We start from the raw sequence: 62,650 nt of genomic DNA, 5'->3' as shown, positions 1-62,650 counted from the left end.
CCAAAACCAGTACCACTACCCTGTCATTACTATTTTTTTTTTTTTAAAGATTTATTTATTCATTATGTACACAGAAGAGGGCGCCAGATCTCATTACAGATGGTTGTGAGCCACCATGTGGTTGCTGGGAATTGAACTCAGGACCTCTGGAAGAACAGTTGGTGTTCTTAACCTCTGAGCCATCTCTCCAGCCCTTTTTTTTTTTTTTTTGGTTTTTCGAGACAGGGTTTTTCTGTGTAGCTTTGCGCCTTTCCTGGAACTCGCTTTGGAGACCAGGCTGGCCTCGAACTCACAGAGATCTGCCTGCCTCTGCCTCCCGAGTGCTGGGATTACAGGCGTGCGCCACCACCGCCCGGCCCCCTGTCATTACTAAACCATGTTCTTTTTCAGGATTATTTTGGATATTCTGGTCACTCTTTTATGCTCAAACTGAATAAATTTGTCAATTCCTGGTGGGGGGCAAAATAAAGTACTTATTATATCTGGAGTACATGTAGAGTAACTTAGAAGGAGTGCACTGCAGCATTATCAGGCAGAGAAAGTTCTTTTCCTAGTTTGCTTGATTTAAAAAAAAAAAAATAGTTGAGTATGGTGGTACTTATCTTTCTTTAATCCCAGTACAACAGCAGGTGGGTCTATGCTTCCAGCCTGGTCCACAAAGTTTCAGGCCAGCCCAGGGAGGCTTTTTCATCACATCTGATTTATTCAGCGTATGGGTACTAAGCTGCCTCGCTCACACATGCGGCACTCAAATGTAAGAAGCCTATAGTGTCAATGATTTACTTTAGCTAGTTAGATACAGCCTAGCTCTATTAAGCCTCTGGAGAAACACTTGTTCAATTTAAGAACCTCTGTTCTGGGGCTGGAAGGTGGGTCACATTAAAGACTAGCTCCACTTCTAGGGAACCCAGGTTCAATTCTCATCAACCACATTGTAGTTCACAACTAACCATCTGTAACTTGAGTTCCTGAAGATTTAACACCTTCTTGTCTCTTTGGGTACCATGTAAAAAGGTGCATAAATATATGTGCAGCCCAAAACCCACAAATTTAAGAAAATCTGGGACTAGATAAATGGCTTCTGGTTTACAACACAAATCGTTCTTCCAGGAGACCAGAGTAAGATTACTTGCACCTGCATCAAATACCTCACAACTGCCTGGAGCTCCAGCTTCAGGGAGCTGACACTTGTTGGAGAATGAAAATATTCCTTTACACTGTGTTGAGATGTGTCACTGTGATTGGTTTAATAAAGAGCTGAATGGCCAATAGTTAGGCTGGACGAGGTTAGGCAGGACATCTGGGGATAGAGGATGAAAGGTGGGATTGCCAGCCAGGCAGAAAAGGTAGCATGAGCAGTACAGATGTAATAGCCACACAACAGAATGTAGATTAAAATAAATGTTAAGTTATAAGAGCTACCAGGACAAGCCTAAGCTAAAGCCAAGCTTTCATAATTAATATTACGTTTCCGTGCCATTATTTGGGAGTTGGTGGTAGAGAGAAAAAGGTACAGATACCTCTGTGACCTCCTTGGATAAATACACAGACACACAAATAAATGATAAAAATTAAAAGACGTCAGCCAGTCGGTGGTGGCGCATGCTTTTAATCCCAGCCAGGCAGATCTCTGCGAGTTCGAAGTCTACAGAGTGAGAGCCAGGACAGGCACCAAAACTACACAGAGAAACCCTGTCTTGAAAAAAAAAAAAAAAGTCTTAAAAGAACTAATCTTAGGTGTGGTGGCACATATCTAATCTTACATTGAGACAGAAGAGTTAAGAGTTTAAAAAAAAAAAAAAGGCCAGTGTATCCTGTGATAATCTTATCTCAAAAAGTTCCAAGCCCCAGGGCTAGACGGCTGCCTCAGCAGTTAACACCTATTCTTGCAGAGTGCCTAGGTTCTCCCACTCCCAAGGGGGGCTCACAACCATCCCTAATTCCAGCCCCAGCTGACTCTGGTAGTGTGTTGGTTGCCCTTGCTATACTATGGTCTCTTTCAGAGGTAAGACTATCTATCAGGCAATAACTCATATTCATAAATTAATAGAATAGCAGTACTATGAACAAAAGTAAAAGCAGCATCAAAATTAAGTGGGAAAAGTCTATACACAAATTACAAGAACTAGGTCTCTGAAGAGATGTCTCAGGTTAAGTACACTGGCTGGTAATTCCAGCGTACCCAGGTTCAATTCTCAGAACCTCCATGGTGGCTCACAAGCATGTTATTAACTCCAGTTCTAGGGTATCTGACGCCCTCTTCTCGCCTCTTTGGGCACTGACTTCATGCACTTGGAAGAAAAACACCCAAACACATAAAAGAGAAATTTACTTCTGTAGGACATGGAAACAGGCCTTTAATACCCTACTAGGGAGGTACAGAGTTTAAAGCTAGCCTGGTCTACACAATAAGTTCCAGGAAGCAAGGGTTACATAGAGACCCTGTCTCAAACACAAAAAAAACCCACCCATATTTTTTATGATTTTGGGTGGGGGGGGAGGGAGGGGGCACAGAAGAAAGGTTCACTGTCATCTTCTAGAAACTTAAAATTTGAGGTTAAGTGTAACGGAAAAAAAATGAAAATTTAGATATGTCTGATGCATTAAAAACACCACTTGAACACTATTTAAATATAAATTCTAACATTAAATAAAATATCTATAAATGGTGATTAGATTATATCACATAAGAGACAGTAAGTTTTTTTGGTCTTGAGACAGGGTTTTTCTGTGTAGCCTTGGCTGTCCTAGTAAAAAGATCTGCTGGTCTCTGCTTCCAGAATGCTGGCTCAACAATAAATGTTTTTAAAGACGGGCCAGTACAGTTTCTTGAAACAAGAACTTCACCAAATGAGAATTTTCATTCTGTGTATGGGACTAACTAAAACCTTTATTAGATATGGTTTTCTGGTAACAATGTGAAAACTGGATCAATTCAAAGATAAGTGAAGTCTGAAAATTTAAAAAGCAGAGTAGATATTAGGGTACAAAAACATAAAGGAAGACCATAATGTTAATAATAATCAGTATCTCCCCTCTGTACACAATGTTGCATTTATATATATGTATATATATATAACTACTTCATTTTTACTTTATTGATTTTGTAGAACAGTGACAATCCCTTAAGCAACCTAGGGTATACACTTGGTGCCCAAATATGAGATGGTAGTATTAGCACACTTGATTAACAGTTTGTACCCACACATTTAGACATCGTTTTCTTTTGGCCAATATTTTAGTATTAAATTCAGAAATACATCCACTCCTTCAGAGTTAAAATAGAAAACCAAACAGTGCTAACATCAGTGGCTTGAGTATTGGTATACAAGAAAAACACAACACCAAAGGGTTTTCTTAATTATGCATTTTAAATATCAATATGTGCATTTCATTTGTACAGTTTATAAATTTTGTTTTAGACAACAGTATGTAGTTTGAATCCACTGAGATGTTGCTTTCAATTTGAAATATTGTGTATACATGTATATAAAAAATAATCCAATGTATGACTCATCTGACAGATGTTTAAGATCAATAAGGGAGTATCTTTGAACATGCATTTAGGAAGAGAGGGGAGAAGCCCACCTCGCCACCCTGTTGTCGCTGGCTTGTTTCTGCAGTGGTATCAATAGTGGTTTTTAGAGGGAACCATGTGCCTTCAGTCTACAGTTAGAATAGAGATACCATAATCAAGATGGGTAGAAGAGAGGAGGAAAGAGGGACGGGCAGATAATAATCTGAAGTACATTTTGCACTCTTTCTGGTACAGGATAAAAACAGGTCACTGGGGATAGGGATTAATTAGGAATAAATTGCAATCAGATCAAGACATAATTGCCGAATTAAGTTCTTTTAATATATTGCATATATAGATGTTTAGCCATACTCTAGATCAACTCTTTAAGAGTAGAATTTTTATATCCAATTTACATGCTTCAGATATCACCTTTGTTTGTTACATAAGGTCTTGTATCCAAATGTCCACTTGTACACTGAGAGCTTTAAGGAACAAAAAAGGACACAGAGGGAGTTGCCATTTTTAGCAGCAATGAAACATCACTAACCCCTTTTTACATACCGAATTCAAGTCACTACCAGAGGTGAGTGCACCACAAAGTCACCAGATACAAAATTGCTAGTTCATTTTTAAATTAATAATTAACCTGAAATTACCCCTGCCCCCCCCCACCCCATTACATCCCTTTTTATAAACAGCAAACAGTTTTGCTTTTATACATAGGCTAGCAGGCTTGTTTCAATATGAAAGTGCTAATTCATTTACAGATTTTAAAATCAGTTATGTAGTGCTACAATAAATGTCCAATCTACATAGGAACAATCTGATGAATGAAAATGATAGAATAAGGTTATCTGATTACCTTATCTTATTTACATATAAAGGATACCCAATGGTAAGGAAGAGACAGAAATCGGACAAATACTTAGAGGTGTAAGAATTACATCTACCTTTGAACTTTATATACTGTAAATGAGACATTTTAAATAGTCCTGTAGCCCATGCCTATTTTTTTCCTCAGAAAAAGAAAAGCTGCCTTCATGACATCCCCTCATTTCAGATTTCCACAGTGTCTCTTGAAGCTTCAGAGTCAGGATCTTACTTTCTTCAAAAAATAAAGAAAATAGCCCCCCAAGTTAACCCCTCCCCAGATCCCTCTAGTTTCTCGTCCAGTGCCAGGTTACATGATCAGCTCCCACCTCCTGGGGTTTCTGTCCATCTATTGATCAGTTAGTAGATAACATGAACCGGTTCTGGAACCACTACTAGGAGGAACACAAGCTCTTCACTACACTCACACAGCAGGAAAGAAAGTAGAAGCTCAATTCATCCCTGGTGCCGGGCCCCCAAAATTGAAAGAACTTGGCACAACTGGAGCGCTAAATTTGTATCCTCCATGTTTCTCAATCATTTTGGATTCTAGAAAACAAGGAGGTGAAACATTAATGGTCATCTGATCATCTTACTGCTTTAATAGACATATGTACTAGAGATCTTAGCCAATTTTGACTTACTGGTAAAGAAAAAAGTCCCTACACTTTACATTATGCAAATAAATAATTAAGTATTCATCTTAAAAGGGAACAAATATATCTAATTGGTGAAATGCAATTAAATCCCAAATATAAAATACACCAGAATGCTATGCTCAATTTATACTATGACTACTCAGATGGTTGATTGGATATTAACACTTACAGAAAATGGTTAGGCTATGTATCATACATAGTTGAATTTTAAAATGTATACAGAAATGTTTAAAAATAAAATATCTATGATCTTTAATAACTCAATTTTATATCTTCAACAGAATTTGTTACATTAATCTGAATTTAAGCAATTTTATTAAGGTACTACACACTGAGTGTAATCTAAAGTTATACTTAAAGACAATTCAGTGTGTATACCTCCAGCCCACATACCTTTACAGAATGTTAAATGCCTTCAATTGTAAATTAAGTCCCTCGATTATAAAGCTGTATGAAGTCATTAATTGCATCAGAGAAGAGTTATGGTTTACTAACATACCATGGGCTGCTCTTCTTTGATCAGCCAGAGTTGCTATGTCCTGTAATTGTTTTCTTTGTTCTTCATTAAGACCATGAGTCAAGGCCTGATACCATACAGGATTACGATTTTGAATAGCTGTATATGGAGGAAAAGAGGGTGAGGGGAAGAACATTAGATATGATAATAACCAATTTGAGTTCCAAGACAGAGAAACCTTGTCAACCCTCCCAAAAAAAGATTTAAGTCTCATCACTTTTTAATCAATAACCAACTTTTTAATAAATAAAAAACTTGACAGACTTCAGAAATAAAGCTAGCCTAATTCCAACAAAAGATTAAACTAGTTCCAGAATGGCCAGGGCTATAGAGAAACTTAGTCTCAAAAAACAGAAAGAACAAAACAAAAAGGTTTTAACTGTATAATTCATGAAATTTTCTGATAATGTACATCTTTCAAATTACAAATTAAATGTAAGTAATAGAAAACAGGCAGAAGCCAGACATGGTAGTACAAATGAGAGGCACGGTGGTACATATTATAGGCAGCCTGGTCTGCATAGTAAATTCCCATCTCCAAAACTCAAAGGAAGCAAATATTTTCTACTGCTTTGCCAAGTGAATCTCTTATCTAAGGCGTAGACACCAAAAGAACAGATCTATTCAATTAAATGGTTCATTTAAGAAGTTGGCTTACTTTGAAATATAGCTTTAAAGATCTGATACTCATCAACAGGGTTGTCTTCATCATCGATGATTGTGGAATAGCCTTCCAAAGCTGTTTCCTCAGCATCATCTTCTTCCCAATCTTCATCATCTCCATCTTCACCTGCTTGCTTAGCCAGAATCTCCAAATATTCCTGCCCATCATCATCAATATCGTCTTCATCACTCCCCAGTTCTTCTGCCAAGTCAGGTATTTATGACAATGAAACATTCTGTTACTCAGCAAAGTGACAATTACTTCAACACTCTTAGGTGTCTATGAAACCCAACTAAGACTCAACTGACCATAACATAATAAAACTTTTGTTTAAGATAGGGCCCCTCCACAAACTCAGCCTGGAGAGGGACTCATGGTATCATGCTCCATTTAACTGCTGAGACTGCATGTGTGTCGCAACACCTGGATCCATCTATGATCCAAATACAAGTGACAAAAGGAAGGAAAACTGCCTGATCTCCTCAAGGTGATAGACAAGAATCACTGTCCCCATGTGATATATAATCTGTTTTTCTGTTATAATCCATGTTAAAAAGGCCTGCTAAGGCCAATCCTGGTCAAGTAATCCCAACATTGGGGAATAAAAAAAAGCTGAGTTCCAGGCCAAAACAGGGTACAGAGTAAAACCTTGTCTCTAAGACAAATTACACTAAAAACAAGACAAAGAGGGGCGAGGGGGGCAGGGGCGGCAACAGAGACTAGTGAACCAATAGTAAACTTCCAGAGCTCTTTTATTTCACAGAAATAAAATACTACTTACCCAATCAAACAATCTAGAAAGCTTCAGGCAAACAAACCCCCACCCTTTCTCCTTCTTTTCAAGGAGGCTGAACTTTGTTTTGTCTTTTAATAACTGGTTTTGAGGGGCTGGAGAGATGGTTTAGTGGTTAAGAGCACTGGCCTCTTACATAGGACACAAATTCCATTCACAGCACCCAAATGGTAGCCCAGAACTGTCTGTAACTCCAATTACAGGGATTCGACATCCTCATACAGACATACATGCAAACAAAACACCAGTGTGCATAAAATAAATCATAGAAACTGGTTGTGAGCCAGACACGGTGGTACACGCCTTTAACCCCAGTACTTGGGAGGACAGAGGCAAGTGGATTTCCATGAATTCAAGACAGTCTGATCTACATAGTGAGTTCCAGGACAGGGCTCTATAGAAAGAATATGTCTCAAAAATCCAGGGGCAAAGAACTTGAGGTGATTTTTATGGTGATGGCATGATTTCTACAGATATAGCCACTTTTGGTTAGTATGCTGATCAGTGCACTGAGATTACAGGTGTCAAATTCAATTTCCATTAATAGCCTACAGTATCTTATAAGTGTTGAAGCCAATATCTACCTTAATTCTAATCTTTTTATCTAAAAAATTTCTTTCTTTTATTTTGGTTGGGCAGTGGTGGCACATGCCAAATCCCAGGACTCGGGAGGCAGAGGCAGGTGATCTCTGTGAGTTTGAGGCAGCCTGGGCTACAGAGCTAGTTCCTGGACAGAGTTCAAATCTACAGAAAAATCCTGTGTCAGGAAAAAAAAAAAAAAAGGAAAATTTCTTCTATAAGTATAAGTGTTTTGCTTTCATATGTGTAAGTATACCATGTATGTGGACCACCTGAGGATGCCAGGAGAGAGCACTGGATCTGATCTTTCTACCTCTACATTCAGAGTGGTGGGTTTATAAGGTGCTGGAATGGAATTCAGGCTTTGTGCATGTTATGCAAGCACTCTAGCAACTGAGCTACATTCTTAACTCATTTTCCTAAACTCAACACCTTTAATACTATTTGGCACTTATGGCCTTTCAAGTTTAACTCCTTGAAAAAATATGGTCTATTTAGCTAAGGCTGGCCATAAATGTGAGAACATGAGAACTGTTGTAGTCTACCAGGCACTGGGATATCAGGAGGTATTGGCCTATACCTGGCTTTTCTATAAATGAATCTGGGAGCATTTGGCTATGATCTTATGATAAAGAATTCTATGATGATTCTAAGCACAAATTCCTTACCAGTTTCATCCTCATCTTCAGCCTCATCGTCGTCGTCACTGTCATTCTCATGTTCTGCATGGCAGGCATAGGCTCTTTTTAATCCATTAAATAAAAGGATAAATGCTGGCAAAATCTGTCCTGAAACCTGATTTAAAACCTGTGGTATCTGTTCCATATCAATAAGGGCACACAAGCCCAGAACACACATCTTCCTGTCATGAAGCCTAAAATCGTAAATAAAAATGAGACTTACACTTCAGTCATAATATAAAGCAGAGTCCCTCATAAAGTTACAATTTATTATCACTTACCCCAGGAAACAGTCAACGTCATTAAGCCATTGTGTGATAAAATGATTTGTAACTGGTTCAACATTATTAGGGAAGCGAAGATTTTCTAAGGTATTAAGTAGTAGGTGTGGATTATAATACAAGGCTGCAATTGCAACTTGCAGGCACATTGTTCGGAGTTCACTTGTCTTAACCTCTCTCGTCAGTCTTTCTAAAGCCGCCTCCACGAATAATGGAATACACTGTAAAGAGAGATTACAAGATTGTAACAGCATCTTAAGTAGCTTACTATATTAACTTATTCATCACTTTAACTGAACCTCTGACCCTAAAGAGGACATCTAAAGATGACTAGTATTTAACTGTTACAGCGTTTTCATGTGAAATCTAATTTTAAAGACCAACACTGTAGCCGGGCAGTGGTGGCACACGCCTTTAATCCCAGCACTCGGGAGGCAGAGCCAGGCGGATCTTTGTGAGTTCGAGGCCAGCCTGGTCTACAGAGCAAGATCCAGGCAAGGCACAAAGCTACACTGTGAAACCCTGTCTCGAAAAACAAAAAAAACAAAAAGACCAACACTCTAAAGTCTAAAACAGAAACACTCTAAAGTCTAAAACAGAAAATCAGCAACACTCACCTGATCGATCCCACGCCCTTTGCACTGTAGAATGATGACCTCTAACAATTTTGCTGCATGACATTCTGCATCTTCTCCTGCAACTCCAGTAAGAACCTGATCGACACAATACAAATTGCAAAGGCTTTGTGAACTGTTTAAATCAGGGAAATAATTTCCCTCTACGTATTTAGATGAATAACTGCTATGTTCACCAGAAAACAGAGAGATGCTATTTGTGTGTCACAGCCTACCCTTCTGTCACCCTAGTTTGTAAGACAAAAGCACATGTCAAGAATTTTTATTCTGGACTCTAGTATATTAACAAACATTAAGTTCTCTCACAGAAGTTAAAAACTAGAAAATGCAGGCAGTGGTGCTACACGCCTTTAATCCCAGCACTCAGGAGGCAGAGCCAGGCAGATCTCTGTGAGTTCCAGGAAAGGCGCAAAGCTACACAGAAAAACCTTGTCTCAAAACAAAAGAAAACACAAAAACAACAAACAAACAAAAAAAAACCCACCACCTCAAGTGTGGTAGCACATGCCTGTAATCAAAGTCCTAGAGAGGCTGAGACAGGAGGATGAAAGCTTTTAGAATGGTCTGACACCAACACCAACACACACACTCAAAGCAAATGGCATGTAATTCTGACTAGTCTGGAATTTGCTCTATACGCCAGGGTAGCCTCTAACTCACTGTGCTGGAATTAAAGGGGTATGCCACCATACTCAGCTAAAGACCTGCAATCTCCAAGCATTCCTTTTTGTAAACATCTCTAAAGTCCGATCTTTAAAAAAAATCCTCAAGTTTAAAATATTTTGTCTATTTATCCAGAATCTTCCACATGCTAGGCAAGTGTTCTATTAATTTCCTAAAACCCAACATTTCATTCCAATTTTTGGTAAGAGCCTCAGACTTGCTATGTACCACATGATAACCTTGAACTGTCAATCCCATGCTTCAACCCACAACTGTGAGTAATCATGCCCTTCTAAGAAATAATTTTGTAACTTTTAAAATCTTTGTCTGATCAATATGTTCTGTGTTCAGCACAATCTAGGAGCATGTATTATTTATACCATTTTGTTGCAACAACCTTCTGATATCTGCTATTAGAAAAGGGCCTACCTTTTTACACATACTGTATATCATCTCAAGATACTTGGTATCAGATAGAAGCGTGTCTGTATCAACTGTTACATAGTTATGCAGAAGAGGCATCATGTCTATAGTTAAAATTAAAAAAAAAAAAAAATCAATTTGTACATCCTTTACCTTTGTTTTTCCCTCTCTGCCATACCCACAGTACAAATTCATGACAGTGATTGTGGAGAAAGAAGCAGGGTTGAAATTATCTGTAGCAAAGCATGATGGTAGTCACAAGGCTAAGATAAGATGATGCAAAGAATACATAAAACTGGTACAGGTTATATACAATGATTTAAAAGGCAGAGTCTCCTATAGCTCAGGCTCACCTCAAACTAGGTAGATAGCCAAGGATGACTTTGAACCCCTACCTACCTGCCTCTGAGTGCCACCACTATGAGCTTACTCATATTTATAATAAAAATACTTCATTTATTTCTGAAAAAAAGTTTCCTCACCAAAGGGCAAATCTAACACTATTCTGTCTCTATCACTTTAAAAAGAATTCCTTTGTATTAAACAAAAAATACATACACATACACTCATTTATATAGAATATTATTATGCATGTGTGTGCATGTGTGGTGTTAAAAGTAAACATTAACAATAATGATACAACAGACATTAATACCTATATGTCATCCTTGGGCATTGTTACTGATTAACCAATATAGCAGTTGAAGCAGGAAAATGTACAGTGTTCAATTATAAGCTATGTGGTAATCACAATGGGGGTTAAGTAACAATACATATTTTCATGGTGATTTGACTTTACCTGTAAAGTAATCAAAGCCATCTTGCTGAAATACTTCAAATACAAGGGGCAGTAACTGCCACATCTGTGGAGACACTTGTTGACATGTCAGACTATGTGCCAAAGAGAAGATCTCCTCATAGAATTCTAGAAGAGAATATCAAGTTGTCAAGAAATGCTTATTCACCTTAAATGATATAAAAATAGTAAAATCAGGTATAATACCTAAGACATGCTGTTGTAAAACGGTCCCAATTACTTGTAAGCAGATTCCTTCAAGCTGCTGGGTTATCTAAAAGTTAAAAAAATAAAAATTATAAAATGTCACATTTTTATTAAGAAAGTACTTTAAATCTGTTCTGAAACAACATATAAAATTATAAAATCTTATACTGACATTTAATGGAAAATCATTACAATGAGAAAAATAAGGAACCACTTGCTTATTAACAAAAATAACATAATGGGGAAAATACTATCACAAATATATATAAAAAGTATATATATCACAAAACTATAAAAAGAAAGCAATGTATTTTGAGCATGTGTATTACATACATAAACTCAGTCCAGACAAAACAAACTGCCTGGTTGAGCCAGGCAGTGGTGGCGCATGCCTTTAATCCCAGCACTTGGGAGGCAGAGGCAGGTGAATCTCCGTGAGTTCGAGGCCTTTGTTTATCCCCCTCTGCCATATCCACAGTACAATCACTGATGCCAAATTCATGACAGTGATTGTGGGGAAAGAAGCAGGGTTGAAATTATCTCTAGCCAACCATTGTGGTAGTCATGAGGCTAAAGTTAAGAGGACAGAATGAACATATAAAACAGAACAGGCTATGTACAATGATTTCAAAGCCTTTGTGGGGGTGCACCCAAAAAGAAAGACCTTATCTCAAAAATATCAAACAAAAAGAAGAGAACATAATCTCTGAGGGATTCAATTTCATCTATGTGAAACTGTCTGTGCTGGGGGTATAGCTGAATGGTAGAACTACCTCTTAGCATATAAGAAGCTCTGCCTTGATCCCAGCATGGGGGGGGGATTAAAAATTAAAATTGAGTTCTTATGGGAAAGAAACTCTGGTGAAAATGTTAAAATACTACGAATTTAGGTGAGTCCAGTTTTTTTCTCTTGTTTTTTATGATCTAAATAATTAAAGCTTTTAATATTCATGATTATATTCCCCTTACATTTTGAAAAGATAATAGGCAAAAAGGATGAAGATAATGATAATTTCAGAAGTATGTGTATTCAGTATCATGGTAAATGTTTTACACCTATTTGTTTAATCATACATACATTCATGCATTCATTTGTGTGCAAATGCTGTGTCCAGGGACTGAACTCAGGTCATCAGGCTTGGAGAAAAGGACCTCTCCCTGGTGAATAATCTCATCAGTCCAAAACTAACCTCCAAGTGAAATTAGTACCATGTTTTCAAAATCACCATGTGCTGGATCTAAGAAAAGTTATGAGCTACAAAAAAAATGGTAAAGCAAACAGAAGCTACTTCCAAATCACTGTGTGTGTACTCTAAAACTTAACATTTGTAAGGTACCAATCTCAACCTTACAACCAGAAGTAATTAAGTCATCAAATAAAAGCAGATAAAATGACTTGATAACATTCCATAATAACCGCATAGCATGAGTCTTTATATTTTTATGTACTATTTACTTCTTACCTCTTTGTGATCTTCAACCACACTCAGAAGGGTGTCTATTGTATTTAGAATTCCCATAGCAGTGACTGCTTTGTCATCACTTCCTTCCTCATCTGGCCCAGTCTGGATTACTTGGTTAAATGTCATCGCCTAGAATCAAGAGTATGAAATGTATTCAATGTTTTGGTTTTAAGAATGGGGGAAGAGTAAGGACACAGACACACAGAGTACCAGGCAGGCCTCAAATTTCCTGCCACAGTACTTGGGGGAATTAATTGCAGACTGACAACTATTAGGGTAATGATGCAAGGTAGAGAGTGTGCTTATCATTAATATTATTAGTGCCAAAAGGACTGAATGAACCCAAGAGTTTAGGGATAGAACCTTTCTTTGACTATGCCTAAATTCAGGTATATTAAATCGCCAGGTTCCTGATTTGCCTTTCTAAAAACATAATTTAATGTTAGAGTGTTTTGTTTTTAAGTATGTCTGTGGAAAACCTGCATGTTTGGTGCCTGCTCACACAGACCAGAAGAGGCATCATGGATGCTGTGGATCCGGAGTTGCACACAGTTCTGAGCCAACATGGAGGTGCTGGAAGTGCTTTAACCACTGAACCACCTCTCCATTTTGTAACTATACCAACTGTTCTGAGTATTCAGGAAACCCCACAGATAATGAGCCTAACACACCTAAGGGCCTACACTATGACAATACAAGGATGAATCCCAGACAGACTACATTTAGCTCTGGCAAGTTACTCAACCTTTTTCTACTTCACAATTATTCTCTATAAACAGAGGAATCATTTCAACTAGAAGCACGTGAAAAATAAATGAATTACGTATCTGTCAAGAGGTTTATACAACAGGTTACACAGTAAGTTCCATGGAATATTTGCTGCTAGGGAAAGCAAGATACCTGTGACAAACTACAGAGAGGATACAAAAAGTCAAATTAACATCTTTGTAATAGTAACAGGTTCAAAGAACATACCAGATGCTGTGTCATTTCTACAGCAATGGGAGTAACTTCTTCACTATATTCGCAGATCATTTTCTGAATTACATTTGTAAGATCATCATTTTCTGTTTCTCTTATAATATGAAGAAGAGCCTGCATTACAGGTCTGATAAATGGAGTGATGTATTCTTTAGCTGTAATAGAGCAGGGGAGGAACTTAACAAACAGGTAAACAATAAGTTGGATACAAAAAGAGAAAACACCAAGTGCTTTCATGGAGTATATTAAGTTAGTTCCTAGAATTCTGCCTTACAGTTAAATAAGGGTATTTGTACATACAAAGCACTTACCTTTTTCTTGATTGCTGATCAACACTTGTAGGGCAATGGCAGCTTCCACTTTCACAGGCATTTCTCGATCATCAATCAGACATCTTCTTGTCAACTCTAAAGCTGTTTGGAGGTTCTGATCACTTTTGAACTTCACTTCACAAAAATAGTGAAGTACCCAGCAAGCCTTTAAATACAGAGGGAAGAGTTGTATGTATGTGCCTATAAGCAGCTTGTAATAGATTTCCCAAAGATAAGCTCTTCCCAGAGTTTTGTCTGAGAATTTGGAGGCTGGCCAGTGGGAGATGTGTTCAAACACATAACACTAGACCAGTACTATGATCCCATATTACTCTTTGGCTGCACATTCTTTGTGTGGATAGCAAGATCTGAATGCAAAACACAAACAGATACTGCTACCAGACATAGATGACAACTATGCACACAGTACTACAGCAGCCAGATGAAGACGTACAGAAAAAGAAGTCTTAACAAAGACACACATTTTCAAGCCAAACATTTTCAGTCATTCCTTAAAGGACATTTAAATAAATAAATGGAATAATACAATTTTAAAACTTACTCTTGCTCTCATGTAGCCTAGCTCACTGCTGAAGAGAGGAAATACATGATTCTGCAACATGTATTCCATTTGATCTTTGTAGATCTTTTTCTGTGAATATAAAAAAAAATTTCTAAAAAGTTGTCTAAACACAAATTGTCAAGTTGCAAATAAACATGATAATGTTAAAAGGGACTAATAAAGAGACATTTATTCTAATCCGTTTAATCTCATGAAGCTGTCATATGCTACTGACGTTAAAATGTTACAGACATTTTGTGTATCGTTTTTGGTTTTCCAAACATGAGCAATTTAGGTTCTGAGATATATGCAAAATGAAAATATACACCCTACACAAACTTGTAAAAGAATGTTCTTAGCAGCAGGGTTCAGAATAGAAGAAGAAACATAGATCATATATATCAGCTGAAACATGAACAAATGCAGTATTAACAATTCAGTTCAGTATTTGGTACTGAGGAATAAGCATAGCCACGTGCTAGATGAGAAACCTTTAAAACATTACACTAAATCCAAAGACAGTCAAAAAGGACATGCAACCCTCAGTTTGTGTGAAAGGTCCAAAATAAATTCATAGATAAAGGTAAGTGCAGGACTGGGAGGTTTGGCATGAAATAGGGGGAGACTTCTATTTTAGAGACAGTCTTTTTTTCTTTTCGTTTTATTGTTTACTTTTTTTTAACAGGGTCTTAGAACTTTGTAGACTTTGCTTTGTAGACTAGGCTGGTCTTCAACTCACAAACTTCTGCCTGCCTCTGTTTCCCAAGTGCTGTGATTAAAAGCAAGACAGGATTTCAATTTTGTGGTGATGAAAATGTCTTGAAATGAGATGGATGCAGTACTGTGAATACATTAATAACCACTCAGTTACACTCTCTTAGAATTTTCTATTATATTTCTTATTTATTGTCTGTGTGTGTTTGCCACAGTGCTATGTGGACATCAGAGGACAACTTGCAGTAATTCTCTCCTACTATGTGAGACCCGAGAATTAAACTCAAGTCAGGTTTGGTGGCTTACCAGCTGTAGTTATATACTTTAAATAGAGGAACTACATGGTATACATATCACACCTCAGGGAAAAACAAAAAACAAAACAAAACAAAACAACAACCAAGCTATTAATTTAGGGGCTGGCAAGATGGCTCAGCAGTTAAAAGCATTCACTGCTCTTCCAGATAATCAGAGTTCACTTCTCATAACCCACATCAGCCGTTCACAACAACCTGTAACTCTAGCTTCAAGTTATCTAACAATGTCTTCTGACCTCTGCAGGTAGGTACTGCACACATGTGTTACACACATTACATGCAATATATATAATTAAAAATATTTATTAACTACACATGCTCTCTCACACGAAGGAATACCTTTAGAAGTATTTCAGCTAAAGAGCCAATCATATGTAAGGCTCCATCTTTTTTACGAGGATCAGCATTTGGTTCAGTAAGAATCTGGTAGCAAAATCCCATAGTCTTTTGCAGTACCTGAAGAGACAAGAAATACAGTTCTTGAAGAACACACGATTAACACTGAAAAAAGAGCATATTTGAAGAAATTTAAAATAATAAAGCAAATGTTATCTATGTGATAACTCACCTCTTTCCTTTTACTACAGGCTGTAAACAAAAGTGTCTGGGCAGCGGTAGTAGGAGAAATGAAGTCTTCAAACACATCTAGAGAATAAATGTAAAATGAAAATTTAGAGAAAATGATAGTTTTTGCTTTGTTTTGCAATAATGTAATTACTATCCCAGGTTGGCCTTGAACTCCTTATCCTCCTGCCTCTAACTTCCAAATAAAAGGATTATAGACATGGAATATGGTGCCTGGTTTACTAATTTCCTTTGGAAAATATTTCATATTCCTAATTTACAAATTATGTTCTGTAAAAAACAAAGTCTTTGAGTCCGTTGTGGTGATGCAAACTTGTAATTCCAGCACTGAAGAGGCTGACACAGGAGAATCTTGAGTTAAAGTTAGCCACACAAGGGTGGCATATGCCTTTTAATCCCAGCACTAAGGAGGCAAAGGCAGATGAGCTGGAAGCCAGCCTGGACTACCTACAGTTCCAGGATGATAAGGCATTATACAGAGAAACCCTTGTCTCAAAAACCACACCCAATCAAACAAAACCTATAATGGTGCTATAATGAATGAATAGGCCTAAAAGGACACACAAGACATAAATTATATACTTTATGAAGCTTAGGCTGGCTGCACACAACCTCTATAATCTTAAATATTTTTTTTCTAAATGTAAAAATTTTTATTTAAAAAAAATTTGATTATATTCACTTATTTATGTGTGAGTAGATGGGGAGGTAGGTATGTTGTGGTCTCAAGAGGACAATCTCCTATGTGAGTTCTGAGGTCATAAGGCTTGGCAGCAAGCACCTTACCCATCTTTGTTGACCTTGTTTTATTTTTGAGATACTGTCTTACATAGTTGAAGCTGCCTCAGAATTTTCATGCAGCTCAGGATAACCTTCCATTTTCCTTCCTAGTTTTAGGATGACAGGCCTGCACCACCATACCCAGAAAGTAAGGTAAACTTTCTTACCAAACTTCATGCGTATATATTCGTAAGGGTCTTCTTGCCAGAGTTCCTCATCAGCATCTGTATAGCACATCAATGGAAAAATAACATCTTGGATAATGCCCTGCAATTTAAAAGTTAAGAAAGTAACAGTCTTCAGCTTTCAATTTTAACCTGTCCAATCTCCTTTAAGTAGCAAAACAAAATGAATATAAAATGATAGCAAACACCATTAATTTATTTAATACATTTTACACCAACATCCAAGCTGTATATCCACTTATAACGATTACATACTAAGACACATGTATACATAGGTAGAACAGCTGTGCAGAGCCTGACCAGCACTACAGGGCCTAGGCTCAATCTCTAGCACCCTAAAACATGAAGAAACAAGGGAAGTAAAGACAAGCAAATTCTAGAACTCTGGAAGTTAATAAATTATCAAAATAACAACATGATGAAAATTGGCCCTTGCTCAGTTCAAATCACAAAACAAAAATATTACTTACAATCTAATGGTTAGAGCTTAAATATTAGCTGGAAGTTTGGGTTTTAGACTAAAATGTAGCTGGATATTCATAAAATACCTCTCATTACTTTATCAAAGTGTTCTCTTCTTTTTCTGCTGCACTATCCAAACAATCACCAGAACTAGACTAAGTTTCAAAACCCAAAAATTATTCAACCTTTATTGCAATTAATGTATTTTATTACAACTGCTAACAAAAACAAAACAAAACAAAAGAAAAAAAAAAAAAACACCAATCAATCAATAAAACAAAAAAGCCATCCCGAGAGAAAATTATTACTTGTATATGAGGCTTCAGGTTCTTCCAAGTAAGAGCATGGGAAACCCCTTGATTAATATAATTTAATGTCTGCTGTAAAACTCGAGGAGCCATATATTGTTTCTCCTTGTACTGATATAACACTTTCAATAAAACCTTTAAAAAAAGAAAAAGCACAATCAAAAACAAAATTCAGATAAATTTTAACCATTACAAGCTAATAAAAACACATCCATTACAAGCTAATAAAAACACATGCCTATACATCGCCACAAAATAAAAAAACATACTCCTTTAAAAAAGACATTTTAGAACTTGTGGAGAACTACATTTATTTCCAAGGCATTTAAAATAATAAATGGTATAATGACATGGCTCTGGGGAAAGACTTGCCACCAAACCTGAATTATAACCTGGAACTCACTGGATTCTGGCAAGTTGTCCTCTGGCTTCCACACGCATCCAATGAAATGCACACTCATATACACATGTACATGCAAAACAAGTATTTTAAATGCAATAAAATGATAAACCAAAGAAAGACTGTGTCAAACTCAACTCAAGGCAGTTTCTGCTTGGTGTTGTTGGCCATCAATTTCATTCTATCTCTGATATTTGTTCTTTGACTTACAAGTCTCACTGTGAGAACACTGTGCTCTGTCCCTGACTCTTTTAATTGGGATCTCCAGCTAACTGTCATGAACAAGACTTCCTAAGACAGTTTCGGCTGGATATCTTCAATTTGTTAATGTTTCCCCCTCCTTTCCCTTATCCACAATTAGGGAAATTCATTCATTCAAGACTAAAAACAGGCTGGGTGGTGGTAGTGCACACCTTTAATTCTAGCACTACAGGACAGACAGAACTATTACAGAGAAATTCTGTCTTGAAAAATTGAAATCTAAACAAATAAAACTACAAAAAACACCCAAACCCTGAAAATATGGCTATCATACATCATTTCATAGAAGAGTACAAAATAATCAAACTCCTCAGGCCAAAAATGTTTAACAACTGCCAGAAGGTTCAAAAACAGTCTTCTAGAAGAAAAGAAAACAAAGATCAACTTTCAGCCAAACAAATCATGACAAACCTGTAAATCCCAACACTAATGAGATGAGGGAAAGGTTAGAATTTTCAAAAGCATTTTTAAAGTAGGGCTGGAGAGATGGCTCATCGGTTAAGAAAGAGCATGACTGCACTTCCAGAGGACCGACGTTCAATTACCAGCACCCATAGGACAGCTCACAACTGTCTGTAACTCCAGCTCTAGGGCACCCTCACACATACATACATGCAGGCAAAACACCAAAGCACATAAAATATAATAAATTGAAAAGTAGGGTTGGAGTCAGGCTCAGTGCCACACACATCTGGTCTCGTACTCCAGAGACAGAACCAAGTGAATTTAAGCCAGCTTAGGCTACACAGAAAGACTGCATTAAAAAAAAAACAGAGGCTGGTGGTGGTGGTGGTGGTGGTGGTGCACCCTTTTATCCCAGCACTCAGGAGGCAAAGGCAGGCAGATCTCTTGGAGGCCAGACTAGTCTACAGAATAGTTCAGGGCAATTAGGGCTATACAGAGAAATCTTGTCTTCAAAAACAACAAACAAAAAAAATCTCACCAACCACCAACCAAATAAATGTGGGACTGGAGAGACAACAGTGGTTAAAAGCACCATCTGCTCACCCGAGCACTCACATATTGCCACACAACCAACTGTAACTCTAGTTCTAGGGGATCTGACACTCTCTTCAAGCTCCTAAGACAGTGGTTCTCAACTTTCCTAATGCTGGGACCCTGAAATTTTACCCAGGTTGTGGTGACCCCCAGGCATAAAATTATTTTCATTCCTACTTATAACTATAATTTTGCTACTATTATGGATTATAATGCAAACATCTGATATTCAAACCCTGTGAAAGGGTTATTATAAACCCAAAGGGTCGCAACCCACAGGTTGAGAACTTATGCTCTGAGGGCACCAGGCATGTACAAGTGGTGCACAGATGCATGCCAAACACCCATGAACATAAAATGAATCTTTAAAGCAACTCAAACGAAAGTGCCACATCTCTATTTAAAGAAATGTTAAAACTTACTTGCTGGACACCAACAGCAAATGCCTTCAGAAAAACTTCAGCAAATTCATTATACTCCTTAGAAACATTCCCAGGGCTTCCATATCTGCATGAACATGAATGTGCACATTATTTCTTTATAATGCGTTACATCTATATTCATAATAGCAAGAGCTTGAAGAAAATAAATTTAAATTACAATGTATGGACAAGGGCATACCTTTCAAAAAGTCTTGCTAAAATATGTAAGGCCCACTTCTTACATTTCCACCAGGGTAATTCTGGTCTATCATCTTCTTCAACTTGAAGTGTTTCCTATAAAGAGACATTTATTTAATAATACTGACAGACTATAATATAGAAAGAACTGTATCAGGTAAGAATAGACTCAATCATAAAAGTAAAGAACCTAAGCATTCAAAATTAAAGTAATAACATAATCATTAAAAGAATCAGCTGGGGGGACTGGAGAGATGGCATAGAGATTGAGAGCACTGGCTATTCTTCCAGAGGTCCTGAGTTCAATTCCTGGCAACCACATGGTGGCTCACAACCATCTAAAATACACAGAGACAGAACACAGTATACATAATAAAAGAATGAGTTGGACTTAAGATATCCCTGACATTTTTAAGTTTACAAGTGAAACACAGAACTGAAACCTTCATACACGGCCACTGAGAACAATGCCAAATCAGGTGAAAGTCAATTTGGAAGGTACTACTACTAAAGTCAAACATGTATCTACTCTCGGATCCAGCTTTATACTTTAGTATTTATTCAGGAATGAATACATGTGACAGAAAATACCCATTCATAAACCCTTTCAAGTGACTATAATACTCAAAGCACACCACTTGGGTATCGCCATCAACATGTACCACATCATAAGCTATGACACTATGTGAATACAAAAGGTATTGCATGGCAGTAAAAATATACAAATCACAACCAAACATGAACAAATATCCTAAACATATTAAAAAAAAAAGAAACTACAAACAAGATTACTTCTATTAGTTCAAAACACACAAAATCTACTATGTAAGAAATGAGAATGGGCCGGGCAGTGGTGGCACACGCCTTTCATCCCAGCACTCAGGAGGCAGAGGCAGGTGGATCTCTGAGTTTGAGGCCGGCGGATCTCTGAGTTTGAGGCCAGCCTGGTCTACAGAGTGAGATCCAGGAAAGGCGCAAAGCTACACAGAGAATCCCTGTCTCGAAAAACCAAAAAAAGAAAGAAAAGAAAAAAAGAGAGAAAAGAAATGAGAATGGGAGATGGAGATATGGCTCAGTACTTGATAGCACTTGTTCTACTGTGACAAATTGAGTTCGAATCCCAGCAACCTCTTCTGGCCCCCAAAGGCACCTTCACGCACACAGGTGCAAACATTAACAGACACTAAAAAGGGCCAGGAATGATGGTACATGTCTTTAATCCCAGCACTCAAGTGGCAGAGAGGTAAGTGGATCTCTGAGAGTTCAAAGCTGGCCTGGTCTACACAGTGAGTTCTAGGACAGCCAGTGTAACAGAGAAACCTTGTCTTGAAAAATAAAAACGAAAACAAACAAAAAAAGGGTAACAACGATGACAGAGATAACAAAAACTGGACAGAAAATACACAAACCATACCACTCTATTAACCTATTGAAAGGTTCAGCTATAACCTGTTAATGGATATAAATTATAACACAAAAGATGCACAATATATATGTGAAACATATATATCTTATACTTAATATACACAGAAAAACATACACCAAGCTAGTATCCTAAGTAGGAAAAATTTGTGCACTTCTTCAATCACTTAATTAAAAACAAAAAAACAAAAAACTGAAAATACTAAAAGAAGAGTAAATGAGGTTGAATTTGTGCTTAGGATACTGAGTTCTATGCCTAGCACTTGGAAAAAACAAAATTAAACAAAATAACAAGAATGTGATCTCATCCATCCCATTCATAATAGTATTACTGTCATAATAATATACCCACCCATGTAGAAGTTAACTCAAGACTTTTATAGTTAATGTGCATAAATACTTAAAAGTCGGGGCTGGAGAGATGGCTCAGAGGTTAAGAGCATCGACTGGTCTTCCAGAGATCCTGAGTTCAATTCCCAGCACCCACATGGTGGCTCACAACCATCTGTAATGAGACCTGGCGCCCTCTTCTGTGCACATAAATAAATTAAAAAAAAAAATACTTAAAAGTCACGAGGTATTTAACAGTCTACTTATGCCCACCTGCTAGAGAAAATAAGATTAGAAATATTATAATAAGAAATATGCCGGGTGGCGGTGGCGCACGCCTTTAATCCTAGCACTCGGGAGGCAGAGGCAGGCAGATCTCTGTGAGTTCTGAGGACAGCCTTGTCTAAAGAACTAGTTCCAAGACAGCCTGGACTACAAAAAGAAACCCTGTCTTGAACCCCTCCCCCACAAAAAAAAAAAAAAAAAACGAGAGAATGGAAATGAGGTGGAAGTACTAGCATGAAATATACATACAAGCAGCTTATTTTTCTAGAAGTAATCCTTTGAGCACAAATGGAAACCGAAGAGCTGGCTATGGTGGTGCACACCCTTAATCCTGACACCTGGGAGGCAGCGGCAGGTGTTGGAAGGGAATGAGGTGGAAGGCAGTCTGGTCTACAGAGTGAGTTCCAGAACAACCAGGACTACACAGAAAAACCCTATTGAGAGAGAACGAGAACACACATAGGAGAGAATGACCACATAAGAACTTACATTAGGTACATCCCTATTCACAACAGTCTTCAAAATTTCCACCCATTCTGTCAGGTTCTGTTGGTTTATCAGCTCCAGGGGTAGTGTATACTAAAAACAAACAAACAAACAAACACACCAAAAATTAGTATTTTTAAAGTCCTAAGGGAATCCCATTTCCTTTTACTCTACAATACCTACCAAAGGTAGTTCATTCAATCCCCATTTCTACATTAGTACACGGACGAATTTCCTTAGTGAACAATAGCATTTGCTAGGGGCATTCTTACTTTGCTCAACTTACTAGGAACACATCTTGTTCTTATCTTGATGGAGAGTTACCACAGATTCCTAGTGAACATGTTTTTGTCAAGTTAAAGGAATTCCCGAGTAAAGATCCTAACATTTATTTCCCCCTTTCTCTATTGTATGTATGCTTGCATGTATTCATTCATGTATTTATTTTGCAGGGCTAGGGATCAAAGCTAAGGCCACAGGTATGCTAGGCAAACACTCTTATCACTCTTATTTCCCCAGCCTTGTTCTCTTTTTAAAAAGGAGGAATTGCTTAATACATTTTAATGGATGCAAGCTGGGCGGTGGAGGCGCATGTCTTTGATCCCAGCACTCGGGAGGCAGAGGCAGGCGGACCTCTGTGAGTTCAAGGCCAGCCTGGTCTACAGAGTAAGTTCCAGGACAGGCTACAAAGCTTCCAGAACAGGCTACAAAGCTACACGGAGAAATCCTGTCTCAAAAAACAAAAACAAAAATTTATTGGATGCTTTACTAGGTATCTGGAAATATAAATCATGGAATTTAGGATTTCTGTTAATATCGAGACAGGGTCTCATGATGTATTGCTGTTGACCTGAAAGTTCGCATGTGTTCCAGGAAAGCCCCAAAACTCTGGCAAACCACTTAAAGTGCTGGCATTACAGGTATGCACTACCATGCCTGGTCATCCAATTCAAGATTAGGACATCCACTTACATAACTCAGGTGATAATAACTTTGGTATCAAGAAGTTTTACCAAGAATCAAACCCTGAATTCAATTCCAGCAGCATACAAACTGGGCATAGTTGTACACAGTATGTTGGCCAGGATGATCTCAAAATCCCCAAGCTCAACAATTCTCCTGTGTGTACCAACACACCCCACTGCATACTTAAATGACTAAGAAAATTTCACTAATTTTAGCAGGGAGTGGTGATGTGTATTCATAATCCCAGGTATCAAAGAGGTTGAGGCCAGTAGATCACTTGAACCTCTTAAGTTCAAGACTATCTTGGGCTCCAGGGTTAAACCTCCATCTTGAGAACAAAAAATTAGTCATACTGGACAGCTATGAAAATTCTAACATTTACATAGTCAGATCTATGAGAATTACTAATATGCTTGTTTAGGCTTTTGACTTGTAATACTGGCAACTTACCTTTTCCTAAGAGATAGCTCCTCACAATGTAACATAGGCTGGCTTCAAAGGTGCTTCTACCTCCTGAATGTTGGTATCCAGGCACAATCAATTTCTTTTTACTTAATTTTTCTCTAAGACAAGGTCTTCTGCTGTGCTATCCAGACAAGACTACAATATACCATATAGCCCAGGCTAGCTTCAAACTCATGATTCTCCTGTCTTAGCACCCAGGAGCAGGATTAGAGGCACACACCACCATATCCAGGTTAGACTGTCAAATATAATTATTAACATGAATGATAAAATTCTTTTTTAATGTGGTAAATGACAATCAGTGTTTATATATGCTCCTTAGAGGTAGGCACAATGGTACATGCATCTAATCCCAGCACTCAGGAAGCAGAGGGAGGAGGACTAAAGCATTTAAGCCAGCCTGGGCTACATGAGAACCTGTTTCAGAAAGTAAAAAATTAGGCTGGAGTCAGGTAATAACCCTTGCATTTAAAAAGAACTAAAACAGCCGGGTGGTAGTGGCACACGCCTTTAATCAATGCCAGCACTCTGGAGGCAGAGCCAGGCGGATCTCTGTGAGTTCCAGGAAAAGCGCAAAGCTACACAGAAAAACCCTGTCTCAGAAAAAAACAAAACAAAACAAAAAAACAAAAACAAAAAAAAAAGAACTAAAACAAGCCCACAACCACTGTCATTATATATAAGCAGCACTAATTATACTATTATTTTTTTAAAAAGAAAAGGACATGAAGGTATGAGAGAATATGTTGGGGGGAATCAAGGGAAGTAGGAAAAGATATGATCAAGATACACTGTATACACGTATGTATGAATATATAAAAAAAAAAAATTTTTAAATTAAGAACTAAAAACACCCTGTTAACAAAAAAAAGTACCCCGGGCTTGTGAGATGGCTTAGTAGGTAAAGGTGCCTGCTGTCAAGCCTGAGTTCAATCCCAGATCATGAATGGTGGAAAAAGAGTCGACTCCCAAGTTATCTTCTGACCCGCACAAGTATGCCATGGCATACACTAAGCCCCTCCCCTCCGCCACACAAATAAATGTAATAAACATTAAAAAAAATAGTACCTGAACAAGAGCATAAAAGATCTTGAATATCTGCTTTTGGATGAGGACAGACTGGTCCGACTGATCAGAGAGCAGCTGGATAAAGCGGTCCTTCAGAACTGGCAGGAAGTGCTGCATTGCCGCCACCAATGGACTTCGCTCTTCGGGTTTCTTATACCTATGGGTAGGAATACAAACTAATTCTGTAAGAATGTACCTCCGTAACTGAAACATACACATATCTGCCTGCTTTCTTTCACAAGTACTATTTCTAACCAATCTGAGGACACTTAGGAAAAGAAAAGCCTGTTTAGGAAAACAAAACCCATGCCCAGTATCGGAAAGATACTTTAAAAGGTAAAGGCAGGTGCTCACTTCCAGAGTATACACAGTAAATGAAATGATGCAAAGACAAGCTGGCAAGCCTCCTGTTTAATGAGAGCAGACTTGTGAAGCATCCCATCATTCCATATTTAAGGGCAGGAGACAGGATAGGTTTTCTTAAAAGTTGGATTCCTGGGCTGAATGTGTTGGTTCACACTCTTAATCCCAGCAGTAGGAACCAGAGGTAAGTAGATATCGGTGTTCTAGACCAGTAGTGGCTACAAAATGAGACCCTGGGTTTTGTTGTTGTTAGACCAAAAAAATCCCAGCTAGGCACAGTAGTACAATTCTGTAATCCTAGCATGAAAGGCCAAGGTAGAAGGATGTTACAGCTAACCTGGGCCACATCAAGAGACCTTGTCTGAACAGCAAAAAGACCTGGAATCATTTATCTTACAGAGTTTCATGATAACCAAAGTAAACTGTCAAGAATAGAAAAAGTACCAAGAAGACTGAAGAGATGACTCAGCCCATAAAATGCTTGCTGTGTAAGCATAAGGACCTGACTTGATCACATTAAAGTCCAGGTGCAAAGCTATAGAAATGGCTCAGCAGTTAAGAGCACCTAATGCTTTTGCAGAGGACCAGGGTTCAATTCCCAACACCCAAATGGTGACTCAACTGCCTGTAACTCCAGTTCCAGGGGATCTGATGCCTTCCCCTGACCTCTGTGGGCTGTTGTACATATGGTGCACACACATAGACCCAGGCATACACATACCCATAAAAATTAAATAAAAAAATTCTAGGTGCAAAACATGCACTAGTGCAATTATTAGGGAAGTGTAGATAGGAAGATCACTGCATCTTTTCCAGCTAGTCAGTCCAGATGAGTTAGCAATCTCCTATCTTTATTAAAAACTAAGGTAGCAGGGACATAAAATAGTTCAGCAGATAAGGGTGCTGTAATGACCTGAGTTCAATTTTTGGAACCCATGTGGAAAGAAAAATAACTTCTACAAGTTCTCCTATGACCTACACATGCATACTGGTATGCACATGCTTAAAAAATATATAAAACAAACAAACCAGGCCATGGTGACATGCCTTTAATCCAGCACTCAGGAGGCAGAGGCAGAGGATTTCAAGAGGTGAGTTCAAGGCTAGCCTGGTCTACAGAGTGAGTTCCAGGACAGCCAGGGCTACACAGAGAAATCGTTGTCTTGAAAAACCTAAAAGGAAAAGGGGACTTGCTGTGCAGGCCTAACTACCGGAACCCATGGTGGGAGGAGGAAAGAACAGACTAGTGAAAGTTGTCCTCAGATAACCACAGGTGCTCCATCAACGTGCACATACATATCACACACACTTAAATCTTTTTAAAAGATTATCATGCTGTGGGATGTCTTTCTGTATGCTGTGAATATGTGATTGGTTGATAAATAAAGCCGTTTGACCTATGGCAGGGCAGGATGAAGCCAGGCAGGAAAATCCAAAGAAGATAGTAAAAGAAGAAAGAACAGTATATACAATCTCTTTCTAAAAAAGAAAAGGGCTAGTATAAATAAGATAGGATAAAAGGTTAGATTATTGAATCACGTTTAAAGAGCAACAACTTATTTGAAATGTTTTACATTGCTACGGATTTTAGTTTATTGATACAATTTTAAAGTTAATTTTGCCATACTGTATGTATATTTCTATTCTTGTTTAAGGTATTATGTTTGAAATTGAAATATATAATTAAGAAACATGGGGCTGGAGAAATGGCTCAGGGGTTAAGAGCACCTACTGCTCTTCCAGAGGACTCGGGTTCAATTCCCAGCACCCACATGGCAGCTAACAACTGTCTATAATTCCAAAATCTGACACCCTCACACAGATGTACAAGCAGGCAAAATGCCAATGCACATAAAATAAAAATAAATTATTTTTTTAAAAAAAGGAATACAGATTAATAGTCATCTAGGATAAACTTATAGGCATGTTAGTTAAGTTTTTTAGGTCAATAAAGGTATATTTCAACTAGGTAGGTAATCTTCAAACACTTCAAAGACTTACAGAATATGGCATTTAAAATGTTTGAAAAACTTAGACTTTTCTGGACAGTGAGACATGTCTGTTCCTGGTAGCACCATTTACTTCAAAGAGAAAGATGGGCATCAAAGACACTCTATATGGAGTTTATCTTCTTGGTACAAAATGGCCATTTGGACAAGAAACTGCTCCTGCCTGGACTACTTGACAGTATATTGTACAAACTGGACATGCAGGACCCATAGGAAGTTGACTACTGAACTTTGCAAGGCTCTTGAGATGGTCCTTCAGGTTCCTGCTTTTCAGAAGAAACTGCCAGACATTCTACAGGACATAGAGAAGCGACTAAGAAACTGTAGGCCTATAGTCTGAAGATGGATGCCCCTACGTTACAGAGGAACTTTGGGTGACTGTCCAGGCAGGCGGTTGTCTCTGTTATTCAAGAGTTTTGGAAGTTGCTCACAATACTCTTCCTGTTTACTTAGGTAATATAATATCCTTCAGGGGGTCTTTGATGTAGTTAAAGACTTTAGACTCACAATTATAGAATGAGAGATATTTTCTTTAATTTTGCCAAATACAAATAGACTAGATATTGTAACTATAATTCTTGACTGATATCTCTTCTATGATATGTAATTTTCCTATGATAAAGTTAAAACCTTTTTTGATTAGACAGAAAAAGGGAAGTGCTGTTGGATGTCTTTCTGTACACTGTGAATATGTGTTGCTCTGTTTGATAAATAAGGCCGTTTGACCTATGGCAAATCAGGTTATAGCTAGGCAGGAAACTGAAGAGACAGGAAGAAAAATGGCAGAAAGGAGAGACGAGAGCCTGCCACCCAAGGAACAGCATGCCAGCAGACCAGTAAGCCACAAAACACATGGCAAAATAGACTAATAGAAACGGGCTAATTTAAGATATAAGAGCTAGCTAGCAAGAGGCCTGCCATAGCCCATGCAATTGGTAATTAATACAAGCCCCTGTGTGTTTACTTGGGTCTGAGTGGCTGTGGGACCGGAGACATCTTCTGACTACATTCTCAGACTTCTAAGTCAAAAAAACAGTAATAATTTATGAAAGAAATTCCTATGATGAGGGCTGGCAACATGGCTCAGTGTATGGTAAGAGACTGTGCTGCACTTAAATTTGAATTCCCAGCATCCACACACAAAAAAAAGTAAGCACCAGCCACAGCCATACAAATGTAACCAAAGTTACACGAAGGAGGAATACTGGAGGTTTTTGGTTTTTCAGCCAAGCTCTAGGTTGAGTGTTTCATGGGAATAAGACAATAGTGATAGAGCAAGACGCCAGACTTCCTCATCTGGCCTCTGTGTACTCCCAATAGTGGTATGTACCCTGCACCTGTGGACCAAATACCTCATACTGAGGTACTCGAATACGCCAATTGACACTCACACACCTACACAAAGAAAGAAAACCATGTGAACTCCCCAGCTGGACTACATAAACTACAGACAAAAGTCCTTAACAATGAACTACATTATGTACCTCCCTCCTTCCATCTTTATAGCCCAGTTGCTCACCTACAAGAACTGAAAACTTACATGGTAGGATTTCTTTTCTCTTACCTCACTAACCACAATGAATATTAGACTGGGAATTGGTTAGCAGTAGCTAATCTAAGCTAGTGGCAATTAAAGTAATTTACTGTATAAAATGCATTATTATTACACTGTGAGACCCAAAAGCTTCTGAAAGTATGATATTAATAAAAAGCTCACACCAGGCAGAGGCAGAAAGATTTCTGTGGTAAGTTAATTAACTATATTAAAAAACAAAACAAAACCTAGTATTACTAGTACAACTCTCCAGTGATGTACCAAACTAATGAACCACACTCACAGGAATCCATTAAGTTCAATTCTTTTGTCTTTAAAATAAATAAATAATTTTTTTTTTTGTTTTGTTTTTTGAGACAGGGTTTCTCTGTGTAGTCATTGCTGTCCTTGAATTCAGAGATCCTGTCTCTGCTTCCCAAGTGCTGAGATTAAAGGTGTGGACCACCACACCTGGCTTAAATAAAAAGCCAGTTTGTTTGTCAATCCAAAATTCCTACCTTGCCAAACAACAAAACAATTCAGCTGATAGAGTGTTTGTCTAACATACACAAGAACCCAACTTTGGATACAAACCAAGTGTGGCAATATTCAAAACTTGAGAAGTAACTTAAGTCACCCATTACTATGTAAGAAATGCAAGGTCAGCTCTGTTGCAATTTACCAGACCAAAGTACTACCGTAACATGTCATCAGAAGTTACACCAGCTCCTAACATTTCATGACAGGTTAGCTGGACCCCTAAAATCTCCCCAGGGGCTACCTGTGCCATTAGGTGTTCATGCTTCTGGCTCTGTACCTTTTTCTCCTTTGCCACTATTATTCAGTAAGGTGTGATCTAACTTCCTCATCAAATGCTCCCTTTGATCTCCTCCTACAAAGCATTTCCTGAAAATATATAGTGCTGAAGGCCATCAAAGTCCAATTTTTTCATGAATTTTCTTAGAACTTCTTCAAGCCACAGATCTCTTGTAAATACCTTGGTACTCTATAAACATTGCTTGAAAATAAACTGAAATTCCAATATTGTAGTAGCCTCCTCTATATACCATTTAAAAATCCCTCACATTCTTTCCTGCTAAGGTTGTAAGAGAGACTCAAACCCTCTTAATGACATTGCCAACTTATTGTTATTGTCTCTGGCTTTAGTCACTCACTTACCAGAACTACAACTGGCACTCTGATAGAAGTTGGAGCGACAGCTGGAACATTCCTTAGCAGGAAGATGGGTAGCTGGTGGGGACACAAGAAAACACCAGTACCAAGGGTGTAAATGGTGTGTTTCACGCCTACTCAGAACAGCACAGTTCTTTGAAATGGGATCCCAAAAGGGTGTCAGAGGCTGCCTAAAAGTCCCAGAACCTGAGGGCTCACAGTGGTATCTATCTAGCTCTTAGGAATGGAGGTCAAGTCACGAATATCATATTAAATTCTTCTTTATAATTTTTCCACACCACACTTTCACATGCCTACCAATTTCTCTGCTTTGACTACATGTTTGAATAAAAACCCTTCCTTTGGCTTGCTACTCTTTTTTTAAGCCTTTTTTGAAAATTTATGTGTATGAGTGTATTACCTGCATATTGTATGTTCTGTGCACCGTTTACATACCTGGTGCTGCCAGAGGCCAAGAAGAGGACTTTGGATTTCCTGGGATTGTAGTTATAGATGGTTGTAAGCCACCATGTAGATGCTGGGAATCAAACTCAGAGCTAAGGCAATTCTTTAGTCTAAAATCCTCCTAACCTATGAGAATTACTTGTATCAACTATAATTCATTCAAATATTCAGGAAACTAAGTAGGTTAATGTGAACTTCTCAGAACACATTGACTTTAAAAGATCAAGAGCTGGCCATGGAGGCACACATTTATAATACTAGCTCTTGGCAGGGCAAATACACAAGGATCAGGATCTCACTGAATAAAGTGCTCTATTGCTCAATGCACTCCAATCATCTTCAGACAAGCGCACACTCACAAATCTAAAGGCCTGCTGTCAGTACCTACCGAGGAGCCCCAATTTTAGAGACAATTTTTGAATAAGAGTCAATGATTTTAACAAAACATTGAGGTCAGTGGGCGGGACAGTTTCTCAGTGGCATTGACAGAAAAAAAATCTTATGGATTAGAATAAATGTCCTGAGCCCATGGAGGGCTTAGCAGAGTGGGTGTCCTTGCATTGAGACAGTCATCTAAGGTTTTGGCACCTGTATGGTAGAGGAAGTTGATACCCCCAGCTTATCTTCTGGCCTCCATTTGTACACTGGGCCACTTGAACACACATATGCACACACTTAAAATAAGTAAGTATAGTAAATTCAGAATAAGATTCCTACTTCAATAGGAAAATACTAAATTAACATATAATTCACTAATTTTCTTATACTGAAAACAATTTTTCATGATCAAATTGGTTTAAATTTTCACAATTACTCCCACTCCTCAAAAACTTTGCTGGAATTAGGAGGAACACTTACTCATAATTTTTCACAAGCTGATAAAGGCAAAGAAGAATTCCCAGCCAACAAGCACTGTTATCAGACTGAAGGTAAAATCCAATCTTGTCCACAATGGCAGTCCAGCGGCTTGGGTAGTCGTGTTTGATGATATGATGAATGCATGTTGTAAGCTGTACCCTGAAAGTCAAAACTTAACAGTGAAGAAGAAACCTCATCTAGGCAACACCTTGATAACTTAAAGAAAAATGGGTTGTTTCAACAAAGCTTAATTTCAAATAATCCATCAGGTATTTGGATGCACATAAAACACAGATAATGCAATACAACTCCCTCTGCAACAACTACCTCTTCCAGCAAATTTAAAAGAAACCCAGCCAGGCAGTGGTGGAGAAAGCTTTTAATACCAGTACTCAGGAGGCAAAGGCAGCTGGATCTCTGGGAGTTCGAGGAAGCCTGGGCTACAGAGCTAGTTCCAGGACAACCAAGGCAACACAAAGAAACACTGTTTGGAAAAACAAAACAAGTAGTTAAAAGGAACCCAATAGCCATCCAAGCCTGATTGCACACACATATAATCCCAGCAAGTGGGAGGTAAAGGCAGAAGGATCATCTATTTGAGGTCAGTGTGAGGTACACAAGACCTAGTTTCAAAAAGCCTTTTTAGTTTTCATTGCAGAAAAGTATCAAGTACGCCAGGTGGTGGTGGCACACACCTTTAATCCCAGCACTCGAGAGGCAGAGCCAGGGGGATCTCTGAGTTCGAGGCCAGCCTGGTCTACTGAGTGAGATCCAGGACAGGCACCAAAAGTACACAGAGAAACCCTGTCCCCCCAAATAAACAAATAAATAAAGTGTCAAGTACACAAACATTTGCAAAGTCAAAAAACAGTCGCTCATACTCACTTCTCAGGACAAGTTTAGAGTTCAAGGCTAGTCTGAACTACTGGGTTACCAGACCTACTAAAAGATCCTTTTCAAAAGTTTAAAGATGACATAGTCAGCATAGTACTTGCTGTGCAAGTCATTAGGACCTGAGTTTGATCCTCTAAAACCCATGGATAAACTCAGATCAAATCAATGAGCTCTGAGTTCAATGAGAAACCCTATCTTAAAAATCTCAAAAAGTAGGTAGGCAACAATTAAGACAGCCAGCATTAATTGCCAAGTCCTATAAAATATGAGTGTTTGCTAGCCAAGAACACTGTTAATCTAACTAAGCACTTGGGAGGCAGGTGGATCTCTCTGAGCTCCAGGCCAGTCTGATATAGCATGTTCCAGACCAGACAGGGTAGTAATATGGGCACTTGACTCCCATGAGCAGGCCTTATTTCAATGCCTACTCTGCAGAGAAATTGGAGTAAAATCATCCTACAGACTGCAAGACAGCATTCTGCAATTTTTCCTCCCTTCTAGCTTTTTAAATCTTTTTTTCTTTCTCAGTGTAGGAATAAAAGTTCAGACACCATGTTTGTTACACAAGTCTCCTACTACTGAGCTACACCCTCAGTATTTGTCTTTCCTGAGACAGGGACTTTCTATTGGTGTAAACTAACCATTATCCCACCTCTGCCTCTGAAATGCTAATTGCAGTCATGTACTACTATGTCAAGCTCTATCATTTTTTTATTCTTTTGTCTGATCACACTATGTTCCATAAGTTTTATATAAAAGATTTAAGTCTTGGCCTTATAAACATAATATTCAATCGCAATACAAGGAATCTAAGTGCATTCTATGACACCATAGGCTATAATTTTGTGCTATAAAAATGGCAGGGTGAGTGCTTTTAATTCTAGCACTCAGTAGGCAGAGGTAGGTGGCTCGCTGTGAATTCAAGGCCACCCTAGTCGACAAAGTAAGCCCCTGTCTCAAAAAAAAAAGGTTCTGGCCGGGCGGTGGTGGCGCACGCCTTTAATCCCAGCACTCGGGAGGCAGAGCCAGGCGGATCTCTGTGAGTTCGAGGCCAGCCTGGGCTACCAAGTGAGTTCCAGGAAAGGTGCAAAGCTGCACAGAGAAACCCTGTCTCGAAAAACCAAAAAAAAAAAAAAAAAAAAAAAGGTTCTGAAAAGACAATTTTAAATAGATACACAGAAAACATATCTGTAACAATGGGTAAATTTCAATAAACATACCTGATAAGCTCAGGTGAGTGGATAATGGCTTCTACAATGTTTTCTCGAATGCAATGCCGGTCTTCTTCTGGAATTGTGTATGGGGAGATGTCCCCTGGTGTGACTTCCCGATCAGGCCAATACTGTGTTATCATATTTTTCAAATAAATAACACCTAAAATACAGACCAGTCATAAAGTAATGTTTACTGAAAAACTGTGAGAATACCTCTTGGAGTATCAATATTAGGAAGGGATTCTTTGGTAAGCAAATAGCCAATTATTTCAAGTCAATACATTTAACATTCAGTTGCAGACATTAGCCACAAAATTATTAAACATACAGCCCAAGAGAACCCAGCAAATAGACACAGTATACCAAAATCAATTTCTAAATAAAACCCCCAAACACCAAACCATACAATTACAGTTCCAAAGGCGGTGCATGGTGGTGCAGGCCTTTAACCCCAGTACTCAGGGAGGCAGAGACAGGTAGATCTAAGTTTGAGGTTAGCATGTTCCAGGACATCTAGGGATTACACAGAGAAACCCTGTCTTGAAAAACCAAAAATACAGTTCCTACAACTGACTACATGAATGTGATAAAATGTTTTATCACAGGAAAAAACCGTAGTACAAAAGGTTCTCAATATCTAAATCCTGTACTTCTATTACACAGCACTTCAAATTCATATTATTTTATGAGAAAATTTGCTGTGCTCAATGGATGGAACTAGAAAATATCCTGAGTGAGGTAACCCAAACCCAGAAAAACAAACATGGTATGTACTCACTCATAAGTGGATTCTAGACATGAAGCAAAGAACAATCAGACTGCAACCCACAGAAACAAGGAGGCTATATAGCAGGGGGGATCTGAGGATGACTGTGGCTTATAATAAGTTTTGGTTTTACTCAATTTCTGGGCAAGCCTCAATCAAACATTTCACTATTAGGATAAGAATTTATACTGTATCAAGTTGATAATAGAAAAATAAATAAATAAATACACTGAATGAATAAATGAAAAAAATTTGCTGTGCTCAAAAATCATAGATTCCGATCTGTTGCAGCCACCACACTGCTACCTTTGCACATTGCTATCTGAGAGTTAACAAGCTGATGAGGCAGTGTGATGTAGATCACTAAGACAGCTTTTTACTCAGCCATCTGGAGAATGTGGATTATAAATGTGTAACATGAAACTGACTCCTGAATTCTGTAGACTAGTTTTTTTATTGGTAAATTCAATCTGAAGTCCTACATCCATTTAAACAAAGGTAACCAAATATTAAGAATTTAATTAATACTTAATGTATTAAAAAATACAGACAGACACACACACACACACAAAACCATACCTACAATGAATATTCCAGATTAATACTACTATACAATTAGCTTCATCCCTCCACAAACACAGCAAGAACAAAATTAGGACCTGACAGTTCTTACTATATCTGAGTATTTCTTTCCATTATAACAAACACAAGAATCAAGTGTATACTTACTTGACTTGTTAGCATGAAAGCTTTTCATTGAGAAAATATAAACAACTGAAACCTAGTGTAAATATATCAGGATTCAGTCTACCCTAAATGTACTAATATAAAACCAAAATGAATTTATCATTCAAAGCCTAGCAGATGAAAGTACCACAGGCCATGCAGTAGAATTTCAATTAGCCTAAGAATGTCACTTTAAAATGAATGATTACATTTTACATTTATATTAAGTTTATGGGTGGTTAGCTAGTTGGCCTGTCTATTCATCTGTCTATTGAAGTGGTGGGGATACATGTGCTCTAACAATGAAGTGCATCGTCCCAATTCCACAGTTTAACTGGTTCCATTTTATATCTACTAAATAATTTAATTTTCCAATATCCAAAATCAAGACTACACTGTGTTAAGAGCCAACCTTCTTATATGTTAAACACTTTCATTCTAGTAAAAATTTGGGAATTAAAGGCTTCATAACCTTCATTTGAGCTGGAGTTATAGGCAATTGTGGTAATAATAAAACTAAAATCATTAAAAGAAGAACATAGGAAGGCTAATCTTCCAGAGGACCCAGTTCAATTACCAGCACCCACATGGTGGCTCACAAGCATGTTAACTCCTGTTCAGTTGGACATGATGCCCTTACTGGCCTCCACAGACACACACAGGAAAAACATTCACACACATGGAAGAAAGGGAGGGAGGGAGGGAGGGAGGGAGGGAGGGAGGGAGGGAGGGAGGAAGGAAGGAAGGAAGGAAGGAAGGAAGGAAGGAAGGAAGGAAGGAAGGAAGGAAGGAAGGAAGGAATTTAGTTAGTTAGTTATGAGCACTGAGTGTTCTTCCAGAGTACCCGGGTTTGACTATCAGCACCCACAAAGGCAGCTTACAACTGTAAGTTCACGTCCAAATCTGACACCCTCTGCTGACCTGAGGTGAATGGATGCACACAGTGCACAGACATAAAAGTATGGAACATCCAACACAAAATATGAAAATAAATAAACCCCAAATTTTCCTTTAAATCCTACCAAATATCAAGAAACTTGCTGTTGCTATACACACCAGAAGTAAATGGATGCCGAGGGAAGGAAATTACTGAAGGGTCAACCCACAATACTTCTATTTCATTAACATACCTTTCAATCAATATCTTTTGTTTGTACATTCAAGAAAGAATTCAAGAAACTCACCTGCCTGTCTCACAGGTAAATCCAGTTGTTCTGACATAGTAATCTGGAGCAGTGTTGAAACAAAATTCAAAGACTTGTGTGCCTACAAACAAGCAAACAAAACCAAGAGTGTAAATTTCTGTAGATGAACATACTTTATTTATTCAGAGCCGGTCTCATCAGATAGCCCAGGTAAGCCTTGAACTCACCATCCTCCTTCCTCAGCCTTCTCAGTGACAAGATTACTGGGGTCTGTCAGAGGCTTAATGTCCATTTCTGCTATTTTATATAAGTATAATGTTTATATAAACTGACTCCCTGGAATGACTGTATTCTGCTGGGTACAGTGGCTCATACCTTTAATCTCAGCTCTCAAAGAAGCACTCAGAAGGTGGAGACATTAAAAATCAGGAGTTTGACCTCATAACCATTCCCTACCCAATTCCAGAGGATCACACATTCTCTTCTGGTCTCAAAGGACACTGTACACATATGGTGCACTCATATACAATAAAACAATTTAAAAAATAATAATTGGAGCCAGGTAGATCTCTGTGAGTTCAAGGCCAGCCTGGTCTACAGGTCAAGTTCCAGGACAGTCAGGGCAGTTTTACAGAGAAAGCCTGTCTCAAAAGAAAACAATACAAAAATACGAACCATAATGAGGTTAAGTATTAAGTCACCCAGTAGGAGGAACAAGACCAGGCCACTGTAGCTACCTTCCTTTCATCAAATAACAGTATTATGTACATGCTTCCAAAATAGGAAGGTTTGTTTTAGAAATTACTTAAGAGACCAAAAGCCCACTTTAGAGTTATCATTACGGTGCCACTGACAGAAATAAATAAATACATATATATGTATATGTGTATACATATGTACACACACACACACACACACACACACACACACACACACACCTACTACATTTGACAGATGACTGTCTTTTTAAATTGTTTTGCCTGCATGTATGCCCTGTGCCCTCAGAGGCCAGATGAGCGCACGCAATTCCCTGGAAGAGCAGTCAGTGCTCTTCATCACTGAGCCATCTCTACAGCCTGTTTTTAAAATTTTTGTTTATAATTTTTAAATGTTAGTTTATAGCTTTGTTTTAGACTAAAGATCTTCTAGATCTTTACAATGCTTTCACTAAGTTCTTATCTCACAGCCTAAGTATTCAGATTCAAATTCTAAATAGTATTCTTGGTAATAAATGTTATGAGGGTCAGAGAGATTGCTCAGCAGTTAAGAGCACTGGCTGCTCTTCCAGAGAACCCAAATTGACTCCTAACATCCACATGGCAGCTCACACCTATCTTTAACTCCTGTTCCAGTAGATCTGACTCCTTCACATAAACATCCATGCAGGCAGAATACCAATGTACATAAAATAATAATAAACTAGTAAATTAGAAAAAGGGAAATGTTATGAGCCCAGCGGCAGTGGTACACACTTTAATCCAGCACTCTTATGCAGGCAGAACACTCATACACATATAAAAGAAACTTAACAAGATTTATTTTACAGGGTGGTGGGGGTGCACGCCTTTAATCCCAGCACTCGGCGGCAAAGGCCAGGCAGGTCTCTGTGAGTTCAAGACCAGCCTGGTCTACAGAATGAGATCCAGGACAGGCACCAAAACTACACAGAGAAACCCTGTCTCATAAAAACAAAGAGAACCTATGCCGGGCGGTGGTGGCGCACGCCTTTAATCCCAGCACTCGGGAGGCAGAGCCAGGCGGATCTCTGTGAGTTTGAGGCCAGCCTGGGCTACCAAGTGAGCTCCAGGAAAGGCGCAAAGCTACGCAGAGAAACCCTGTCTCGAAAAACCAAAAAAAAAAACCAAAAAACAAAGAGAACCTATAACACCTAAGTCTGTATATACATATACATATATAGTTTAAACCAAATTCTCTTATCTGGGCTCCTTCCAAGAGCTAAAGACCATCCAATAAAAACCCAACATTAGGCCTGAGAACCCTACTACCTTACTACCCCCAATAGAGTTTCTTTTTGTAGCCCTAGCTGTCCTGAAAGGCTCTGTAAACCAGGCTAACCCTGAACTCAGAGACCCGCCTTTCTTTGCCTCCCTAGTGCTGGTATTAAAGGTGTGTGCACCACACCAGGCCAGACTCCCAGAACATTACACAAGCTATTGTTGTTGCCCTTGGTGGTCCCCCAGAGGTAGTGGTAAGTCCCTGTTATGAAGACACAGGGACCCAGAAGCCCTTGAGCTGGAACTGACATGAAAGTCTCCTCCCTGAGGACCACCTTTCATGGTACAAAAAGAAACCATGCAAACTTCCAAAGGACCAATAGTCTTACCAGTTATGATGCCTATGAACTATGACCAGCATGGTATGATAACCCTAAGGATACAATAATGGCACACATACCTTGGTAGTAACTTAAGATCTTCTCCACAGAAGGAAAATCATGACTGGTACCGTAAACCTAGCCAACTACCCAAGGCTAGTAAAGTCATGGATCTTGGAGAAGAATCTACAAACACCGCTTTACTAAACCAGCATAATCCCTAACTACACTCTAAATATTTGTCTTTATACCCACAAATTAAGTGTCTTCATCCTTCAAAGAAACTTCTCTTTGATGGCCAGACTGGTCTACAAAGTGAGTTCCAGGACAGCCAGAGAAACCCTGCCTTGAAAAACCAAAATAAATGAATGAATGAATGAATAAAATAAATAGATAAATAAATCTCTTTACAACAGATGAAGACCAATACAGAGAAACCCTTCCTTGAAAGATCAAAATTGCCAGGCGGTGGTGGTGCACACCTTTAATCCCAGCACAGAGGGAGGCAGAGGCAGGCGGATCTCTGAGTTCGAGGCCAGCCTGGTCTACAGAGCAAGATCCAGGACAGGCACCAAAACTACACAGAGAAACCCTGTCTCAAAAAACCAAAAACTCAAAACAAAAACAAAAACCACACCAAAATAAATAAATAAACAAACAAATAAATCTCTTTACAACAGATGGAGAGCATTACAGAAAATCACAACCAACCAAAAAGTAGAATTGTGGAGCCCAGGCCCAATGGATACATCTATAAAACAAATCCCATACCTAAGGTTCAGGGATCATTATGGGAAGAGAGGTTGGAAAGTTGGAAAGAGTGTAACAGCCAGAAGATTGAGCACCAACACAACTGCCTAAAGAAAACTGAAAAAGGAAAACAGCAAAAACCCAAGAAGTCTCAACCCTACACAAAGAACTACAGGCAACTAAGGAATGCTGAGAGCGGGAGAAAGTCTTTTCCGGGGAAGAGCAAACTAACTGGTTATCCAACAACCAAAATGGTCAGCCCTGAAAACATACATACAAGTAACATTAAACAGACTGAGTAGATTGGATTCATGTATTTAGGAATGTATATATACATGTGTGTGTATGTGTGTGAGTGTGTGTGTGTGTGTGTGTTTGTGTGTGTAACAGCAATTAATGGAAAAAAAAAAAGAAGAGGCCATGAATTAGTTTGAAAGAGAGCGCAAGTAAGGGTATATGGGAAAGTTTGGGGTGAGAAAGAAAGGGAAAATGATATACTTGGATCTCAAAGAAATAAAAGAAATAATTAAAAAGAAAAACAAAACAAAAATTAGATTAGACTTGTATTTTTCTGGGCAGCTGAGAGGCAGAAGGATGAGCTCAAGGTTATCCTTAAATACCTAACAACTTTGAGGTCAGCCTGTGCTAAATGAGACCCTGTCTCTCAAAAAAAAAAAAAAAAAATATATATATATATATATAAAAGCATCATCGTAGTGAAAGTAACTGCTTGAGGCAATCATCTCAGGACTCATAGTTTGAAACACAAAATAAAGATTTTATCAATACTAAGTCTGTTTACTTTCTTAAAGCAGCCTGGATAGCAGACTAAAATCTACCACTGCACCCAAAATGTTATTTGTCACATAATAAGCACTCAAAATTCCCACCTAAATACTTGCTAAATATTGTCTACTGTAAGCTAATACTTGTGTTAACTCCCACAAATTATCTTCTATGTCCACACATATGCATCTACACACATATATACAGATACATAACATATATACTACATCAAAATGATTTTTCCCAATTAAAAAGAAACCATACTCCTAGATAAATACACATCAATTAATCTCCAAAATATAGCATTCAAGTGAAGTCATATATAACAAATTTATTTATTTTTTAAAAATTTTTTTTACGTTCATTGGTGTTTTGCCCACATGTATGTCTGTGTGAGGGTATCAGATCTCCTGGAACAGACATATGACAGACAGGTGTGAGCTGCCATGTGGGTTCTGGGAACTGAACCCAGGTCCTCTGGAAGAACTCAGTGCTTGTAACCTCTGAGCCATTGCTCCAGCCCCCATCTTATTTATTTATTATGGACAGAATTTTACTTTTTATTTTTTAGTCCAGGCTGACCAGGAACACTGCAATTTATTAAAATCCTCCTTTATCAGCCTCTCAGGTGCTGAGCTCCCATGCCTGACCAGAATCTAAAATTAAAAAAATTAGTGTACTAAAAAAAAAAAGTATTCTAGACTGGAGAGATAGTCCAATGGTTAAGAACACTGGCTGCTCTTCCAGAGGATTTCAGGGTTCAACCCCACCACTACATTGTAGCTCACAACCATATATAATTCTAGTTCTAGATATAATGCCTTCTTCTGGCCTCCAAGGATATAAGGAACACATATGTTACATTCATACTGTCAAACACTCATTCATACACATAAAATAAATCTCTCTCTCTCTCTCTCTCTCTCTCTCTCTCTCTCTCTCTCTCTCTCTCTCTCTCTCTCTCTCTTTTTTTTGTTTTTCCTAACTGGGTTTCTCTTTGTAGCCCTGGCTGTCCTGGAACTCACTCTGTAGACTAGGCTGGCCTCAAACTCACCACCACCACCCTGTAAGATAAATCTTTTTTAAAAGTGTCCCAGGAAGCCAGGACTGTTACACAGAGAAACCCTGTCTCGAAAAAACAAAAACAAAAAACAAACAAACAAACAAAAGTGTTCTTCACAGAAATTTGTTTGCTAAGTTTATTTGGCTATTATTTGGCTTAAAGGGGCTTATTGGGAGATGTTACATACTTTCCAGTTTCAAATAACTTTAGACTTTGGAATTATAACCTGTTTTTAAGTGGAAAATGCTGAAAGACCACCGAACTCGTATTTACATATCTATAACTATATAAAATGATTATAAATGTTTGTTTAAAAAAAGTGCAAATGTGAATTTAACAAGAAGTTATAGATTTTCAACACTGTACACAAACTCCTTTGTTACAAATAAATATTTATGCTTCTAAAAAAAAGTTTATTTTACATGTATATGTTACTATGTGCTCCCAGTGCCTGAGGAGATCAGAAGGATGTCAGATGCCCTGGCAATCAAACCCCAATCCTCCGGAAGAGCAACATGGGTTCTTAATTACTGAGCCATCTCTCCAGCCCAAATGAATGCTCTTAACACTTCTTTTTTTTTTTTTTTTTTGGTTTTTCGAGACAGGGTTTCTCTGTGTAGCTTTGCGCCTTTCCTGGAGCTCACTTGGTAGCCTAGGCTGGCCTCGAACTCACAGAGATCCGCCTGGCTCTGCCTCCCAAGTGCTGGGATTAAAGGCGTGCGCCACCAACGCCCGGCTTAACACTTCTATTTAGGTCCTTCTGTCTTGAATTCAATAAATACTTCCTGTGTCTATTATGTGCCATTTACTATATACCTAGAACTGAGTCAATTTTCCACCAACAGTGCTACCTCACAGTGACCTCAGTGTTCAAAAAGCATTTCAAGCGCCGGGCGGTGGTGGCGCACACCTTTAATCCCAGCACTCGGGAGGCAGAGCCAGGCGGATCTCTTTGAGTTCGAGGCCAGCCTGGGCTACCAAGTGAGTTCCAGGAAAGGTGCAAAGCTACACAGAGAAACCCTGTCTCGAAAAACCAAAAAAAAAAGCATTTCAAGCAAGGGTAGAAGGACTAAGATGGAAGTAATAGACTGAGGTGGGAAACAAACTTTAGACCTCTTGAACTTGTACAGCAAGTGGCGTATGCAGTTCAAATAACTTGGAGGACTTACTGATGCCACTTCCCTAGATTTTTACATACACAACTTCCTTAAACCATATAATACAATGACAGATACTATTTCATTATACACACAAGGAAACAAGCACTCAGCAGGTTCCACAGCCTGAAAATCAACCTAATGTAGATCGAAAATATTTAGGGAGAAAAATGCACCTGTGCTGAATATATAAAGACTTTTTGCCATTTCTTTCTTTCTTTTCTTTTCTTTCTTTTCCCCCCTTAGACAGGGTTTCCCTGTGTACTCCTGGCTGTCCTAGAACTTGCTCTGAGGCAAGCCTCAGAGATCCTCCTGCCTCTGTCTCTGCCTCCCAAGCACTGGAATTAAGGGCCTGCACCACCTCCTGGCTTTTTTCATAAACAATACTGTATAACAGCTGTTTACAGAACACTGGCCATTATAGCTAATTAAACATTTAAAGTACAGGCATCTAATGATTTAAGTCAGTAGTACACAGGCTAATATGTAAATATTATTCCATTTTACATAAGAGACTTTGACCACTGTTGATATCCTTGGGGAGATATATTGTTGCCTAGAGAAGACTGTATAGAATTTTGAATTTAATTACATGTATGTATGTTTGTTTATAAGTATTTGCCACAGGACACACGTGGACATGAGCATGTATGAGGACGACAACTTGCTAGATTTGGCTCTCTACCACTTGAGCAATTTGAAAACACTATCTAGGCTGGGCATAGTGGTGTGATGCCTGCAATCCCAGCACTCAGGAATCTGAAGCTAGCCTAGACTACAAAGACACCATGTTTCAAAAGAAAAAAGGAAGTAAAAAGTACACGTCCCAAACAGTCATTAGTTTCTTAGTCTAATGTCATTTTTTATTTTAGTCATATGTGATATAAAAAAGTAAATCAAATATCCTTTAAGTATAGATGATGTTCATGTGAGCTAAGCTTTATAAAACAAGGGAAGGAAGATAGGAATGTAGTTGGGAAATGGGGACTCCTCCATGGTAATAAAGAGACATTTGAAACGAGACAAAAGGTACAAAGCTGAGCACACAAACTAAGTAGCAAGAGTACTGTCATAGATTCAAACCGAAAACTTTAAAAAGCTGGGCATGATGGGTGCATGCCTTTAGTCTCCGGCAAAGGCAGGGAGATTTCTTGTATTCAAGGCCAGTCAGGTTGACAGAGCAAATTCCAGGCCATCCAGGAACTACTGAGGCTCAAGCACCCTCCTCAAAAACTAAATAAATAAATAAACATTAATAAATAAAAATAAAGATGTTTTAGGCCAACAATTACCTAACAGTGAGGGGACTCATTCAAATATCAAAAATCTTTTAACCTGATGAGCAACTTTTAATGTCTAAAGGAGCAAAACCAGCTTTGACAAATGGATGATAGATCGTGCACCTTTGAGTAATACTCAAAGCAAAAGCCTTTCAAAAGCAAGATGTTCTACTCTCTTCAAGATTTATCTAAATTAAATAGTCTAAAAGTTACCTTAGAAAAATTACTTTAAAACAAGACATGTAAGACATAAAGAGCTAAAAATCACAAAATACAGGCCAGATAATACATTTTCTTTGGCAGTAAAGATTATCAGTGTTTACTGTTCCGTGGCATTCCAGAACAGCAGATCAATGGCTGAGTAAAAAAGACTGATTACTATTTTGATTATTCATTTATCTTTTAAACCATAAGTTGTGAAATAACTTTCTCCAAATCTCTTATGTGCGTGCACAAAAGTGGACATGCAAAACTGGATGTGCTAGGACAGGGACTCGGAAGGCTGAGGCAGAAATTTACCCAGGAATTTGAGGCAAGCTTGGGCTAAAGAGTGAAACTCTGAAAACAAAGCAAAAACCCAAGAAATACAGTAACTGTTCACAGAATTCCAAATTTGAAGAAAACATTATTACTCAAACTTTACACAAGAGAAATCAAATCTTTTAAGAAACAATTGAGTCAAATGTACTCAAGACAGAAATACCTAAGGGAAAACTTTCAGGTTTTCTAGGTTTATTTTATTTTATAGAGATAGATAGGGTCTCACTCTGTAGCCCAGAAAGTCCTCAAACTCCTGGACAATCCTTCTGCTTCAGCCTTCCAAGTGATGGAATTATAATAGGTCCATCCAGGGCAGAACAAGTGACCCCTAACTTCTTGTGTGGTTTAATAACATTTTCAAGGGACAATTTGTTTTATTTTACCATTTTACATCCCACTGTACGCTCTTGCCAAGGTGACTCTGGGTCTAAAAGTTTGAGTACACTATGATCCTTCAGAATGATGGTCTCATTACATTACTTACCTTTTCATTTTGAAATAATTCAATTTATCTGAACTGTGAGGTCTTGTGGAACTGTAAATTCCTCGAGGGCAGGAATATCTAGCACAGCACTGTAAACTTTAGATGTTCAATTAGTAGTTTCCCTGACGTTTCCTGTAAGTCAATACTTTAAAATTTCTCTAAACAGAAAGTTTTTTACATTAATACACACAAAAAACCTGAGACTCGAGCCGGGCGTTGGTGGCGCACGCCTTTAATCCCAGCACTCGGGAGGCAGAGGCAGGCGGATCTCTGTGAGTTCGAGGCCAGCCTGGGCTACCAAGTGAGCTCCAGGAAAGGCGCAAAGCTACACAGAGAAACCCTGTCTCGAAAAACCAAAAAAAAAAAAAAAAAAAAAAAAAAAAAAAAAAAAAAAAAAAAACCTGAGACTCAGTAGTATACCAAGATAGATTTGCTCTCGAGAGTTTGTTCACCTCCTAAATTCTTACTAATACACAAAACTGCAAAGTTCAGAAACAAAGAACGAGGATGAAATCAGTACAGTAGAATATCCATGAAACACTACTGTTTTCCAAGGGGCACTCCCCCCAAACACGTGGGAGAGAAACCAACTCTCCGCAAATGATGAAAGATCTACAGGCGGACTTCCATTATCTCACTTGACCATCAGAGCAACCCTGCGGCCTAATTTCATGAATGAGTAAATCTCAGGATCAGGAGAGGTTAAGGGACTTGCCCAAGGTCACTTCGGAAATCAGTGAGGGAGCTATACCTAGAAGGTCGCACTTATCTGATCCTTTCCACTACATCATCCCGCTTCCCAACTGTGGCACTATGACAGTACGAGAGCGGGGAACGCACTGTGTAACCCGCACTACCCCAGCCCTACCAAGGAGGCGCAGGCTTACATCTGTCCCTAGCAGTTCGCCGGTGAGAACTAAGTTGTACCCGACCCGACAAGCAGGTCACTGATCCGCTCAGAGCCGAGACAAGGCTGACAGCGCAGACCCCAGCGGACCAGCGAGCCTTCCCAGGAGCCCTGGCATCCCCGGCGCCGACGAGACTCGTCTGGGACACGTCTGTACACCCTCCCAATGAGTTTCGCCCCCTCCCGGGAGCAAGGAACGAGCTGGGAGTGAGCCAGAGGGCGGCGGGCCACCCGAGCCGGCCATGTGTTCAGACCGTCACGCCCGCCTAGCCCGTCCGGCTCCTCACGGCCAGACTGCAGCCACAGGCCCACTCGGAAGCCGACAGAGAGGCGGCCTGGGCGCCGCGGCGCCACAGCGCGACACCGAGCCTGGCACGGCGGGCAGATCTCCGCCCCACCCCTCCAAATTGACCCGTCGGCGACACGGTCCGCGCTCCCAGCCAGGCCGGAAGGTTCGGCCTGCCGGTCCACAAGCCCGCAGCAGCCGCTAGCCGGCCGTCCTTACTTCATTGAGCTGGCGCTCCGCGGCCTCGCGCAGGGCTGGGTCCATGGTGCCCCGGAGGGCCTCGATGATGGTGTTGGGATCCATCGCCGCGCGGTCGGTCAAACCCGGGACACCGGTGCTACTGAGACAGAAATAGCGCCACTCACTGCGCACATGGACCGGCCGCGCTCCGCAGCGGCAACCGGCGCGAAAGGAAAGAGAAGCGCCAAGGCCCCGGATAGAACCTTCTCGCCTCGGCGTGGAGGCGGGAGATGCTCCGGCCACTTCCTGTCAGCGCACCCGCGGAGCACCTTGGGAGATGTAGTCCACAAACGCAGGCACGGCCCACGTGGCTGGCTCCAGCAGAGTAGTCCTACTATTGAAAGAGAGAACATTCAAATGCCACAAAAAGAAAAGTAAAACAGTACAAAGATTTATATGCTATCCCTAGAGGATCTCAAGCCATGTGTGATGCAATCTGTTGTTACTAACTGTATAATTATAAGAAACTTCTGTTTTGGTTTTTGAGACAGGCTTGCTATGTAGCCCAAGCTGACCTTAACTTGATGCAATGCCACTGCCTTGGCCTCTCAAATGGCACTTTCTGAAAAATGATTTGAGATGTGTTTCTAAATGCCATAAAAATTGTTTCACTCTGACTCACTGATCTCATTTGTGAGACTTTATCCTAAGAAAGCAGTTGATACACTTGATTGAATGTGCCAGACCATGGTGGCAACACAAGCCTTTAGTCCCAGCACTCAGGAGGCAGAGGCAGGTGAATCTCTTGAGTTCAAAACCAGTCTGGGCTACATAGTGAGTTCCAGAACAGCCAGGGCAATACAGGGAAACCCTCTCTTGAAAAACCACACACACACACACACACACACACACACACACACACACACACAAATTGAATGTGCTTTGTTTATGAAAGATGGCAATTGAAACATCTGTAACTACAGTATACTGAAGTTATGTCTTATTAACAAATGTTCAAATTTCAGCTAGGTCATTATATAAATTATTTCTAAATACAGATTAAATGCATGGTATCTATGAAAACTCACGGTCTTCCCAGGTATGGGTATACAAACTTCTGATTCAGTGGTTTTCAACCTGTGGGGTGTGACCCTTTGAAGTGTGACTCTTTACAGTGGTCACATATCAGATATTCTGCATATCAGATATTTACATTACAATCCATAACATTAGCAAAATTAAAGTTATGAAGTAGCAACAAAAATAATTTTATGGTTGGGGGTCACCATAACATGATTGCAGCATTAAGAAGATTAAGAACCACTGAAACACATCTCAAACTTTTTTTTAAAATGAATAATAACTCAGAAGGCAGAAACAAGAGGATCTCTGTGAGTTCAAGGCCAGCCTGGTCTAGAAAGCAAGTTCCTGGGTAGCCAGGGCTGTTATACAGAGAAATCTTGTCTTAAAAAGCAAAACAAAACAAACAAACAAACAAACAAACAAATAATAATACTTGAAAGGCTGGAGGCTAGACTACATAGTAAGAGTGTCTCAAAAAAATTCAGTTCCAAGGAATTTAATGCCCTATTCTGGCTTCTGTGACACTTGCACTCACTTGTACAAACCTAACCAGATACATAAATACAGGAATAATTAAAAAAGAAACACTAAGAGGCTGGAGAGATGGCTTAGTGATTATGAACACTAGCTACTCTTCCAGAGGATCCAGGTTTGATTCCTAGCACTCACATAGCAGCTCACAACCACCTATAACTCCAGTCACAAGGGATCGAACTGAACTCTACTGGCCTCACAGGCACCAGAGTTGCAGGTACAGGCATACATGTAGTCAAAACATACACATAAAATAATAAAATATTTTTAAAAAATACAATACAACCATTATTTGCATAGTATTTATATCATGTTGGGTATTAAAAGTAACCTTAAAGCTGGGTGGTGGTGGCACACGCCTTTAATCCCAGCACTCAGGAGGCAGAATCAGGTGGATCTCTGTGAGTTGGAGGCCAGCCTGCTATACAGAGCGAGATCTAGGACAGGCACCAAAACTACACAGAGAAACCCTGTCTTGAAACAAACAAACAAACAAACAAACAAACAAACAAAAGTCACCTTGAAAAGATGACTATTGTAGCCAGGCGGTGGTGGCACACGCCTCTAATCCCAGCACTCGGGAGGCAGAGCCAGGCGGATCTCTGTGAGTTCGAGGCCAGCCTGGGCTACCAAGTGAGTTCCAGGAAAGGCGCAAAGCTACACAGAGAAACCCTGTCTCAAAAAACCAAAAAAAAAAAAAAAAAAGAAAAGATGACTATTGTATTAGTTTGGTCCTTGGGCTGAAAATTAATTGAACAAATATGAATAGATCAAGCCGGGCGGTGGTGGCGCACGCCTTTAATCCCAGCACTCAGGAGGCAGAGGCAGGCGGATCTCCGTGAGTTCGAGGCCAGCCTGGTCTCCAAAGTGAGTTCCAGGACAGGCACAAAGCTACACAGAGAAACCCTGTCTCGAAAAAACCAAAAAAAAAAACCAAAAAAAAAAAAAAAAAAAACAAATATGAATAGATCTATTTCTGAAATCTATCTAGTTACATTGATCTATTTACCTTTCCCTATGAAATACTATATCTTTACATTAAAGTGGTTTTCTTGAAACTCTTGAAGCCAGTATGTATAAGTTCTCCAACTTTGTTACTAATTTTTCAGATGTTTAGATTGCTCAAGGTTATTTCCAGGTATGGAAAATAAAACAAGTTGCTCTGTAAATAAAACCTGCTGGGATTTTCATAACTGCTAATTTAATCCATAAATCAATTTGGGTAAAATTAACCTCTTTCTTTCTTTTTTTTTTTTTTTTCTGGTTTTTCGAGACAGAGTTTCTCTGTGTAGCTTTGCGCCTTTCCTGGAGCTCACTTGGTAGCCCAGGCTGGCCTCAAACTCACAGAGATCCGCCTGCCTCTGCCTCCCGAGTGCTGGGATTAAAGGCGTGCGCCACCAACGCCCGGCAAAATTAACCTCTTAACAATATTAAATATTCTGATCCACAAGCATGATATAGCTCTCTATTTAATTAGAACTTTAAAATATTGATTCATTTTTGCTTTATGAATATGTATGTTTTGCCTACTTATATGTGTGAGGACCATGTTCATGCAGTGCCTGTGGAGGCTGGTTGAGGGTGTCCAATCTCCTGAAACTTCCTGAAGCTAGAATTACAGGTAGGTAATTGTTAGCTATCATGTAGTTGCTGGGAACCCAACTTGGGTCTTCTGCAACAGTAAGTAACAAGTGCTCTTAAGTGTTTAACTATCTCTTCAACTCCAATTTATTTAGAACTTTTAAAAATTCTCTTAGCTATATTCCTAGGTGTGTTTTGTTTTGGGAGTTTTGCTTTTTGAAACAAGGTTTCCCCGGATAGTATACACAGTCATTAAATTTGTAATCCTGCTCTGCTCTCTAAGTGCTGAGATTACCAAGTGCAACACCATACTTGTTTATAAATTTAACTTCTGATGGAATAAAAATATTTTGATTTTCTGCTTTAATTCTAGCACTCAGTAGGCAGAGGTAGTCAGATCTCTGTGAGTTTGAGAACCAGTCTGTTCTATCTATTAAGTTCTGGGACTCCATACAGACAGCCTGGACTACATGAGAACATGTTTCAAAAATAAACAATAAAACAAAACAATATAACCCCAAAACATGAAAACAAACCTGGAAATATTTCACTGAACTATAAACAATCCAAGTACTTTTTTGGACATTGGGTCACATTCATTAAAGAAAGATAAGGAAACTCACTCAACCATGTAACATTCACAATATCCAACATGTAATTAATAATTACCAGACCTTCTCAACACTCAGAAGGTGGAGGCAGGAGGATCAGGAATTTGAGACCAGACTGTGTTACGTAATGAATTTGAACCAGCTTGAGTTACTTAGCAAGACTGTGTCTGAAAACAAAAACAAAACTAAAAAGATCAAAGTCTATCAACAGAAACAGAATACCAGATAGAGAAAGAGAGTTGCAAAGTAGGTAAAATTAATAATCTCAAAATTGAAAAGACATCACTACAGGCACTACAGACATTAGAACCATAAGTGAATACAGTGTGTGGCTTTTTAAAAAAAATTTATTTTTATTTATTTTTGTTTTTTTTCATTCCTTCCTTCCTTTTTCCTTTCCTTCCTTCCTTCTTTCTTTTTTATGTTTTTTATTCAATAACTATATTTATGATACTCATTAATACATTAATTTGTTGATTTATTACATTCATGATATTATTTCCTGATACTACTGTCTGTTTGTGGGGCTCTTCCATCACACAAAACAGAAAATCTGTACTTAGGAAATCATTGCTCTATTTTCCTTTCTTCTCCATCTTGAGATAACATCTAATCTTTCTGTCTCTATGAATTTGTATATTCTATATATTTCATGTAATACAATTCTGTACTATTTGTCCTTTTTTTGAATGTAAAAACATTTTATGTAAAACTGCAGGAAAAATAATACACAGATAGCTTGAACATAAAAACAGGTTATAATTAAAAAGTCCAGGATTATTTGAAACTGGAAAATAGTAAAAATTATAACATTTCCCAATAAGCCCTTTTAAGCAAAATAATAGCTGAATTATACATATAAATATTGATTAGATTCTGGGATACAGAAGAAACCTATCTTCATGTGTTCAGAGAGCTATGTTTTACTTAAGCTGTGTAAGTGAGATTCCTATTCATCTTCCCTTTACTGTTTGATTTATGGCAGACATTTTTCTATAGGCTAATCCATAATCTAAAAAGATTTTAGCCTCCCCTCCTGAAAGTACAGCCAGAATTTTCTTTCATCAGCTTGATACATTACAAATTCTTATCCCAATAGTGAAATGTTTCACTAAAGCTTGCCCAGTGATTGGACAAAACCAAAACTTATAACTACAGTCATCATAGGGTTCCCCATGCTAGGTAGCCTCCCTGTATCTGTAGGTTGCAGTCTGATTGTCCTTTGCTTTATATCTAGTATCCACTTATGAGTGAGTACATACCATGTTTGTCCTTCTGAGTCTGGGTTACCTCACTCAGGATGATATTTTCTAGTTCCACCCATTTGCCTGAAAATTTCATGCTGTCATTGTTTTTCTCTGCTGAGTAGTTCTCCATTGTGTATATGTACCACTTTTTCTTAATCCATTTCAGTTGAGGGGCATCTAGGTTGTTTCCAGGTTCTGGCTATTATAAATAATGCTGCTATGAACATAGCTGAGCATGTGTCCTTGTGGTATGATTGAACATTCCTTGGGTATATGCCTAAGAGTGGTATAGCTAGGTCTTGAAGAAGATTGATTCTCAATTTTCTGAGAAACCGCTATACTGATTTCAACAGTGGTCGTACAAGTTTGCACTCCCACCAACAGTGGAGGAGTGTTCCCCTTGCACCACAACCTCTCCAACATAGACTGTCATAAGTGTTTTTGATTATAGCTCTTCTCACAGGTGTAAGGTGGTATCTCAGAGTCATATTCATTTGCATTTCTCTGATGATTAAGGATGTTGAGCAATTCCTTAAATGTCTTTCAGCCATTTGAGATTCTTCTTTTGAGAATTCTCTGTTTAGCTCTTTAGCCCATTTTTCAGTTGGATTGTTCAGTATTTTGATGCCTAGTTTCTTGAGTTCTTCATATACTTTGGAGATCAGTCCTCTATCAGATGTGGGGTTAGTGAAGATCTTTCCCATTCTGTGGGCTGTCATTTTGTCTCATTGACCATGTCTTTTGCCCTACAAAGCTTCTCATTTTTAAGAGGTCTCATTTATTAATTGTTGCTCTCACTGCCTGTGCTACTGGTGTTATATTTAGGAAGTCATCTCCTGTGCCCATGAGTTCAAGAATATTTCTTACTTTCTCTTCTTTCAAGTTCAGTGTAACTGGATTTATGTTGAGGTTCTTGATCCACTTGGACTTGAGTTTTGTGCATGGTGACAGATATGGATCTATTTGTAATCTTTTACATGTTGACATCCAGTTACGGCAGCACCATTTGTTGAAGATACTTTTTTTGGGGGGTGGGGAGGGTTCAAGACAGTTTCTCTGTGTAGTTTTGTGCATTTCCAGGAACTCACTTTGTAGACCAAGCTGGCCTCAAACTCACAAAGATCCACCTGTTTCTGCCTCCTGAGTGCTGGGATTAAAGGCGTGTGCCACCACCCCTGACTGAAGATACTTTATTTTTTCCATTGTATAGTTTTGGCTTCTTTGTCAAAAATCAGGTGTTCATATGCCTGTGGATTAATGTCAGGGTCTTCAATTTGATTCTGTTGGTCCGTATGTCAGTTTTTATGCCATTACCAACCTGTTTGTATTATTATCGCTTGAGGTCAGGGATGGTGATACCTCCAGAGGTTGCTTAATTGTACAGAACTCTTTTAGCTATCCTGAGCTTTTGGCTTTTCCATATGAAGTTGAGTATTGTTGTTTCAAGTCTGTGAAGAATTGTGTTGGGATTTTGATGGTAATTGCATTGAATCTGTAGATTGCTTTTGGTAAGATTGCCATTTTTACTATGTTAATCCTACCTATCCATGAGCATGGGAGATCTTTCCATTTTCTGATATCTCCTTCAATTTCTTTGGTTTTTCTGTTTGTTTGTTTGTTTGTTTGTTTTTGTATTTTTTAATTTTCCGGAGCTGAGGACCGAACCAGGGCCTTGTGCTTGCTAGGCAAGCGCTCTACCATTGAGCTAAATCCCCAAACTCTCATTTTCTTTCTTTAGAGACTTAAAGTTCTTATCAAACAGGTCCTTCACTTGTTTAGTTAGTGTTACCCCAAAGTATTTTATATTGTTTGTGGCTATTGTTTTTTATTTTTATTTTATTTATTTATTTATTTTGGTTTTTCGAGACAGGGTTTCTCTGTGTAGCTTTGCACCTTTCCTGGAACTCACTTGGTAGACCAGGCTGGCCTTGAACTCACAAAGATCCGCCTGCCTCTGCCTCCCGAGTGCTGGGATTAAAGGCGTGGGCCACCACCGCCCTGCGTTTGTGGCTATTATAAAGGGTGATGTTTCTCTGATTTCTTTCTCAGCCCTTTTAACATTTTTGTACAGGAGGGCTACTGACTTTTTTGAGTTGGTCTTGTATCCTGCCACTTTACTGAAGGAGTTTATCAGCTGTAGGAGTTTCCTGGTAGAAGTTTTGGGGTCACTTATATATACTATCATATTGTCTGCAAATAGTGAAAGTTTGACTTCTTCCTTTCCAATTTGTATCCCCTTGATCTCCTTTTGTTGTCTTATTGCTCTAGCTAGAACTTCAAGTACTATATTGAATAAATATGGGGAGAGTGGACAGCCTTGTCTTGTTCCTGATTTTAGTGTAATCTCCTTGAGTTTCTCTTCATTTAATTTGATGTTGGCTGTTGGCTTGCTGTAAATTGCCTTCATTATGTTTCAGTATGTTCCTTGTATTCCTGATCTCTCTAAGACGTTTATCATGAAGGGGTGTGGGATTTTGTCAAAGGCTTTTTCAGCATCTAATGAGATATTCATGTTTTTTTTTTCTTTCAGTTTGTTTATATGGTGTATTACATTGACAGATATTCGTATGTTGAACCATCTTTGCATCTCTGGGATGAAACCTGCTAGGTCAAGGTGGATTTTTTTTTTTTTGATGTGTTCTTGAATTCGGTTTGCCAATATTTTATTGAGTATTTTTGCATCAATGTTCATGAGGGAGATTGGTCTGTATTTCTCTTTCTTTTTTGCATCTTTGTGTGGTTTGGGTATCAGTGTAACTGTAGCCTCATAAAAAGAGTTTGATACCAAGAAGGAGGGGCTTGGACCTGCCTCAACTGAATGTACCAGGCTCTGCTGACTCCCCAAGGGAGACCTTGCCTTGGAGGAGGTGGGAATGGAGGGTGGGTTGGGGAGAAGGCTGGGGGGAGGGAGGAGGGAGGACAGGGGAATCTGTGGTTGGTATGTAAAATGAATAGAAAAATCTCTTAATAAAAAAATATTAAAAAAGAGTTTGGTAATGTTCCTCCTGTTTCTAGTGTGTAGAACAATTTGAAGAGTATTGGAATCAGGTTTTTGAAAATCTGGTAGATGCCGGGTGGTGGTGGCATATGCCTTTAAACCCAGGACTTGGGAGGCAGAGGCAGGTGAGTTCGAGGCCAGCCTGGTCTCCAAAGTGAGTTCCAGAAAAGGCGCAAAGCTACACAGAGAAACCCTGTCTCAAAAAACCAAAAAATAAAAAATAAAAAATAAAAATAAAAATAAAAAATCTGGTAGAATTCTGCACTAAAATCATCTGGTCCTAGGCTTTTTTTGGTTGGGAAACTTTTAATGACCATTTCTATTTCCTTATAGGTTATTGGTCTATTATAGTTTATCTGGTCTTTATTTAACTTTGGTATGTGGTACCTATCCAGAAGATTGTGCATTTCTTTCAGATTTTCCAACTTTGTGGAGTACAGGTTTTAGAACTATGACCTGATGATTCTCTGGATTTCCTCATTGTCTCTTGTTATGTCTCCCCTTTCATTTCTGATTTTGTTAATTTGGATGCTCTCTGCCTTTTGGTTAATTTGGATAGGAGTTTGTCTATCTTGTTGATTTTTTTTCAAAGAACCAACTCTGTGTTTCATTGATTCATTGTATTTTCTCTTTGTTTCTATTTCAATGATTTCAGCCCTCAATTTGATTATTTCCTGGCATCTATTCCTCCTGGGTGAGTTTGTTTCTTTTTGTTCTAGAGCTTTCAGGTGTACTGTTAAGTCATTAGTATGAGATTTCTCCAACTTCTTTATGTGTGCATTTAGTGCTATGAATTTTCCTCTTAGCACTGCTTTCATAGTGTCCCATAAGTTTAGGTAGGTTGTACTTATTTTCATTGAATTCTAGGAAATCTTTAATTTCTTTCTTTCTTTCTTTCTTTCTTTCTTTCTTTCTTTCTTTCTTTCTTTCTTTCTTTCTTTCTTTCTTTCTTTCTTTCTTGACCCTTGGTACTTCACATGGGCATTATTCAGTTTCCATGAGATTGTAGGCTTTCTATAGATTTTGTTGTGGTTGAAATCTAACTTTAAGGCATGGTGGTCAGATAAAATACAGGAGGTTATTCCAATGTTTTTGTATCTGTTGAGATGTGCTTTGTGACCAAGCATGTGGTCAGTTTTTCAGAAAGTTCCATGGGGTGCTGAGAAGAAGGTATATTCTTTTGTGTTAGTGTGTAATGCTCTGTAGATATCTATTAAGTCCATTTGAGTCATAACATCTGTTAAGTCCTTTATTTCTCTGTTAAGTTTCAGCCTGGTAGATCTGTCCTTTGGTGAGAATGGTGTGTTGAAATCTCTCACTAGTGGGGTTTGATATGCAATTTAAGCTTTAGTAATGTTTCTTTTGCAAATGTTGGTGCCTTTGTATTTGGGGCATAAATGTTCAGAGTTGAGACTTCATCTTGGTAGATTTTCCCTGTGACAAACATGTAATGTCTTTCCTGATCTCTTTTGATTGATTTTAGTTTGAAGTCTATTTTATTAGATACTAATAGCTACACTAGCTTGCTTCTTAATTCCATTTGACTGTAAAGCCTTTTCCCAGCCTTTTACTCTGAGGTAGTGTTTGTCTTTGAAGTTCAGGTGTGTTTCTTGTAAGCAGCAGAAAGATGGATCCTGTTTTCGTATCCATTCTGTTAGCCTGTGTCTTTTTATAGGTGAGTTGAAACCATTAATATTGATGGATATTAATGACCAGGGATTATTAATTCCTCTTATTTTTTGGTGGTAGTGTTGTATTTCCCTTCTTTGGTATTAGTTGGTGTGGGATTATCTATTGCCTGAGTTTTCATGGGTGTGTTTAATTTCCTTAGGTTGGATTTTTTCTTCTAGTGCTTTCTGTAGAGCTGGATTTGTGGATAGGTATTATTTAAATCTGGTTTTATCATGGAATATTTTGTTTACTCCGCCTATGGTGATTGAGAGTTTTGCTGGGTATAGTAGTCTGGGTTGGCATCCGTGGTCTCTTAGTGTCTGCATAACATTTGTCCAGGACCTTCTAGCTTTCATAGTCTCTATTGAGAAGTCAAGTGTTATTCTGATGGGTTTGCCTTTATGTGTTACTTGGCCTTTTTCCTTTATGGCTCTCAATATTTTTTCTTTGTCCTGCATGTTTAGTGTTTTGATTATTATGTGGCGAGGGTACTTTTTTTGGATCCAGCCTATTTGGTGTTCTGTAAGCTTCTTGTATCTTCATAAGTATTTCTTTCTTTAGGTTAGGAAAGTTTTCTTCTATGATTTTGTTGAATATATTTTCTGTGCCTTTGAGTTAGTTTTCTTCTTCTTCTTCTTCTATCCTTATTATTCTTTAGTTTGGTCTTTACATGGTGTCCCAAATTTCCTGGACATTGTGTGTTATGACTTTTTTGGCTTTAGTGTTTTCTTTGACTGACAAATCTATTTTCTCTATTGTGTCTTCAATGTCAGAGATTCTCTGTTCCATCTCTTGCATTCTGTTGGTTATGCTTGCATCTGTAGTTCCTGTTCATTTACTCAGATTTTCTATTTCCAGCATTCCATCAGTTTGTGTCTTCTTTATTGTCTCAATTTCAATTTACTTCAATGAAGATGATGGGTATCCAAGAAACTCTGTATGGAGTTTACTTTTTTAATTAATTAATTTTTTAAATTACACTCATGATATTCATTAATTATGCTCATGATATTAATTACATTTGTGGTATTCATTGATTACATTCACAGTATTCATTCAATAATTATATTTATGATATTTATTAATTACATTAATTGTATTGATTTATTACATTCATGATATTATGTCCTGATACTTATTGTCTTGATTTCAATTTTTATTTATTTATTTATTTATTTATTTATTTATTGGGTTTTTCGAGACAGGGTTTCTCTGTGTAGCTTTGCGCCTTTCCTGGAACTCACTCTGTAGCCCAGGCTGGCCTTGAACTCACAGAGATCCACCTGCCTCTGCCTCCCAAGTGCTGGGATTACAGGCGTGCGCCACCACCGCCCGGCTCTTGATTTCAATTTTTAAATCTTGAACTGTTTCCTTCATCTGTTTAGTTACTTTTTCTTGACTTTCTTTGATTTCTTCCAATTTTTTGTTTGTTTTTTCTTCCATTTCTTTAAGGGAATTTTTCATTTTCTCTTTAAGGGAGTTTTTCATTTCCTCTTTAAGGGCCTCTATCATCTTCTTAAAGTCACTTTTAGGATTGATTTCTTCTGCTTCTTCTGCATTGGTATGTTCAGGTCTTGCAGGTGTAGAATCACTAGGTTCTGATGTTGTCATGTAGGTCTTTATGTTGTTGCCTGTATTTTTGCACTGGCGTCTACTCATCTTTTCCTCTGCTTGGTGCAGGTGGTGTCTGTGTCTGAGGGTGCCTCTCTTGTTCTAATTGATAGTCTTGGTCCACTGGGAGTTCTTGGTTGAATTGGTGCTGTTGGGCTCTATTTCTCTGGGAGTAGCTTAGTCCAATCAGTGTTAGTAGGTTCTGTCTCAGGGAGCAGTTGTTCCCAATTGGTGTCGTGTGGGATTATGGCTCCAGTGGTTGTTGGTATCCCATGGGATGATTTTCTTGGTGAGGAGGCAGGGAAAGAGGCCACTGTCCGGTTCCTGGGGCTCCAGGGACTGTTCCCAGTTGGTGTAGGTTGGGCTTCTGACTCTGATGATCTAGTTCAGTGGCTGGACAGCTCCTTCTCTTCTGTTCTGGGGTCGAGTTTTGCTTGCTTGCCAGCTCTTCAGCTGATCTTGTTTCCTCAGACTGCATGTAGGTTTCTGAAACTTCTCCTGAATGGATCTCAGCTGAACAGGTTGATCAGTAGGGCAGTCTCACCAACACCTCCAAGTTGTTGGGGTTCGCAGGATCGGCAGCTGGGCCCTGGGTCGGACTCAGGCAGAATGTTCAGTCTGTTCCAGTTGCTCCCCACGGAGACGGCTCCTTTCCCGACTGCCTGTTTAAAAAAAAAAAAAAAAAAAACCACCTTTTTTAAAAAAAAAAATGTTTTATTTATGTATTTATGTATTTATGTATTTATGTATTTATGTATGTATTTATGTATTTATGTATTTATGTATTTATGTATGTATTTATGTATTTATGTATGTATTTATGTATTTATGTATTTATTTATTTATGTATTTATTTATTTATGTATTTATTTATTTATTTATTTATTTATTTATTTATTTATTTATTTATTTATTTATTTTAGTTTCTCAGACAGGGTTTCTCTGGGTAGCTTTGTGCCTTTCCTGGAACTCACTCTGTAGCCCAGGCAGGCCTAGAACTCATAGAGATCCACCTGCCTCTGCCTCCCCAGTGCTGGGACTAAAGGCGTGATAGGATGGCCAAACACCCTAATTGTAGTGCTAGAAACCCCATCCAATGACTGAGGGAACTTAATGCAGAGATCCACGGCCAGGCCCCGGGTGGAGCTCCAGGAGTCCATTTGGCGAGAAAGAGGAGGGTTTGTATGAGTGAGAATTGTTGAGACCAAGGTTGGATAAAGCACAGGGACAAATAGCCAAACGAATGGAAACACATGAAGTATGAACCAAAGGCTGAGGGGCCCCCAACTGGATCAGGCCCTTTGGATAAGTGAGACAGTTGATTGGCTTGATCTGTTTGGGAGGCATCCAGGCAGTGGGACAGGGTCCTGTGCTCAGTGCATGAGCTGGCTGTTTGAAACCTGGGGCTTATGCAGGGACACTTGACTCAGCCTGGGAGGAGGGGACTGGACCTGCCTGGACTGAGTCTACCGAAGTCCTCGATGGGAATCTTTGCCCTGGAGGAAATGGGAAGGGGAGGTGGGCTGGGGGGAAGGGGAAGGAGTGGGAGGGGGGAAAACAAGGGAATCCGTGGCTGATATGTAGAATTAAATTATACTGTAAAATAAAAGAAAAAAAGAGAGAGAAAAAATACCAAGCAGCTTAGACTCTCAGCACACCAAGGCTCAGGCAAATCCAGACTTCTCCAGGGCTGTGTCTTCCACCTCTCATTTAAAATATTCCTGGAGCATCTCTTTTGTTCTCTCTATGAAATCCTCAATCTAAAGAGAGCTCCAGCAATATTTTTACTTATCTTTATTTTTTGGTTTTTTGAGACAGGATTTCTCTGTGTAGTCTTGGTGTCCTGAAACTTCCTCTGGAGTTAGATGGTTGTGATACCATGTGGGTGCTGAGCATTGAATCTGCATCCTCAGGAAAAGCAACCAGTGCTCCTAACTGCTGGGCCATCTATCCAGTTCTGTTATTTATTTGTTTGTTTTTGTCTTTGTCTTTTTTCTTTTTTGGTTTTTTTCGAGACAGGGTGTGAGGAATTTTTTTTTTTCTTAATAATTTGAAGTGGAAAGATCCACTTCTAGTGCAGATCTTTGAGGTTGGAAGATCCATTGTTGGGTTTTATATTTATTTTGAGTTTTTGTTTGTTTGATTGTTTGTTTGTTTGTTTGTTTGTTTTGAGACAGGGTTTCTTTGTGTAGCTTTGGAGCCTTTCCTGGAACTCAATTTGTAGACCAGGCTGGCCTCGAACTTACAGAGATCCACCTGGCTCTGCCTCCCGAGTCCTGGGATTAAAGGAGTGTGCCACCAGGCTTATTTTGGTTTTTGAGATAGGTTTTCTCTGTGTAATAGCCCTGGCTGCCCTGGATCTCGCTTTGTAGACCTGACTGACCTCACACTTAAAGAGATCTGCCTGCCTGTACCTCCCAAGTGCTGGAATTGAAGGCATGTGCCACTACGCCAGGCAATTTCATATTTTCTTATCAGAAGATCCACCTTTAATCCAGACCCTTTGAGTTGGAAAGGCCCACCCACCTTTAATCAGGACCACACCCTCTGCTGGCAACCTATATAAAGGATGGAAGAAGGATTCTTAGCTCTCTCTTTGCCTGCTTGCTCTTTCTGATAAGTTCATTCCTTCAGTGACATTAGAGCCTACTTTGGGATTCTGGCATATACTGAAGATTAGCTGAGACATGCAGTGTTATGGTCTAAACAACTATTGGATTCTTGGACCTTCCATTGGCAGACAGCCATTGTTGAAATAGACCATAAGCCATCCTAATAAATCCTACCCTCCCCCTTGTCTGAGAGAAAGAGAGAGAACATTCTATAAGTTCTGTTCCTCTGGAGAACCCTGACTAACACACCTACCTTGTACTCAAACAGTGTGTTTAACCGCCTTTAAGAGAACCAACCTTACTTGTCTTGGAATTCTCATGTGATCAACTTTTACAACCTAAGCAAATGAGTAGCTTCAATCTTCAATTATGTACTCTACCTGCCCCTGACCTAATTAATACATGTGTACCATTTGCTGAAAGCAGCAAATATGGAAGTTGAAAGAAACTTTGTAAAATCTAACATAAGAGTTGAAAGCAACTATTTATGGGTATTGGTTTAAGAAACAATGATATTCATTTGGTTAAAAAAACAGGGCTTGCCAGGCAGTGGTGGCTCACGCCTTTAATCCCAGCACTTGGAAGGCAGAGGCAGGTGGATCTCTATGAGTTCGAGGCCAGTCTGGTCTACAGAGTGAGTTCCAGGGCAGCCAGAACTACACAGAGAAACCCTGTCTCCCAAAACCAACCAAACCAAACAAACAAACAGCAACAACAAAAACAGAGCTATTCATTATCTGGTAAATTGAGATTAGTTGGACCAGTGACTTAATCCTTTGCAAATTTTTGTTAAAATTTTCTGTCAAGTATCCCGTTCCTTCCCCATTCAATGTTTTCTATGCTATTCAATAAATATAGTCCCACCACTGACAGACAGGGACAGACTCACACTGGGACAGACACAGCCAGGGACCAACAGATTCATAAGACAGCCTTCACATTCACACAACAGAGGACAGAAGACACAGGGAGCATGAAGCAGAGAGTTCAAATCTGCACTCACTCTTGGTTAAATGACTTCAAGGGGAAGTGCTTTTCTTTCTTTCCATAATGAGACACTGATGCATTGTTGGCAGCTTGGAGCCAAACACTAACGCACTACAATCCTTGAGGTCAAGGGTAACTTTGACCTTCTGCTCCTCTTGCCTCCATTTCCCAAGTCCCGGAGTCACAGGCACGTGTCAAGCATGGCATATGGTGCCAAGCCCTGAACCAGAGTTTTGTGTATGCCACACAAGCAGTCTACCAACCGTGTTACATCCCCAGCCTCTTCCTCCCACCCACCCCCACACAAATGTTAAACATTATGCAAAAAGAAGATTAGGAAAACCATATCTAGCAGGGTACTTGGGGGGAAAAAAAGTTAGATTTAACAAAATGCACATTGAGAAAAGGAAAATAGCTACAAACACAAAGTGATTTTGTTCTGTTTGTTTAAGATAATGTCTCACTATATAACCCAAGATGGCCTTGAATTCACCGCCTTTCTGCCTCTCCCTTACAAGTGCTGGGGTGACAGGCATGCATCCTTTATTACCATTTCCTTTAAAACTGTATTTTGACTGGACATGGGGATGCCATTCCTAAAGGTGGGTTTTTTAGTAAGTGTTTGTGTACATGATTTTATGTGTACTACATGTGCACAAGAACCTTCAGGGGCTAGAAGAGGGCATTGGATACACTAGAACTGGAATGACAGGCAGTTTGAGTCACCATGTGGGGCTGGGAACTGAACCCAGATCCACTGAAAGAGGAGACAATGTGATTTCTCCAGCCTCCCCCAGGCCTGAAATATTTATTAGGCCAGTTATAAATAGGTGTGAAGTCCTCCTTACCATATAAAGGTTTGCTGTGGATATCATTCTGTATAAGTAAAACACTGATTGGCCAGTGGCTAGGCAGGAAGTATAGGCGGGACAAGGAGAAAGGAGAATTCTGGGAAGTGGAAGGTTGAGGGAGGGAGACACTGCTAGCTGCCACCATGACAAGCAGCATGTAAAGATGCCGGTAAGCCATGAGCCACGTGGCAAGGTATAGATTTATAGAAATGGGTTAATTTAAGATATAAGAACAGTTAAGAAGAAGCCTGCCACGGCCATACAGTTTGTAAATAATATAGGCGTCTGTGTGTTTATTTTGTGAGTGGGCTGTCAGACTGCTGGGGTTTGGTGGGAGCTGGAGAGAAATTCTCCAGCTACAAAGGGTATTTCCAGAACTCCTTTCTCAGTGTGTTTCCAATATCATTTTATGTAATGACACTGTCTATCTGAGATTCCTTCAACAGAAACTGAAACAGAGATTCAGAAAATGAAAATGGTGGCCAGGCATAGCAGCACACATCTTTAACCCAAGCACTCTCAAGGCAGAGACAACTGGATGTCTTATAAGTTCCAGGCCAACCTGGTCTACATAGTGTGACACCCTGCCTCAAGAGAGGAATGGAGGACGAAAGTGAAGGACAATCTGGGGGTGAACAAGGAAGATAGAGGAGATAATTAAAAATGGGCTCAGGGCTCAGCTGTTATTTGGA

General features: G+C 38.9%; 1 protein-coding gene and 1 non-coding gene across 3 annotated transcripts; both read right to left on the bottom strand.

Annotated features, from left to right (window-relative positions):
• Window positions 1-3,352: 3,352 nt before the first annotated feature.
• On the bottom strand, window positions 3,353-46,480 carry Ipo7 (importin 7). 2 transcript variants are annotated; one of them, XM_006978579.4, is made up of 25 exons: window positions 46,212-46,480; window positions 36,444-36,525; window positions 33,774-33,927; window positions 31,660-31,818; window positions 25,258-25,414; window positions 22,762-22,851; window positions 20,237-20,331; window positions 20,038-20,122; window positions 17,956-18,090; window positions 17,168-17,267; window positions 16,204-16,280; window positions 15,975-16,091; window positions 14,605-14,694; window positions 14,043-14,208; window positions 13,726-13,886; window positions 12,751-12,879; window positions 11,288-11,354; window positions 11,084-11,209; window positions 10,291-10,388; window positions 9,181-9,276; window positions 8,564-8,784; window positions 8,271-8,476; window positions 6,225-6,431; window positions 5,549-5,665; window positions 3,353-4,939 (listed from the first exon to the last, which is right to left on the bottom strand). In XM_006978579.4, exons 1-25 carry the CDS (start codon window positions 46,293-46,295, stop codon window positions 4,842-4,844), a joined length of 3,117 nt encoding a protein of 1,038 aa, XP_006978641.1. In that variant the 5' UTR covers window positions 46,296-46,480; the 3' UTR covers window positions 3,353-4,841. The 2 variants fall into 2 exon arrangements, with proteins under 2 accessions (XP_006978641.1, XP_076419561.1); XM_076563446.1 differs by lacking the exons at window positions 31,660-31,818; window positions 33,774-33,927; window positions 36,444-36,525; window positions 46,212-46,480 and adding an exon at window positions 30,343-30,360.
• On the bottom strand, window positions 14,292-14,475 carry LOC121826997 (small nucleolar RNA SNORA23). The gene has a single exon (XR_006069146.1). It is a non-coding gene; the product is annotated as a small nucleolar RNA SNORA23 (small nucleolar RNA).
• Window positions 46,481-62,650: the final 16,170 nt, after the last annotated feature.

The sequence above is a fragment of the Peromyscus maniculatus genome, chromosome 1, assembly GCF_049852395.1.
Source record: "Peromyscus maniculatus bairdii isolate BWxNUB_F1_BW_parent chromosome 1, HU_Pman_BW_mat_3.1, whole genome shotgun sequence".
In the NCBI taxonomy this organism is placed as follows: domain Eukaryota; kingdom Metazoa; phylum Chordata; class Mammalia; order Rodentia; family Cricetidae; genus Peromyscus; species Peromyscus maniculatus.
The sequence above is the reverse complement of the archived record's forward strand: the minus strand, read 5'-3'. Positions and strand labels throughout refer to the sequence as shown.

Bases quoted from the DNA above. Each gene is read 5' to 3' on its own strand.
- Ipo7 (XM_006978579.4), bottom strand. From the start codon at position 46,295: ATGGATCCCAACACCATCATCGAGGCCCTCCGGGGCACCATGGACCCA. The intron at 16,092-16,203 runs GTGAGTTATCAC...TTGTCTCTTCAG, and splicing joins CCTGTAGTAAAAGGAAAGAG to GTACTGCAAAAGACTATGGG. The intron at 14,695-15,974 runs GTATTCCTTCGT...TTATATTCACAG, and splicing joins TAGCTGAAATACTTCTAAAG to AAAAAGATCTACAAAGATCA.